This window comes from Pristiophorus japonicus, chromosome 13 (genome assembly GCF_044704955.1).
Source record: "Pristiophorus japonicus isolate sPriJap1 chromosome 13, sPriJap1.hap1, whole genome shotgun sequence".
NCBI classification, from domain to species: domain Eukaryota; kingdom Metazoa; phylum Chordata; class Chondrichthyes; family Pristiophoridae; genus Pristiophorus; species Pristiophorus japonicus.
Genome location: NC_091989.1, coordinates 71,550,823 through 71,622,911, shown reverse-complemented (window position 1 = coordinate 71,622,911; position 72,089 = coordinate 71,550,823).

The following is a 72,089-nucleotide window of genomic DNA, read 5'->3' as shown; positions in this document are numbered from 1 at the left end:
CCGACACTGACTGACCACATACACCCGGACACTGACTGACCCAATACACCCCGACACTGACTGACCCCATACACCCCGACACTGACTGACCCCATACACCTGGAGATTGACGGACCCCATACTCCCCGACACTGACTGACCCCATACACCCGAAGACTGACTGACCCCATGCACCCCAACACTGACTGATCCCATACACCCCGACACTGACTGACCCCGTATACCCCAACACTTACAGACCCCATACACCCGGAAACTGACAGAGCCCATACACCCTGACACTGACTGACCCTATCCACCCCAACACTCACTGACCACATACACCCCGACTGACTGACCCCATACACCCCCGACACTGACTGACCCCATACACACCAACTCTGACTGACCCCATACACCCTGACACTGTCTGACCCCATACACCTCGACACTGACTGACCCCAAACAACCGGACACTGACTGACCCCATACATCCCGACACTGACTGACCCCATACACCCCGACACTGACTGACCCCATACACCCCGACACTGACTGACCGCATACACCCCGACATTGACTGATCCCATACACCTGGAGACTGACTGGCCCCATACACCCCGACACTGACTGATCCCATACACTCCGACAGTGACTGACCACATACACCCCGACACTGACTGACGCCATACACCCCGACACTGACTGATCCCATACACCCGGACATCGACTGACCCCATACACCGTGACACTGACTGACCCCATACACCCCGACACTGACTGACCACATACACCCGGACACTGACTGACCCCATACACCCCGAAACTGACTGACCCCATACACTCCGACACTGACTGACCCCAAACACCCCGAAAACTGACTGACCCGATACACCCCGACACTGTGACCCCATACACCCCGACACTGACTGACCACATACACCCGGACACTGACTGACCCCATACACCCCGAAACTGACTGACCCCATACACCCCGACACTGAATGACCCATACACCCCGAAACTGACTGACCCGATACACCCCGACACTGTGACCCCATACACCCCGACACTGACTGACCCCATACACTCTGACACTGACTGACCCCATACACCCCGACACTGAGTGACCCCATACATCCCAACACTGACTGACCCCATACACCCCGACACTGACTGACACCATACACCCCAAAACTGACTGAACCCATACACCCCGACACTGTGACCACATACACCCCGACACTGACTGACACCATACACCCCGAAACTGACTGACCCCATACACCCCGACACTGTGACCACATACACCCCGACGCTTACTGATCCCATACACCCCGACACTGACTGACCCCATACTCCCCAACACTGACTGACCCCATACACCCCGACACTGACTGACCCCATACACCTGGAGACTGACTGACCCCATACTCCCCGACACTGACTGACCCCATACACCCGGACACTGACTGACCCCATACACCCGGACACTGACTCCATACACCCCGACACTGACGAACCCCATACACCCCGACACTGACTGACACCATACACCCCGACATTGACCCCATGAACCCCGACACTGACTGACCCCATACACCCCGACACTGACTGATCCCATACACCCCGACACTGACTGACCCCATACACCCCGACACCGACTGACCCCATACACCCCGACACTGACGGACCTCATACACCCCGAAACTGACTGTTCTCATACACCCGGGCAATGACTGACCCCATAAAACCCGACACTGACTGACCCCATACACCCCGACACTGACAGACCCCATACACCCCGACACTGACTGACCTCATGCACCCCGACTCTGACTGACCCCATACACCCCGGCACTGACCCCATACACCCCGACACTCACCCCATACACCCCGACACTGACTGACCCCATATATCCTGACACTGTGACCCCATACACCCCGACACTGCCTGACCTCATACACCCTGACACTGACTGACCCCATACACCCCGACACTGAGTGACCCCATACACCCCGACACTGACTGACCCCATACACCCGACACTGACCCCATACACCCCAAAACTGACTGACCCCATACACCCCGACACTGTGACCCCATACACCCCGACACTGACAGACCCCATACACCCCGAAACTGACTGACCCCATACACCCCGACACTGACTGACCCCATACACCCCGACACTGACTGACCCCATACACCTGGAGACGGACTGACCCCATACTCCCCGACACTGACTGACCCCATACACCCGGACACTGACTGACCCCATACACCCGGACACTGACTGACCCTATACACCCCGAAACTGACTGACCCCATACACCTCGACACTGACTGACACCAAACACCCGGACACTGACTGACCCCATACACCCCGACACTGAATGACCCCATACACCCCGACACTGACTGACCCCATATACTCCGACACTGACTGACCACATACACCCCGACACTGACTGACCCCATACACCCCGACACTGACTGACCCCAAACACCGGGACACTGACTGACCCCATACACCCCGACACCGACTGACCCCATACACTCGGACACTGACTCAATACACCCCGACACTGACTAACCCCATACACCCCGACACTGACTGACACCATACACCCCGACATTGACCCCATGAACCCCGACACTGACTGACCCCATACACCCCAACACTGACTGACCCTATACACCCCGAAACTGACTGACCCCATACACCTCGACACTGACTGACACCAAACACCCAGACATTGACTAACCCCATACACCCCGACACTGACTGACACCATACACCCCGACACTGACTGACCCCATACACCCCGACACTGACTGACCTCATACACCCCGACACTGACTGACCCCATACACCCCGACACTGACTGACCCCATACACACCGACACTGACTGACCACATACACCCGGAACTGACTGACCGCATACACCCCGACACTGACTGACCCTATACACCCCGACACTGACTGACCACAAACACCCCGTAACTGACTGACCCCATACACTCGGACACTGACTGAACACATACACCCCGACACTGACTGACCCCATACAATCCGACACTGACTGATCCCATACACCTGCAGACTGACTGACCCCATACACCCGACACTGACTGACCCCATACACCCCGACACTGACTGACCCCATATACTCCGAAACTGACTGACCACATACACCCCGAGACTGACTGACCACATACAACCCGACACTGACTGAGCCCATACACCCCGACACAGACTGACCCCAAACACCCGGACACTGACTGACCCCATACACACCGACACCAACTGACCCCATACACCCCGACACTGACTGACCCCATACACCCCGACACTGACTAACCCCAAACATCCCGACACTGACTGACATCATACACCCCGACATTGACCCCATGAACCCCGACACTGACTGACCCCATACACCCCGACACTGACTGACCCCATATACCCCGACACTGACTGACCCCATACACCCCGACACCGACTGACCCCAAACACCCGGACACTGACTGACCCCATAAACCCCGACACCGACTGACCCCATACACCCGGACACTGACTCCATACACCCCGACACTGACTAACCCCATACACCCCAACACAGAGTGACACCATACACCCCGACATTGACCCCATGAACCCCGACACTGACTGACCCCAAACACCCCGACACTGACTGACCCCATATACGCCGACACTGACTGACCCCATACACCCCGACACTGACTGACCCCAAACACCCGGACACTGACTGACCCCATGCACCCCGACACCGACTGACCCCATACACTCGGACACTGACTCCATACACCCCGACACTGACTAACCCCATACACCCCGACACTGACTGACACCATACACCCCGACATTGACCCCATGAACCCCGACACTGACTGACCCCATACACCCCGACACTGACTGACCCTATACACCCCGAAACTGACTGACCCCATACACCTCGACACTGACTGACACCAAACACCCAGACACTGACTGACCCCATACACCCCGACACTGACTGCCACCATACACCCCGACACTGACTGACCCCATACACCCCGACACTGACTGACCTCATACACCCCGACACTGACTGACCCCATACACCCCGACACTGACTGACCCCATACACCCCGACACTGACTGACCACATACACCCGGAACTGACTGACCCCATACACCCCGACACTGATTGACCCGATACACCCCGACACTGACTGACCACAAACACCCGTAACTGACTGACCCCATACACTCGGACACTGACTGAACACATACACCCTGACACTGACTGACCCCATACAATCCGACACTGACTGATCCCATACACCTGGAGACTGACTGACCCCATACACCCCGACACTGACTGACCCCATACACCCCGACACTGACTGACCCCATATACTCTGACACTGACTGACCACATACACCCCGAGACTGACTGACCACATACACCCCGACACTGACCGACCACATGTACCCCGACACTGACTGACCCCATAAACCCTGACACTGACTGACCTCATACACCCCGACACTGACTGACCCCATACACCCCGACACTGACTGAGCCCATACACCCCGACGCTGACTGACCCCATACACCCCAAAACTGACTGACCCCATACAACCCGACACTGTGACCCCATACACCCCGACACTGACTGACCCCATACACCCCGAAACTGACTGACCCAATACACCCCGACAATGTGACCCCATACACCCCGACACTTACTGACCCTATACACCCCGACACTGACTGACCCCATACACCCCGACACTGACTGACCCCATACACCCCGACACTGACTGACCCCATACACCTGGAGACTGACGGACTCCATACTCCCCGACACTGACTGACCCCATACACCCGGAGACTGACTGACCCCATGCACCCCAACACTGACTGATCCCATACATCCCGACACTGACTGACCCCATTCACCCCGAAACTGACTGACCCCATACACCCCGACACTGACTGACCCCATACACTCGGACACTGACTGAACACATACACCCCGACACTGACTGACCCCATACAATCCGACACTGACTGATCCCATACACCTGGAGTCTGACTGACCCCATACACCCCCACACTGACTGACCCCATATACTCCGACACTGACTGACCACATATACCCCGAGACTGACTGACCCCATACACCCCGACACTGACTGACCCCATACACCCCGACACTGACTGACCCCATATACTCCGACACTGACTGACCACATACACCCCGAGACTGACTGACCACATACACCCCGACACTGACTGACCACATGCACCCCGACACTGACTGACCCCACAAACCCCGACACTGACTGACCCCATACACCACGACACTGACTGAGCCCATACACCCCGACACTGACTGACCCCATACACCCCAAAACTGACTGACCCCATATACCCCGACACTGTGACCCCATACACCCCGACACTGACTGACCCCATACACCCCGACACTGACTGACCCCATATACCCCGACACTGACTGACCCCATACACCCCGACACCAACTGACCCCATACACCCCGACACTGACTAACCCCATACACCCCGAAACTGACTGACACCATACACCCCGACATTGACCCCATGAACCCCGACACTGACTGACACCATACACCCCGACACTGACTGACCCCATATACCCCGACACTGACTGACACCATACACCCCGACACCGACTGACCCCATACACCCGGACACTGACTCCATACACCCCGACACTGACTGACCACATGCACCCCGACACTGACTGACCCCACAAACCCCGACACTGACTGACCCCATACACCCCGACACTGACTGAGCCCATACACCCCGACACTGACTGACCCCATACACCCCAAAACTGACTGACCCCATATACCCCGACACTGTGACCCCATACACCCCGACACTGACTGACCCCATACACCCCAAAACTGACTGACCCCATATACCCCGGCACTGACTGACCCCATACACCCCGACACTAACTGACCCCATACACCCCGACACTGACTAACCCCATACACCCCGAAACTGACTGACACCATACACCCCGACATTGACCCCATGAACCCCGACACTGACTGACACCATACACCCCGACACTGACTGACCCCATATACCCCGACACTAACTGACCCCATACACCCCGACACTGACTAACCCCATACACCCCGAAACTGACTGACACCATACACCCCGACATTGACCCCATGAACCCCGACACTGACTGACACCATACACCCCGACACTGACTGACCCCATATACCCCGACACTGACTGACACCATACACCCCGACACCGACTGACCCCATACACCCGGACACTGACTCCATACACCCCGACACTGACTAACCCCATACACCCCGACACAGAGTGACACCATACACCCCGACAGTGACCCCATGAACCCCGACACTGACTGACCCCATACACCCCGACACTGACTGACCCCATATACGCCGACACTGACTGACCCCATACACCCCGACACTGACTGACCCCAAACACCCGGACACTGACTGACCCCATACACCCCGACACCGACTTACCCCATACACTCGGACACTGACTCCATACACCCCGACTCTGACTAACCCCATACACCCCGACACTGACTGACACCATACACCCCGACATTGACCCCATGAACCCCGACACTGACTGACCCCATACACCCCGACACTGACTGACCCTATACACCCTGAAACTGACTGACCCCATACACCTCGACACTGACTGACACCAAAAACCCAGACACTCACTGACCCCATACACCCCGACACTGACTGACCACATGCAACCCGACACTGACTGACCCCATAAACCCCGACACTGACTGACCTCATACACCCCGACACTGACTGACCCCATACACACCGACACTGACTGAGCCCATACACCCCGACGCTGACTGACCCCATACACCCCAAAACTGACTGACCCCATACAACCCGACACTGTGACCCCATACACCCCGACACTGACTGACCCCATACACCCCGAAACTGACTGACCCCATACAACCCGACACTGTGACCCCATACACCCCGACACTGACTGACCCCATACACCCCGAAACTGACTGACCCAATACACCCCGACAATGTGACCCCATACACCCCGACACTTACTGACCCTATACACCCCGACACTGAATGACCCCATACACCCCGACACTGACTGACCCCATACACCCCGACACAGACTGACCTCATGCACCCCGACACTGACTGACCTCATGCACCCCGACTCTGACTGACCCCATACACCCCGGCACTGACCCCATACACCCCGACACTCACCCCATACACCCCGACACTGACTGACCCCATATATCCTGACACTGTGACCCCATACACCCCGACACTGCCTGACCTCATACACCCTGACACTGACTGACCCCATACACCCCGACACTGAGTGACCCCATACACCCCGACACTGACTGACCCCATACACCCGACACTGACCCCATACACCCCAAAACTGACTGACCCCATACACCCCGACACTGTGACCCCATACACCCCGACACTGACAGACCCCATACACCCCGAAACTGACTGACCCCATACACCCCGACACTGACTGACCCCATACACCCCGACACTGACTGACCCCATACACCTGGAGACGGACTGACCCCATACTCCCCGACACTGACTGACCCCATACACCCGGACACTGACTGACCCCATACACCCGGACACTGACTGACCCTATACACCCCGAAACTGACTGACCCCATACACCTCGACACTGACTGACACCAAACACCCGGACACTGACTGACCCCATACACCCCGACACTGAATGACCCCATACACCCCGACACTGACTGACCCCATATACTCCGACACTGACTGACCACATACACCCCGACACTGACTGACCCCATACACCCCGACACTGACTGACCCCAAACACCGGGACACTGACTGACCCCATACACCCCGACACCGACTGACCCCATACACTCGGACACTGACTCAATACACCCCGACACTGACTAACCCCATACACCCCGACACTGACTGACACCATACACCCCGACATTGACCCCATGAACCCCGACACTGACTGACCCCATACACCCCAACACTGACTGACCCTATACACCCCGAAACTGACTGACCCCATACACCTCGACACTGACTGACACCAAACACCCAGACATTGACTAACCCCATACACCCCGACACTGACTGACACCATACACCCCGACACTGACTGACCCCATACACCCCGACACTGACTGACCTCATACACCCCGACACTGACTGACCCCATACACCCCGACACTGACTGACCACATACACCCGGAACTGACTGACCGCATACACCCCGACACTGACTGACCCTATACACCCCGACACTGACTGACCACAAACACCCCGTAACTGACTGACCCCATACACTCGGACACTGACTGAACACATACACCCCGACACTGACTGACCCCATACAATCCGACACTGACTGATCCCATACACCTGCAGACTGACTGACCCCATACACCCGACACTGACTGACCCTATACACCCCGACACTGACTGACCACAAACACCCCGTAACTGACTGACCCCATACACTCGGACACTGACTGAACACATACACCCCGACACTGACTGACCCCATACAATCCGACACTGACTGATCCCATACACCTGCAGACTGACTGACCCCATACACCCGACACTGACTGACCCCATACACCCCGACACTGACTGACCCCATATACTCCGAAACTGACTGACCACATACACCCCGAGACTGACTGACCACATACAACCCGACACTGACTGAGCCCATACACCCCGACACAGACTGACCCCAAACACCCGGACACTGACTGACCCCATACACACCGACACCAACTGACCCCATACACCCCGACACTGACTGACCCCATACACCCCGACACTGACTAACCCCAAACATCCCGACACTGACTGACATCATACACCCCGACATTGACCCCATGAACCCCGACACTGACTGACCCCATACACCCCGACACTGACTGACCCCATATACCCCGACACTGACTGACCCCATACACCCCGACACCGACTGACCCCAAACACCCGGACACTGACTGACCCCATAAACCCCGACACCGACTGACCCCATACACCCGGACACTGACTCCATACACCCCGACACTGACTAACCCCATACACCCCAACACAGAGTGACACCATACACCCCGACATTGACCCCATGAACCCCGACACTGACTGACCCCAAACACCCCGACACTGACTGACCCCATATACGCCGACACTGACTGACCCCATACACCCCGACACTGACTGACCCCAAACACCCGGACACTGACTGACCCCATGCACCCCGACACCGACTGACCCCATACACTCGGACACTGACTCCATACACCCCGACACTGACTAACCCCATACACCCCGACACTGACTGACACCATACACCCCGACATTGACCCCATGAACCCCGACACTGACTGACCCCATACACCCCGACACTGACTGACCCTATACACCCCGAAACTGACTGACCCCATACACCTCGACACTGACTGACACCAAACACCCAGACACTGACTGACCCCATACACCCCGACACTGACTGCCACCATACACCCCGACACTGACTGACCCCATACACCCCGACACTGACTGACCTCATACACCCCGACACTGACTGACCCCATACACCCCGACACTGACTGACCCCATACACCCCGACACTGACTGACCACATACACCCGGAACTGACTGACCCCATACACCCCGACACTGATTGACCCGATACACCCCGACACTGACTGACCACAAACACCCGTAACTGACTGACCCCATACACTCGGACACTGACTGAACACATACACCCTGACACTGACTGACCCCATACAATCCGACACTGACTGATCCCATACACCTGGAGACTGACTGACCCCATACACCCCGACACTGACTGACCCCATACACCCCGACACTGACTGACCCCATATACTCTGACACTGACTGACCACATACACCCCGAGACTGACTGACCACATACACCCCGACACTGACCGACCACATGTACCCCGACACTGACTGACCCCATAAACCCTGACACTGACTGACCTCATACACCCCGACACTGACTGACCCCATACACCCCGACACTGACTGAGCCCATACACCCCGACGCTGACTGACCCCATACACCCCAAAACTGACTGACCCCATACAACCCGACACTGTGACCCCATACACCCCGACACTGACTGACCCCATACACCCCGAAACTGACTGACCCAATACACCCCGACAATGTGACCCCATACACCCCGACACTTACTGACCCTATACACCCCGACACTGACTGACCCCATACACCCCGACACTGACTGACCCCATACACCCCGACACTGACTGACCCCATACACCTGGAGACTGACGGACTCCATACTCCCCGACACTGACTGACCCCATACACCCGGAGACTGACTGACCCCATGCACCCCAACACTGACTGATCCCATACATCCCGACACTGACTGACCCCATTCACCCCGAAACTGACTGACCCCATACACCCCGACACTGACTGACCCCATACACTCGGACACTGACTGAACACATACACCCCGACACTGACTGACCCCATACAATCCGACACTGACTGATCCCATACACCTGGAGTCTGACTGACCCCATACACCCCCACACTGACTGACCCCATATACTCCGACACTGACTGACCACATATACCCCGAGACTGACTGACCCCATACACCCCGACACTGACTGACCCCATACACCCCGACACTGACTGACCCCATATACTCCGACACTGACTGACCACATACACCCCGAGACTGACTGACCACATACACCCCGACACTGACTGACCACATGCACCCCGACACTGACTGACCCCACAAACCCCGACACTGACTGACCCCATACACCACGACACTGACTGAGCCCATACACCCCGACACTGACTGACCCCATACACCCCAAAACTGACTGACCCCATATACCCCGACACTGTGACCCCATACACCCCGACACTGACTGACCCCATACACCCCGACACTGACTGACCCCATATACCCCGACACTGACTGACCCCATACACCCCGACACCAACTGACCCCATACACCCCGACACTGACTGACACCATACACCCCGACATTGACCCCATACACCCCGACACAGACTGACCCCATATACTCCGAAACTGACTGACCACATACACCCCGAGACTGACTGACCACATACACCCCGACACTGACTGACCCCATATACTCCGAAACTGACTGACCACATACACCCCGAGACTGACTGACCACATACAACCCGACACTGACTGAGCCCATACACCCCGACACAGACTGACCCCAAACACCCGGACACTGACTGACCCCATACACACCGACACCAACTGACCCCATACACCCCGACACTGACTGACCCCATACACCCCGACACTGACTGACCCCATATACTCCGAAACTGACTGACCACATACACCCCTAGACTGACTGACCACATACAACCCGACACTGACTGAGCCCATACAACCCGACACAGACTGACCCCAAACACCCGGACACTGACTGACCCCATACACACCGACACCAACTGACCCCATACACCCCGACACTGACTGACCCCATACACCCCGACACTGACTAACCCCAAACACCCCGACACTGACTGACACCATACACCCCGACATTGACCCCATGAACCCCGACACTGACTGACCCCATACACCCCGACACTGACTGACCCCATATACCCCGACACTGACTGACCCCATACACCCCGACACTGACTGACCCCATACACCCCGAAACTGACTGACCCCATACACCCCGACAATGTGACCCCATACACCCCAACACTTACTGACCCTATACACCCCGACACTGACTGACCCCATACACCCCGACACTGACTGACCCCATACACCCCGACACTGACTGACCCCATACACCTGGAGACTGACGGACTCCATACTCCCCGACACTGACTGACCCCATACACCCGGAGACTGACTGACCCCATGCACCCCAACACTGACTGATCCCATACACCCCGACACTGACTGACCCCATTCACCCCGAAACTGACTGACCCCATACACCCCGACACTGACTGACCCCATACACTCGGACACTGACTGAACACATACACCCCGACACTGACTGACCCCATACAATCCGACACTGACTGATCCCATACACCTGGAGACTGACTGACCCCATACACCCCCACACTGACTGACCCCATATACTCCGACACTGACTGACCACATACACCTCGAGACTGACTGACCCCATACACCCCGACACTGACTGACCCCATACACCCCGACACTGACTGACCCCATATACTCCGACACTGACTGACCACATACACCCCGAGACTGACTGACCACATACACCCCGACACTGACTGACCACATGCACCCCGGCACTGACTGACCCCATAAACCCCGACACTGACTGACCCCATACACCCCGACTCTGACTGAGCCCATACATCCCGACACTGACTGACCCCATACACCCCAAAACTGACTGACCCCATACACCCCGACACTGTGACCCCATACACCCCGACACTGACTGACCCCATACACCCCGACACTGACTGACCCCATATACCCCGACACTGACTGACCCCATACACCCCGACACTAACTGACCCCATACACCCCGACACTGACTAACCCCATACACCCCGAAACTGACTGACACCATACACCCCGACATTGACCCCATGAACCCCGACACTGACTGACACCATACACCCCGACACTGACTGACCCCATATACCCCGACACTAACTGACCCCATACAACCCGACACTGACTAACCCCATACACCCCGAAACTGACTGACACCATACACCCCGACATTGACCCCATGAACCCCGACACTGACTGACACCATACACCCCGACACTGACTGACCCCATATACCCCGACACTGACTGACACCATACACCCCGACACCGACTGACCCCATACATCCGGACACTGACTCCATACACCCCGACACTGACTGACCCCATACACGCCGACACTGACTGACCCCATATACGCCGACACTGACTGACCCCATACACCCCGACACTGACTGACCCCAAACACCCGGACACTGACTGACCCCATACACCCCGACACCGACTTACCCCATACACTCGGACACTGACTCCATACACCCCGACTCTGACTAACCCCATACACACCGACACTGACTGACACCATACACCCCGACATTGACCCCATGAACCCCGACACTGACTGACCCCATACACCCCGACACTGACTGACCCCATATACGCCGACACTGACTGACACCATACACCCCGACACTGACTGACCCCATACACCCCGACACTGACTGACCTCATACACCCCGACACTGACTGACCCCATACACCCCGAAACTGACTGACCACATACACCTCGACACTGACTGACACCAAACACCCAGACACTGACTGACCCCATACACCCCGACACTAACTGACACCATACACCCCGACACTGACTGACCCCATACACCCCGACACTGACTGACCTCATACACCCCGACACTGACTGACCCCATACACCCCGACACTGACTGACCCCATACACCCCGACACTGACTGACCACAAACACCCGGAACTGACTGACCCCATACACCCCGACACTGACTGACCCTATACACCCCGACACTGACTGACCACAAACACCCCGTAACTGACTGACCCCATACACTCAGACACTAACTGAACACATACACCCCGACACTGACTGACCCCATACAATCCGACACTGACTGATCCCATACACCTGGAGACTGACTGACCCCATACACCCCGACACTGACTGACCCCATACACCCCGACACTGACTGACCCCATATACTCCGACACTGACTGACCACATACACCCCGAGACTGACTGACCACATACACCCCGACACTGACTGACCACATGCACCCCGACACTGACTGACCCCATAAACCGCGACACTGACTGACCTCATACACCCAGACACTGACTGACCCCATACACCCCGACACTGACTGAGCCCATACACCCCGACACAGACTGACCCCAAACACCCGGACACTGACTGACCCCATACACCCCGACACCGACTGACCCCATACACCCCGACACTGACTGACCCCATACACCCCGACACTGACTAACCCCAAACACCCCGACACTGACTGACACCATACACCCCGACATTGACCCCATGAAGCCCGACACTGACTGACCCCATACACCCCGACACTGACTGACCCCATATACCCCGACACTGACTGACCCCATACACCCCGACACCGACTGACCCCAAACACCCGGACACTGAATGACCCCATACACCCCGACACCGACTGACCCCATACACCCGGACACTGACTCCATACACCCCGACACTGACTAACCCCATACACCCCGACACAGAGTGACACCATACACCCCGACATTGACCCCATGAACCCCGACACTGACTGACCCCATACACACCGACACTGACTGGCCCCATATACGCCGACACTGACTGACCCCATACACCCCGACACCGACTGACCCCAAACACCCCGACATTGACCCCATGAACCCCGACACTGACTGACCCCAAACATCCAGACACGGACTGACCCCATACACCCCAACACCGACTGACCCCATACACTCGGACACTGACTCCATACACCCCGACACTGACTAACCCCATACACCCCGACACTGACTGACACCATACACACCGACATTGACCCCATGAACCCCGACACTGACTGACCCCATACACCCCGACACTGACTGACTCTAGACACCCCGAAACTGACTGACCCCATACACCTCGACACTGACTGACACCAAACACCCAGACACTGACTGACCCCATACACCCCGACACTGACTGACACCATACACGCCGACACTGACTGACCCCAGACACCCCGACACTGACTGACCTCATACACCCCGACACTGACTGACCCCATACACCCCGACACTGACTGACCCCATACACCCCGACACTGACTGACCACATACACCCGGAACTGACTGACCCCATACACCCCGACACTGACTGACACCATACACCCCGACACTGACTGACCCCATACACCCCGACACTGACTGACCCCATACACCCCGACACTGACTGACCGCATACACCCCGACACTGACTGATCCCATACACCTGGAGACTGACTGGCCCCATACACCCCGACACTGACTGATCCCATACACTCCGACAGTGACTGACCACATACACCCCGACACTGACTGACGCCATACACCCCGACACTGACTGGTCCCATACACCCGGACACTGACTGACCCCATACACCGTGACACTGACTGACCCCATACACCCCGACACTGACTGACCACATACACCCGGACACTGACTGACCCCATACACCCCGACACTGACTGACCCCATACACTCCGACACTGACTGAACCCAAACACCCCGAAACTGACTGACCCCATACACTCGGACACTGACTGACCCCATACACCCCGACACTGACTGAACCCAAACACCCCGAAACTGACTGAACACTTACACCCCGACACTGACTGACCCCATATACTCCGAAACTGACTGACCACATACACCCCGAGACTGACTGACCACATACAACCCGACACTGACTGAGCCCATACACCCCGACACAGACTGACCCCAAACACCCGGACACTGACTGACCCCATACACACCGACACCAACTGACCCCATACACCCCGACACTGACTGACCCCATACACCCCGACACTGACTAACCCCAAACACCCCGACACTGACTGACACCATACACCCCGACATTGACCCCATGAACCCCGACACTGACTGACCCCATACACCCCGACACTGACTGACCCCATATACCCCGACACTGACTGACCCCATACACCCCAACACTGACTGACCCCATACACCCCGAAACTGACTGACCCCATACACCCCGACAATGTGACCCCATACACCCCGACACTTACTGACCCTATACACCCCGACACTGACTGACCCCATACACCCCGACACTGACTGACCCCATACACCCCGACACTGACTGACCCCATACACCTGGAGACTGACGGACTCCATACTCCCCGACACTGACTGACCCCATACACCCGGAGACTGACTGACCCCATGCACCCCAACACTGACTGATCCCATACACCCCGACACTGACTGACCCCATTCACCCCGAAACTGACTGACCCCATACACCCCGACACTGACTGACCCCATACACTCGGACACTGACTGAACACATACACCCCGACACTGACTGACCCCATACAATCCGACACTGACTGATCCCATACACCTGGAGACTGACTGACCCCATACACCCCCACACTGACTGACCCCATATACTCCGACACTGACTGACCACATACACCTCGAGACTGACTGACCCCATACACCCCGACACTGACTGACCCCATACACCCCGACACTGACTGACCCCATATACTCCGACACTGACTGACCACATACACCCCGAGACTGACTGACCACATACACCCCGACACTGACTGACCACATGCACCCCGGCACTGACTGACCCCATAAACCCCGACACTGACTGACCCCATACACCCCGACTCTGACTGAGCCCATACACCCCGACACTGACTGACCCCATACACCCCAAAACTGACTGACCCCATACACCCCGACACTGTGACCCCATACACCCCGACACTGACTGACCCCATACACCCCGACACTGACTGACCCCATATACCCCGACACTGACTGACCCCATACACCCCGACACTAACTGACCCCATACACCCCGACACTGACTAACCCCATACACCCCGAAACTGACTGACACCATACACCCCGACATTGACCCCATGAACCCCGACACTGACTGACACCATACACCCCGACACTGACTGACCCCATATACCCCGACACTAACTGACCCCATACACCCCGACACTGACTAACCCCATACACCCCGAAACTGACTGACACCATACACCCCGACATTGACCCCATGAACCCCGACACTGACTGACACCATACACCCCGACACTGACTGACCCCATATACCCCGACACTGACTGACACCATACACCCCGACACCGACTGACCCCATACACCCGGACACTGACTCCATACACCCCGACACTGACTGACCCCATACACGCCGACACTGACTGACCCCATATACGCCGACACTGACTGACCCCATACACCCCGACACTGACTGACCCCAAACACCCGGACACTGACTGACCCCATACACCCCGACACCGACTTACCCCATACACTCGGACACTGACTCCATACACCCCGACTCTGACTAACCCCATACACACCGACACTGACTGACACCATACACCCCGACATTGACCCCATGAACCCCGACACTGACTGACCCCATACACCCCGACACTGACTGACCCTATACACCCCGAAACTGACTGACCCCATACACCTCGACACTGACTGACACCAAACACCCAGACACTGACTGACCCCATACACCCCGACACTGACTGACACCATACACCCCGACACTGACTGACCCCATACACCCCGACACTGACTGACCTCATACACCCCGACACTGACTGACCCCATACACCCCGACACTGACTGACCCCATACACCCCGACACTGACTGACCACAAACACCCGGAACTGACTGACCCCATACACCCCGACACTGACTGACCCTATACACCCCGACACTGACTGACCACAAACACCCCGTAACTGACTGACCCCATACACTCGGACACTAACTGAACACATACACCCCGACACTGACTGACCCCATACAATCCGACACTGACTGATCCCATACACCTGGAGACTGACTGACCCCATACACCCCGACACTGACTGACCCCATACACCCCGACACTGACTGACCCCATATACTCCGACACTGACTGACCACATACACCCCGAGACTGACTGACCACATACACCCCGACACTGACTGACCACATGCGCCCCGACACTGACTGACCCCATAAACCCCGACACTGACTGACCTCATACACCCCGACACTGACTGACCCCATGCACCCCGACATTGACCCCATGAACCCCGACACTGACTGACCCCATACACCCCGACACTGACTGACCCCATATACCCCGACACTGACTGACCCCATACACCCCGACACTGACTGACCCCATACACCCCGACACTGACTGACACCATACACCCCGACACTGACTGACCCCATACACCCCGACACTGACTGACCTCATACACCCCGACACTGACTGACCCCATACACCCCGACACTGATTGACCCCATTCATCCCGACACTGACTGACCATATACAGCCGGAACTGACTGACCCCATACACCCCGACACTGACTGACCCTATACACCCCGACACTGACTGACCACAAACACCCCGTAACTGACTGACCCCATACACTCGGACACTGACTGAACACATACACCCCGACACTGACTGACCCCATACAATCCGACACTGACTGATCCCATACACCTGGAGACTGACTGACCCCATACACCCCGACACTGACTGACCCCATACACCCCGACACTGACTGACCCCAGATACTCCGACACTGACTGACCACATACACCCCGAGACTGACTGACCACATACACCCCGACACTGACTGACCACATACACCCCGACACTGACTGACCCCATAAACCCCGAAACTGACTGACCCCATACACCCCAAAACTGACTGACCCCATACAACCCGACACTGTGACCCCATACACCCCGACACTGACTGACCCCATACACCCCGAAACTGACTGACCCCATACACCCCGACAATGTGACCCCATACACACCGAGACTTACTGACCCTATATACCCCGACACTGACTGACCCCATACACCCCGACACTGACTGACCACATACACCCGGACACTGACTGACCCAATACACCCCGACACTGACTGACCCCATACACCCCGACACTGACTGACCCCATACACCTGGAGATTGACGGACCCCATACTCCCCGACACTGACTGACCCCATACACCCGAAGACTGACTGACCCCATGCACCCCAACACTGACTGATCCCATACACCCCGACACTGACTGACCCCGTATACCCCAACACTTACAGACCCCATACACCCGGAAACTGACAGAGCCCATACACCCTGACACTGACTGACCCTATCCACCCCAACACTCACTGACCACATACACCCCGACTGACTGACCCCATACACCCCGACACTGACTGACCCCATACACACCAACTCTGACTGACCCCATACACCCTGACACTGTCTGACCCCATACACCTCGACACTGACTGACCCCAAACAACCGGACACTGACTGACCCCATACATCCCGACACTGACTGACCCCATACACCCCGACACTGACTGACCCCATACACCCCGACACTGACTGACCGCATACACCCCGACATTGACTGATCCCATACACCTGGAGACTGACTGGCCCCATACACCCCGACACTGACTGATCCCATACACTCCGACAGTGACTGACCACATACACCCCGACACTGACTGACGCCATACACCCCGACACTGACTGATCCCATACACCCGGACATCGACTGACCCCATACACCGTGACACTGACTGACCCCATACACCCCGACACTGACTGACCACATACACCCGGACACTGACTGACCCCATACACCCCGAAACTGACTGACCCCATACACTCCGACACTGACTGACCCCAAACACCCCGAAACTGACTGACCCGATACACCCCGACACTGTGACCCCATACACCCCGACACTGACTGACCACATACACCCGGACACTGACTGACCCCATACACCCCGAAACTGACTGACCCCATACACCCCGACACTGAATGACCCCATACACCCCGAAACTGACTGACCCGATACACCCCGACACTGTGACCCCATACACCCCGACACTGACTGACCCCATACACTCTGACACTGACTGACCCCATACACCCCGACACTGAGTGACCCCATACATCCCAACACTGACTGACCCCATACACCCCGACACTGACTGACACCATAGACCCCAAAACTGACTGAACCCATACACCCCGACACTGTGACCACATACACCCCGACACTGACTGACACCATACACCCCGAAACTGACTGACCCCATACACCCCGACACTGTGACCACATACACCCCGACGCTTACTGATCCCATACACCCCGACACTGACTGACCCCATACTCCCCAACACTGACTGACCCCATACACCCCGACACTGACTGACCCCATACACCTGGAGACTGACTGACCCCATACTCCCCGACACTGACTGACCCCATACACCCGGACACTGACTGACCCCATACACCCGGACACTGAATCCATACACCCCGACACTGACGAACCCCATACACCCCGACACTGACTGACACCATACACCCCGACATTGACCCCATGAACCCCGACACTGACTGACCCCATACACCCCGACACTGACTGATCCCATACACCCCGACACTGACTGACCCCATACACCCCGACACCGACTGACCCCATACACCCCGACACTGACGGACCTCATACACCCCGAAACTGACTGTTCTCATACACCTGGGCAATGACTGACCCCATAAAACCCGACACTGACTGACCCCATACACCCCGACACTGACAGACCCCATACACCCCGACACTGACTGACCTCATGCACCCCGACTCTGACTGACCCCATACACCCCGGCACTGACCCCATACACCCCGACACTCACCCCATACACCCCGACACTGACTGACCCCATATATCCTGACACTGTGACCCCATACACCCCGACACTGCCTGACCTCATACACCCTGACACTGACTGACCCCATACACCCCGACACTGAGTGACCCCATACACCCCGACACTGACTGACCCCATACACCCGACACTGACCCCATACACCCCAAAACTGACTGACCCCATACACCCCGACACTGTGACCCCATACACCCCGACACTGACAGACCCCATACACCCCGAAACTGACTGACCCCATACACCCCGACACTGACTGACCCCATACACCCCGACACTGACTGACCCCATACACCTGGAGACGGACTGACCCCATACTCCCCGACACTGACTGACCCCATACACCCGGACACTGACTGACCCCATACACCCGGACACTGACTGACCCTATACACCCCGAAACTGACTGACCCCATACACCTCGACACTGACTGACACCAAACACCCGGACACTGACTGACCCCATACACCCCGACACTGAATGACCCCATACACCCCGACACTGACTGACCCCATATACTCCGACACTGACTGACCACATACACCCCGACACTGACTGACCCCATACACCCCGACACTGACTGACCCCAAACACCGGGACACTGACTGACCCCATACACCCCGACACCGACTGACCCCATACACTCGGACACTGACTCAATACACCCCGACACTGACTAACCCCATACACCCCGACACTGACTGACACCATACACCCCGACATTGACCCCATGAACCCCGACACTGACTGACCCCATACACCCCAACACTGACTGACCCTATACACCCCGAAACTGACTGACCCCATACACCTCGACACTGACTGACACCAAACACCCAGACATTGACTAACCCCATACACCCCGACACTGACTGACACCATACACCCCGACACTGACTGACCCCATACACCCCGACACTGACTGACCTCATACACCCCGACACTGACTGACCCCATACACCCCGACACTGACTGACCCCATACACACCGACACTGACTGACCACATACACCCGGAACTGACTGACCGCATACACCCCGACACTGACTGACCCTATACACCCCGACACTGACTGACCACAAACACCCCGTAACTGACTGACCCCATACACTCGGACACTGACTGAACACATACACCCCGACACTGACTGACCCCATACAATCCGACACTGACTGATCCCATACACCTGCAGACTGACTGACCCCATACACCCGACACTGACTGACCCCATACACCCCGACACTGACTGACCCCATATACTCCGAAACTGACTGACCACATACACCCCGAGACTGACTGACCACATACAACCCGACACTGACTGAGCCCATACACCCCGACACAGACTGACCCCAAACACCCGGACACTGACTGACCCCATACACACCGACACCAACTGACCCCATACACCCCGACACTGACTGACCCCATACACCCCGACACTGACTAACCCCAAACATCCCGACACTGACTGACATCATACACCCCGACATTGACCCCATGAACCCCGACACTGACTGACCCCATACACCCCGACACTGACTGACCCCATATACCCCGACACTGACTGACCCCATACACCCCGACACCGACTGACCCCAAACACCCGGACACTGACTGACCCCATAAACCCCGACACCGACTGACCCCATACACCCGGACACTGACTCCATACACCCCGACACTGACTAACCCCATACACCCCAACACAGAGTGACACCATACACCCCGACATTGACCCCATGAACCCCGACACTGACTGACCCCAAACACCCCGACACTGACTGACCCCATATACGCCGACACTGACTGACCCCATACACCCCGACACTGACTGACCCCAAACACCCGGACACTGACTGACCCCATGCACCCCGACACCGACTGACCCCATACACTCGGACACTGACTCCATACACCCCGACACTGACTAACCCCATACACCCCGACACTGACTGACACCATACACCCCGACATTGACCCCATGAACCCCGACACTGACTGACCCCATACACCCCGACACTGACTGACCCTATACACCCCGAAACTGACTGACCCCATACACCTCGACACTGACTGACACCAAACACCCAGACACTGACTGACCCCATACACCCCGACACTGACTGCCACCATACACCCCGACACTGACTGACCCCATACACCCCGACACTGACTGACCTCATACACCCCGACACTGACTGACCCCATACACCCCGACACTGACTGACCCCATACACCCCGACACTGACTGACCACATACACCCGGAACTGACTGACCCCATACACCCCGACACTGATTGACCCGATACACCCCGACACTGACTGACCACAAACACCCGTAACTGACTGACCCCATACACTCGGACACTGACTGAACACATACACCCTGACACTGACTGACCCCATACAATCCGACACTGACTGATCCCATACACCTGGAGACTGACTGACCCCATACACCCCGACACTGACTGACCCCATACACCCCGACACTGACTGACCCCATATACTCTGACACTGACTGACCACATACACCCCGAGACTGACTGACCACATACACCCCGACACTGACCGACCACATGTACCCCGACACTGACTGACCCCATAAACCCTGACACTGACTGACCTCATACACCCCGACACTGACTGACCCCATACACCCCGACACTGACTGAGCCCATACACCCCGACGCTGACTGACCCCATACACCCCAAAACTGACTGACCCCATACAACCCGACACTGTGACCCCATACACCCCGACACTGACTGACCCCATACACCCCGAAACTGACTGACCCAATACACCCCGACAATGTGACCCCATACACCCCGACACTTACTGACCCTATACACCCCGACACTGACTGACCCCATACACCCCGACACTGACTGACCCCATACACCCCGACACTGACTGACCCCATACACCTGGAGACTGACGGACTCCATACTCCCCGACACTGACTGACCCCATACACCCGGAGACTGACTGACCCCATGCACCCCAACACTGACTGATCCCATACATCCCGACACTGACTGACCCCATTCACCCCGAAACTGACTGACCCCATACACCCCGACACTGACTGACCCCATACACTCGGACACTGACTGAACACATACACCCCGACACTGACTGACCCCATACAATCCGACACTGACTGATCCCATACACCTGGAGTCTGACTGACCCCATACACCCCCACACTGACTGACCCCATATACTCCGACACTGACTGACCACATATACCCCGAGACTGACTGACCCCATACACCCCGACACTGACTGACCCCATACACCCCGACACTGACTGACCCCATATACTCCGACACTGACTGACCACATACACCCCGAGACTGACTGACCACATACACCCCGACACTGACTGACCACATGCACCCCGACACTGACTGACCCCATAAACCCCGACACTGACTGACCCCATACACCACGACACTGACTGAGCCCATACACCCCGACACTGACTGACCCCATACACCCCAAAACTGACTGACCCCATATACCCCGACACTGTGACCCCATACACCCCGACACTGACTGACCCCATACACCCCGACACTGACTGACCCCATATACCCCGACACTGACTGACCCCATACACCCCGACACCAACTGACCCCATACACCCCGACACTGACTAACCCCATACACCCCGAAACTGACTGACACCATACACCCCGACATTGACCCCATGAACCCCGACACTGACTGACACCATACACCCCGACACTGACTGACCCCATATACCCCGACACTGACTGACACCATACACCCCGACACCGACTGACCCCATACACCCGGACACTGACTCCATACACCCCGACACTGACTGACCACATGCACCCCGACACTGACTGACCCCACAAACCCCGACACTGACTGACCCCATACACCCCGACACTGACTGAGCCCATACACCCCGACACTGACTGACCCCATACACCCCAAAACTGACTGACCCCATATACCCCGACACTGTGACCCCATACACCCCGACACTGACTGACCCCATACACCCCAAAACTGACTGACCCCATATACCCCGGCACTGACTGACCCCATACACCCCGACACTAACTGACCCCATACACCCCGACACTGACTAACCCCATACACCCCGAAACTGACTGACACCATACACCCCGACATTGACCCCATGAACCCCGACACTGACTGACACCATACACCCCGACACTGACTGACCCCATATACCCCGACACTAACTGACCCCATACACCCCGACACTGACTAACCCCATACACCCCGAAACTGACTGACACCATACACCCCGACATTGACCCCATGAACCCCGACACTGACTGACACCATACACCCCGACACTGACTGACCCCATATACCCCGACACTGACTGACACCATACACCCCGACACCGACTGACCCCATACACCCGGACACTGACTCCATACACCCCGACACTGACTAACCCCATACACCCCGACACAGAGTGACACCATACACCCCGACAGTGACCCCATGAACCCCGACACTGACTGACCCCATACACCCCGACACTGACTGACCCCATATACGCCGACACTGACTGACCCCATACACCCCGACACTGACTGACCCCAAACACCCGGACACTGACTGACCCCATACACCCCGACACCGACTTACCCCATACACTCGGACACTGACTCCATACACCCCGACTCTGACTAACCCCATACACCCCGACACTGACTGACACCATACACCCCGACATTGACCCCATGAACCCCGACACTGACTGACCCCATACACCCCGACACTGACTGACCCTATACACCCTGAAACTGACTGACCCCATACACCTCGACACTGACTGACACCAAAAACCCAGACACTCACTGACCCCATACACCCCGACACTGACTGACCACATGCATCCCGACACTGACTGACCCCATAAACCCCGAAACTGACTGACCTCATACACCCCGACACTGACTGACCCCATACACACCGACACTGACTGAGCCCATACACCCCGACGCTGACTGACCCCATACACCCCAAAACTGACTGACCCCATACAACCCGACACTGTGACCCCATACACCCCGACACTGACTGACCCCATACACCCCGAAACTGACTGACCCCATACAACCCGACACTGTGACCCCATACACCCCGACACTGACTGACCCCATACACCCCGAAACTGACTGACCCAATACACCCCGACAATGTGACCCCATACACCCCGACACTTACTGACCCTATACACCCCGACACTGAATGACCCCATACACCCCGACACTGACTGACCCCATACACCCCGACACAGACTGACCTCATGCACCCCGACACTGACTGACCTCATGCACCCCGACTCTGACTGACCCCATACACCCCGGCACTGACCCCATACACCCCGACACTCACCCCATACACCCCGACACTGACTGACCCCATATATCCTGACACTGTGACCCCATACACCCCGACACTGCCTGACCTCATACACCCTGACACTGACTGACCCCATACACCCCGACACTGAGTGACCCCATACACCCCGACACTGACTGACCCCATACACCCGACACTGACCCCATACACCCCAAAACTGACTGACCCCATACACCCCGACACTGTGACCCCATACACCCCGACACTGACAGACCCCATACACCCCGAAACTGACTGACCCCATACACCCCGACACTGACTGACCCCATACACCCCGACACTGACTGACCCCATACACCTGGAGACGGACTGACCCCATACTCCCCGACACTGACTGACCCCATACACCCGGACACTGACTGACCCCATACACCCGGACACTGACTGACCCTATACACCCCGAAACTGACTGACCCCATACACCTCGACACTGACTGACACCAAACACCCGGACACTGACTGACCCCATACACCCCGACACTGAATGACCCCATACACCCCGACACTGACTGACCCCATATACTCCGACACTGACTGACCACATACACCCCGACACTGACTGACCCCATACACCCCGACACTGACTGACCCCAAACACCGGGACACTGACTGACCCCATACACCCCGACACCGACTGACCCCATACACTCGGACACTGACTCAATACACCCCGACACTGACTAACCCCATACACCCCGACACTGACTGACACCATACACCCCGACATTGACCCCATGAACCCCGACACTGACTGACCCCATACACCCCAACACTGACTGACCCTATACACCCCGAAACTGACTGACCCCATACACCTCGACACTGACTGACACCAAACACCCAGACATTGACTAACCCCATACACCCCGACACTGACTGACACCATACACCCCGACACTGACTGACCCCATACACCCCGACACTGACTGACCTCATACACCCCGACACTGACTGACCCCATACACCCCGACACTGACTGACCACATACACCCGGAACTGACTGACCGCATACACCCCGACACTGACTGACCCTATACACCCCGACACTGACTGACCACAAACACCCCGTAACTGACTGACCCCATACACTCGGACACTGACTGAACACATACACCCCGACACTGACTGACCCCATACAATCCGACACTGACTGATCCCATACACCTGCAGACTGACTGACCCCATACACCCGACACTGACTGACCCCATACACCCCGACACTGACTGACCCCATATACTCCGAAACTGACTGACCACATACACCCCGAGACTGACTGACCACATACAACCCGACACTGACTGAGCCCATACACCCCGACACAGACTGACCCCAAACACCCGGACACTGACTGACCCCATACACACCGACACCAACTGACCCCATACACCCCGACACTGACTGACCCCATACACCCCGACACTGACTAACCCCAAACATCCCGACACTGACTGACATCATACACCCCGACATTGACCCCATGAACCCCGACACTGACTGACCCCATACACCCCGACACTGACTGACCCCATATACCCCGACACTGACTGACCCCATACACCCCGACACCGACTGACCCCAAACACCCGGACACTGACTGACCCCATAAACCCCGACACCGACTGACCCCATACACCCGGACACTGACTCCATACACCCCGACACTGACTAACCCCATACACCCCAACACAGAGTGACACCATACACCCCGACATTGACCCCATGAACCCCGACACTGACTGACCCCAAACACCCCGACAATGACTGACCCCATATACGCCGACACTGACTGACCCCATACACCCCGACACTGACTGACCCCAAACACCCGGACACTGACTGACCCCATGCACCCCGACACCGACTGACCCCATACACTCGGACACTGACTCCATACACCCCGACACTGACTAACCCCATACACCCCGACACTGACTGACACCATACACCCCGACATTGACCCCATGAACCCCGACACTGACTGACCCCATACACCCCGACACTGACTGACCCTATACACCCCGAAACTGACTGACCCCATACACCTCGACACTGACTGACACCAAACACCCAGACACTGACTGACCCCATACACCCCGACACTGACTGCCACCATACACCCCGACACTGACTGACCCCATACACCCCGACACTGACTGACCTCATACACCCCGACACTGACTGACCCCATACACCCCGACACTGACTGACCCCATACACCCCGACACTGACTGACCACATACACCCGGAACTGACTGACCCCATACACCCCGACACTGATTGACCCGATACACCCCGACACTGACTGACCACAAACACCCGTAACTGACTGACCCCATACACTCGGACACTGACTGAACACATACACCCTGACACTGACTGACCCCATACAATCCGACACTGACTGATCCCATACACCTGGAGACTGACTGACCCCATACACCCCGACACTGACTGACCCCATACACCCCGACACTGACTGACCCCATATACTCTGACACTGACTGACCACATACACCCCGAGACTGACTGACCACATACACCCCGACACTGACCGACCACATGTACCCCGACACTGACTGACCCCATAAACCCTGACACTGACTGACCTCATACACCCCGACACTGACTGACCCCATACACCCCGACACTGACTGAGCCCATACACCCCGACGCTGACTGACCCCATACACCCCAAAACTGACTGACCCCATACAACCCGACACTGTGACCCCATACACCCCGACACTGACTGACCCCATACACCCCGAAACTGACTGACCCAATACACCCCGACAATGTGACCCCATACACCCCGACACTTACTGACCCTATACACCCCGACACTGACTGACCCCATACACCCCGACACTGACTGACCCCATACACCCCGACACTGACTGACCCCATACACCTGGAGACTGACGGACTCCATACTCCCCGACACTGACTGACCCCATACACCCGGAGACTGACTGACCCCATGCACCCCAACACTGACTGATCCCATACATCCCGACACTGACTGACCCCATTCACCCCGAAACTGACTGACCCCATACACCCCGACACTGACTGACCCCATACACTCGGACACTGACTGAACACATACACCCCGACACTGACTGACCCCATACAATCCGACACTGACTGATCCCATACACCTGGAGTCTGACTGACCCCATACACCCCCACACTGACTGACCCCATATACTCCGACACTGACTGACCACATATACCCCGAGACTGACTGACCCCATACACCCCGACACTGACTGACCCCATACACCCCGACACTGACTGACCCCATATACTCCGACACTGACTGACCACATACACCCCGAGACTGACTGACCACATACACCCCGACACTGACTGACCACATGCACCCCGACACTGACTGACCCCACAAACCCCGACACTGACTGACCCCATACACCACGACACTGACTGAGCCCATACACCCCGACACTGACTGACCCCATACACCCCAAAACTGACTGACCCCATATACCCCGACACTGTGACCCCATACACCCCGACACTGACTGACCCCATACACCCCGACACTGACTGACCCCATATACCCCGACACTGACTGACCCCATACACCCCGACACCAACTGACCCCATACACCCCGACACTGACTAACCCCATACACCCCGAAACTGACTGACACCATACACCCCGACATTGACCCCATGAACCCCGACACTGACTGACACCATACACCCCGACACTGACTGACCCCATATACCCCGACACTGACTGACACCATACACCCCGACACCGACTGACCCCATACACCCGGACACTGACTCCATACACCCCGACACTGACTGACCACATGCACCCCGACACTGACTGACCCCACAAACCCCGACACTGACTGACCCCATACACCCCGACACTGACTGAGCCCATACACCCCGACACTGACTGACCCCATACACCCCAAAACTGACTGACCCCATATACCCCGACACTGTGACCCCATACACCCCGACACTGACTGACCCCATACACCCCAAAACTGACTGACCCCATATACCCCGGCACTGACTGACCCCATACACCCCGACACTAACTGACCCCATACACCCCGACACTGACTAACCCCATACACCCCGAAACTGACTGACACCATACACCCCGACATTGACCCCATGAACCCCGACACTGACTGACACCATACACCCCGACACTGACTGACCCCATATACCCCGACACTAACTGACCCCATACACCCCGACACTGACTAACCCCATACACCCCGAAACTGACTGACACCATACACCCCGACATTGACCCCATGAACCCCGACACTGACTGACACCATACACCCCGACACTGACTGACCCCATATACCCCGACACTGACTGACACCATACACCCCGACACCGACTGACCCCATACACCCGGACACTGACTCCATACACCCCGACACTGACTAACCCCATACACCCCGACACAGAGTGACACCATACACCCCGACAGTGACCCCATGAACCCCGACACTGACTGACCCCATACACCCCGACACTGACTGACCCCATATACGCCGACACTGACTGACCCCATACACCCCGACACTGACTGACCCCAAACACCCGGACACTGACTGACCCCATACACCCCGACACCGACTTACCCCATACACTCGGACACTGACTCCATACACCCCGACTCTGACTAACCCCATACACCCCGACACTGACTGACACCATACACCCCGACATTGACCCCATGAACCCCGACACTGACTGACCCCATACACCCCGACACTGACTGACCCTATACACCCTGAAACTGACTGACCCCATACACCTCGACACTGACTGACACCAAAAACCCAGACACTCACTGACCCCATACACCCCGACACTGACTGACCACATGCAACCCGACACTGACTGACCCCATAAACCCCGACACTGACTGACCTCATACACCCCGACACTGACTGACCCCATACACACCGACACTGACTGAGCCCATACACCCCGACGCTGACTGACCCCATACACCCCAAAACTGACTGACCCCATACAACCCGACACTGTGACCCCATACACCCCGACACTGACTGACCCCATACACCCCGAAACTGACTGACCCAATACACCCCGACAATGTGACCCCATACACCCCGACACTTACTGACCCAATACACCCCGACACTGAATGACCCCATACACCCCGACACTGACTGACCCCATACACCCCGACACTGACTGACCCCATACACCTGGAGACTGACGGACTCCATACTCCCCGACACTGACTGACCCCATACACCCGGAGACTGACTGACCCCATGCACCCCAACACTGACTGATCCCATACATCCCGACACTGACTGACCCCATTCACCCCGAAACTGACTGACCCCATACACTCCGACACTGACTAACCACATACACCCCGAGACTGACTGACCCCATACACCCCGACACTGACTGACCCCATACACCCCGACACTGACTGACCCCATATACTCCGACACTGACTGACCACATACACTCCGAGACTGACTGACCACATACACCCCGACACTGACTGACCACATGCACCCCGACACTGATTGACCCCATAAACCCCGACACTGACTGACCCCATACACCCCGACACTGACTGAGCCCATACACCCCGACACTGACTGACCACATACACCCCAAAACTGACTGACCCCATACACCCCGACACTGTGACCCCATACACCCCGACACTGACTGACCCCATACACCCCGACACTGACTGACCCCATATACCCCGACACTGACTGACCCCATACACCCCGACACTAACTGACCCCATACACCCCGACACTGACTAACCCCATACACCCCGAAACTGACTGACACCATACACCCCGACATTGACCCCATGAACCCCGACACTGACTGACACCATACACCCCGACACTGACTGACCCCATATACCCCGACACTGACTGACACCATACACCCCGACACCGACTGACCCCATACACCCGGACACTGACTCCATACACCCCGACACTGACTAACCCCATACACCCCGACACAGAGTGACACCATACACCCCGACATTGACCCCATGAACCCCGACACTGACTGACCCCATACACCCCGACACTGACTGACCCCATATACGCCGACACTGACTGACCCCATACACCCCGACACTGACTGACCCCAAACACCCGGACACTGACTGACACCATACACCCCGACACCGACTTACCCCATACACTCGGACACTGACTCCAGACACCCCGACTCTGACTAACCCCATACACCCCGACACTGACTGACACCATACACCCCGACATTGACCCCATGAACCCCGACACTGACTGACCCCATACACCCCGACACTGACTGACCCTATACACCCCGAAACTGACTGACCCCATACACCTCGACACTGACTGACACCAAACACCCAGACACTCACTGACCCCATACACCCCGACACTGACTGACACCATACACCCCGACACTGACTGACCCCATACACCCCGTAACTGACTGACCCCATACACTCGGACACTAACTGAACACATACACCCCGACACTGACTGACCCCATACAATCCGACACTGACTGATCCCATCCACCTGGAGACTGACTGACCCCATACACCCCGACACTGACTGACCCCATACACCCCGACACTGACTGAGCCCATATACTCCGACACTGACTGACCACATACACCCCGAGACTGACTGACCACATACACCCCGACACTGACTGACCACATGTACCCCGACACTGACTGACCCCATAAACCCCGACACTGACTGAGCCCATACACCCCGACACAGACTGACCCCAAACACCCGGACACTGACTGACCCCATACACCCCGACACCGACTGACCCCATACACCCCGACACTGACTGACCCCATACACCCCGACACTGACTAACCCCAAACACCCCGACACTGACTGACACCATACACCCCGACATTGACCCCATGAACCCCGACACCGACTGACCCCATACACCCCGACACTGACTGACCCCATATACCCCGACACTGACTGACCCCATATACCCCGACACCGACTGACCCCAAACACCCGGACACTGAATGACCCCATACACCCCGACACCGACTGACCCCATACACCCGGACACTGACTCCATACACCCCGACACTGACTAACCCCATACACCCCGACACAGAGTGACACCATACACCCCGACATTGACCCCATGAACCCCGACACTGACTGACCCCATACACCCCGACACTGACTGACCCCATATACGCCGATACTGACTGACCCCATACACCCCGACACTGACTGACCCCAAACATCCAGACACTGACTGACCCCATACACCCCAACACCGACTGACCCCATACACTCGGACACTGACTCCATACACCCCGATACTGACTAACCCCATACACCCCGACACTGACTGACACCATACACCCCGACATTGACCCCATGAACCCCGACACTGACTGACCCCATACACCCCGACACTGACTGACTCTAGACACCCCGAAACTGACTGACCCCATACACCTCGACACTGACTGACACCAAACACCCAGACACTGACTGACCCCATACACCCCGACACTGACTGACACCTTACACCCCGACACTGACTGACCCCATACACCCCGACACTGACTGACCTCATACACCGCGACACTGACTGACCCCATACACCCCGACACTGACTGACCCCATACACCCCGACACTGACTGACCACATACACCTGGAACTGACTGACCCCATGCACCCCGACACTGACTGACACCATACACCCCGACACTGACTGACCCCATACACCCCGACACTGACTGACCCCATACACCCCGACACTGACTGACCGCATACACCCCGACACTGACTGATCCCATACACCTGGAGACTGACTGGCCCCATACACCCCGACACTGACTGATCCCATACACTCCGACAGTGACTGACCACATACACCCCGACACTGACTGACGCCATACACCCCGACACTGACTGGTCCCATACACCCGGACACTGACTGACCCCATACACCGTGACACTGACTGACCCCAAACACCCGGACACTGACTGACCCCATACACCCTGACACCGACTTACCCCATACACTCGGACACTGACTCCATACACCCCGACTCTGACTAACCCCATACACCCCGACACTGACTGACACCATACACCCCGACATTGACCCCATGAACCCCGACACTGACTGACCCCATACACCCCGACACTGACTGACCCTATACACCCCGAAACTGACTGACCCCATACACCTCGACACTGACTGACACCAAACACCCAGACACTCACTGACCCCATACACCCCGACACTGACTGACACCATACACCCCGACACTGACTGACCCCATACACCCCGTAACTGACTGACCCCATACACTCGTACACTAACTGAACACATACACCCCAACACTGACTGACCCCATACAATCCGACACTGACTGATCCCATACACCTGGAGACTGACTGACCCCATACACCCCGACACTGACTGACCCCATACACCCCGACACTGACTGAGCCCATACACCCGGACACTGACTGACCCCATACACCGTGACACTGACTGACCCCAAACACCCGGACACTGACTGACCCCATACACCCTGACACCGACTTACCCCATACACTCGGACACTGACTCCATACACCCCGACTCTGACTGACCCCATACACCCCGACACTAACTGACCCCATACACCCCGACACTGACTAACCCCATACACCCCGAAACTGACTGACACCATACACCCCGACATTGACCCCATGAACCCCGACACTGACTGACACCATACACCCCGACACTGACTGACCCCATATACCCCGACACTGACTGACACCATACACCCCGACACCGACTGACCCCATACACCCGGACACTGACTCCATACACCCCGACACTGACTAACCCCATACACCCCGACACAGAGTGACACCATACACCCCGACATTGACCCCATGAACCCCGACACTGACTGACCCCATACACCCCGACACTGACTGACCCCATATACGCCGACACTGACTGACCCCATACACCCCGACACTGACTGACCCCAAACACCCGGACACTGACTGACACCATACACCCCGACACCGACTTACCCCATACACTCGGACACTGACTCCAGACACCCCGACTCTGACTAACCCCATACACCCCGACACTGACTGACACCATACACCCCGACATTGACCCCATGAACCCCGACACTGACTGACCCCATACACCCCGACACTGACTGACCCTATACACCCCGAAACTGACTGACCCCATACACCTCGACACTGACTGACACCAAACACCCAGACACTCACTGACCCCATACACCCCGACACTGACTGACACCATACACCCCGACACTGACTGACCCCATACACCCCGTAACTGACTGACCCCATACACTCGGACACTAACTGAACACATACACCCCGACACTGACTGACCCCATACAATCCGACACTGACTGATCCCATCCACCTGGAGACTGACTGACCCCATACACCCCGACACTGACTGACCCCATACACCCCGACATTGACTGAGCCCATATACTCCGACACTGACTGACCACATACACCCCGAGACTGACTGACCACATACACCCCGACACTGACTGACCACATGTACCCCGACACTGACTGACCCCATAAACCCCGACACTGACTGAGCCCATACACCCCGACACAGACTGACCCCAAACACCCGGACACTGACTGACCCCATACACCCCGACACCGACTGACCCCATACACCCCGACACTGACTGACCCCATACACCCCGACACTGACTAACCCCAAACACCCCGACACTGACTGACACCATACACCCCGACATTGACCCCATGAACCCCGACACCGACTGACCCCATACACCCCGACACTGACTGACCCCATATACCCCGACACTGACTGACCCCATATACCCCGACACCGACTGACCCCAAACACCCGGACACTGAATGACCCCATACACCCCGACACCGACTGACCCCATACACCCGGACACTGACTCCATACACCCCGACACTGACTAACCCCATACACCCCGACACAGAGTGACACCATACACCCCGACATTGACCCCATGAACCCCGACACTGACTGACCCCATACACCCCGACACTGACTGACCCCATATACGCCGATACTGACTGACCCCATACACCCCGACACTGACTGACCCCAAACATCCAGACACTGACTGACCCCATACACCCCAACACCGACTGACCCCATACACTCGGACACTGACTCCATACACCCCGATACTGACTAACCCCATACACCCCGACACTGACTGACACCATACACCCCGACATTGACCCCATGAACCCCGACACTGACTGACCCCATACACCCCGACACTGACTGACTCTAGACACCCCGAAACTGACTGACCCCATACACCTCGACACTGACTGACACCAAACACCCAGACACTGACTGACCCCATACACCCCGACACTGACTGACACCTTACACCCCGACACTGACTGACCCCATACACCCCGACACTGACTGACCTCATACACCGCGACACTGACTGACCCCATACACCCCGACACTGACTGACCCCATACACCCCGACACTGACTGACCACATACACCTGGAACTGACTGACCCCATGCACCCCGACACTGACTGACACCATACACCCCGACACTGACTGACCCCATACACCCCGACACTGACTGACCCCATACACCCCGACACTGACTGACCGCATACACCCCGACACTGACTGATCCCATACACCTGGAGACTGACTGGCCCCATACACCCCGACACTGACTGATCCCATACACTCCGACAGTGACTGACCACATACACCCCGACACTGACTGACGCCATACACCCCGACACTGACTGGTCCCATACACCCGGACACTGACTGACCCCATACACCGTGACACTGACTGACCCCAAACACCCGGACACTGACTGACCCCATACACCCTGACACCGACTTACCCCATACACTCGGACACTGACTCCATACACCCCGACTCTGACTAACCCCATACACCCCGACACTGACTGACACCATACACCCCGACATTGACCCCATGAACCCCGACACTGACTGACCCCATACACCCCGACACTGACTGACCCTATACACCCCGAAACTGACTGACCCCATACACCTCGACACTGACTGACACCAAACACCCAGACACTCACTGACCCCATACACCCCGACACTGACTGACACCATACACCCCGACACTGACTGACCCCATACACCCCGTAACTGACTGACCCCATACACTCGTACACTAACTGAACACATACACCCCGACACTGACTGACCCCATACAATCCGACACTGACTGATCCCATACACCTGGAGACTGACTGACCCCATACACCCCGACACTGACTGACCCCATACACCCCGACACTGACTGAGCCCATATACTCCGACACTGACTGACCACATACACCCCGAGACTGACTGACCACATACACCCCGACACTGACTGACCACATGTACCCCGACACTGACTGACCCCATAAACCCCGACACTGACTGAGCCCATACACCCCGACACAGACTGACCCCAAACACCCGGACACTGACTGACCCCATACACCCCGACACCGACTGACCCCATATACCCCGACACTGACTGACCACATACACCCCGAGACTGACTGACCACATACACCCCGACACTGACTGACCACATGCACCCCGACACTGACTGACCCCACAAACCCCGAGACTGACTGACCCCATACACCCCGACACTGACTGAGCCCATACACCCCGACACTGACTGACCCCATACACCCCAAAACTGACTGACCCCATATACACCGACACGGTGACCCCATACACCCCGACACTGACTGACCCCATACACCCCGACACTGACTGACCCCATATACCCCGACACTGACTGACCCCATACACCCCGACACTAACTGACCCCATACACCCCGACACTGACTAACCCCATACACCCCGAAACTGACTGACACCATACACCCCGACATTGACCCCATGAACCCCGACACTGACTGACACCATGCACCCCGACACTGACTGACCCCATATACCCCGACACTAACTGACCCCATACACCCCAACACTGACTAACCCCATACACCCCGAAACTGACTGACACCATACACCCCGACATTGACCCCATGAACCCCGACACTGACTGACACCATACACCCCGACACTGACTGACCCCATATACCCCGACACTGACTGACACCATACACCCCGACACCGACTGACCCCATACACCCGGACACTGACTCCATACACCCCGACACTGACTGACCACATGCACCCCGACACTGACTGACCCCACAAACCCCGACACTGACTGACCCCATACACCCCGACACTGACTGAGCCCATACACCCCGACACTGACTGACCCCATACACCCCAAAAATGACTGACCCCATATACCCCGACACTGTGACCCCATACACCCCGACACTGACTGACCCCATACACCCCGACACTGACTGACCCCATATACCCCGACACTGACTGACCCCATACACCCCGACACTAACTGACCCCATACACCCCGACACTGACTAACCCCATAAACCCCGAAACTGACTGACACCATACACCCCGACATTGACCCCATGAACCCCGACACTGACTGACACCATACACCCCGACACTGACTGACCCCATATACCCCGACACTAACTGACCCCATACACCCCGACACTGACTAACCCCATACACCCCGAAACTGACTGACACCATACACCCCGACATTGACCCCATGAACCCCGACACTGACTGACACCATACACCCCGACACTGACTGACCCCATATACCCCGACACTGACTGACACCATACACCCCGACACCGACTGACCCCATACACCCGGACACTGACTCCATACACCCCGACACTGACTAACCCCATACACCCCGACACAGAGTGACACCATACACCCCGACAGTGACCCCATGAACCCCGACACTGACTGACCCCATACACCCCGACACTGACTGACCCCATATACGCCGACACTGACTGACCCCATACACCCCGACACTGACTGACCCCAAACACCCGGACACTGACTGACCCCATACACCCCGACACCGACTTACCCCATACACTCGGACACTGCCTCCATACACCCCGACTCTGACTAACCCCATACACCCCGACACTGACTGACACCATACACCCCGACATTGACCCCATGAACCCCGACACTGACTGACCCCATACACCCCGACACTGACTGACCCTATACACCCCGAAACTGACTGACCCCATACACCTCGACACTGACTGACACCAAACACCCAGACACTCACTGACCCCATACACCCCGACACTGACTGACCACATGCACCCCGACACTGACTGACCCCATAAACCCCGACTCTGACTGACCTCATACACCCCTACACTGACTGACCCCATACACACCGACACTGACTGAGCCCATACACCCCGACGCTGACTGACCCCATACACCCCAAAACTGACTGACCCCATACAACCCGACACTGTGACCCCATACACCCCGACACTGACTGACCCCATACACCCCGAAACTGACTGACCCAATACACCCCGACAATATGACCCCATACACCCCGACACTTACTGACCCTACACACCCCGACACTGAATGACCCCATACACCCCGACACTGACTGACCCCATACACCCCGACACTGACTGACCCCATACACCTGGAGACTGACGGACTCCATACTCCCCGACACTGACTGACCCCATACACCCGGAGACTGACTGACCCCATGCACCCCAACACTGACTGATCCCATACATCCCGACACTGACTGACCCCATTCACCCCGAAACTGACTGACCCCATACACCCCGACACTGACTGACCCCATACACTCCGACACTGACTGACCACATACACCCCGAGACTGACTGACCACATACACCCCGACACTGACTGACCCCATACACCCCGACACTGACTGACCCCATATACTCCGACACTGACTGACCACATACACCCCGAGACTGACTGACCACATACACCCCGACACTGACTGACCACATGCACCCCGACACTGACTGACCCCATAAACCCCGACACTGACTGACCCCATACACCCCGACACTGACTGAGCCCATACACCCCGACACTGACTGACCCCATACACCCCAAAACTGACTGACCCCATACACCCCGACACTGTGACCCCATACACCCCGACACTGACTGACCCCATACACCCCGACACTGACTGACCCCATATACCCCGACACTGACTGACCCCATACACCCCGACACTAACTGACCCCATACACCCCGACACTGACTAACCCCATACACCCCGAAACTGACTGACACCATACACCCCGACATTGACCCCATGAACCCCGACACTGACTGACATCATACACCCCGACACTGACTGACCCCATATACCCCGACACTAACTGACCCCATACACCCCGACAGTGACTAACCCCATACACCCCGAAACTGACTGACACCATACACCCAGACACTCACTGACCCCATGAACCCCGACACTGACTGACACCATACACCCCGACACTGACTGACCCCATACACCCCGTAACTGACTGACCCCATACACTCGGACACTAACTGAACACATACACCCCGACACTGACTGACCCCATACAATCCGACACTGACTGATCCCATACACCTGGAGACTGACTGACCCCATACACCCCGACACTGACTGACCCCATACACCCCGACACTGACTGAGCCCATATACTCCGACACTGACTGACCACATACACCCCGAGACTGACTGACCACATACACCCCGACACTGACTGACCACATGTACCCCGACACTGACTGACCCCATAAACCCCGACACTGACTGACCACATACACCCCGACACAGACTGACCCCAAACACCCGGACACTGACTGACCCCATACACCCCGACACCGACTGACCCCATACACCCCGACACTGACTGACCCCATACACCCCGACACTGACTAACCCCAAACACCCCGACACTGACTGACACCATACACCCCGACATTGACCCCATGAACCCCGACACTGACTGACCCCATACACCCCGACACTGACTGACCCCATATACCCCGACACTGACTGACCCCATACACCCCGACAGCGACTGACCCCAAACACCCGGACACTGAATGACCCCATACACCCCGACACCGACTGACCCCATACACCCGGACACTGACTCCATACACCCCGACACTGACTAACCCCATACACCCCGACACAGAGTGACACCATACACCCCGACATTGACCCCATGAACCCCGACACTGACTGACCCCATACACCCCGACACTGACTGACCCCATATACGCCGATACTGACTGACCCCATACACCCCGACACTGACTGACCCCAAACATCCAGACACTGACTGACCCCATACACCCCAACACCGACTGACCCCATACACTCGGACACTGACTCCATACACCCCGATACTGACTAACCCCATACACCCCGACACTGACTGACACCATACACCCCGACATTGACCCCATGAACCCCGACACTGACTGACCCCATACACCCCGACACTGACTGACTCTAGACACCCCGAAACTGACTGACCCCATACACCTCGACACTGACTGACACCAAACACCCAGACACTGACTGACCCCATACACCCCGACACTGACTGACACCATACACCCCGACACTGACTGACCCCATACACCCCGACACTGACTGACCTCATACACCCCGACACTAACTGACCCCATACACCCCGACACTGACTGACCCCATACACCCCGACACTGACTGACCACATACACCCGGAACTGACTGACCCCATACACCCCGACACTGACTGACACCATACACCCCGACACTGACTGACCCCATACACCCCGACACTGACTGACCCCATACACCCCGACACTGACTGACCGCATACACACCGACACTGACTGATCCCATACACCTGGAGACTGACTGGCCCCATACACCCCGACACTGACTGATCCCATACACTCCGACAGTGACTGACCACATACACCCCGACACTGACTGACGCCATACACCCCGACACTGACTGGTCCCATACACCCGGACACTGACTGACCCCATACACCGTGACACTGACTGACCCCATACACCCCGACACTGACTGACCACATACACCCGGACACTGACTGACCCCATACACCCCGACACTGACTGACCCCATACACTCCGACACTGACTGACCCCAAACACCCCGAAACTGACTGACCCAATACACTCGGACACTGACTGACCCCATACACCCCGACACTGACTGAACCCAAACACCCCGAAACTGACTGAACACTTACACCCCGAAACTGACTGACCTCATACACCCCGACACTGACTGATCCCATACACCTGGAGACTGACTGACCGCATACACCCCGACACTGACTGACCTTATACACCCCGACACTGACTGACCCCATACACCCCGACACTGACTGACCACATACACCCCGAGACTGACTGACCACATACACCCCGACACTGACTGACCGCATAAACCCCGACACTGACTGACCCCATAAACCCCGACACTGACTGACCCCGTACACCCCGACACTTACTGACCCCATACACCTGGAGACTGACTGACCCCATACACCCCGACACTGACTGGCCCCATAAACCCCGACACTGACTGACCCCATACACCCCGACACTGACTGACCCCATACACTCCGACACTGACTGACCCCATACACCCCGACTCTGACTGACCCGATACACCCCGACACTGTGACCCCATATACCCCGACAGTGACTGACCCCATACACCCCGACACCGACTGACACCATACACCCGGACACTGACTCCATACACCCCGACACTGAGTAACCCCATACACCCCGACACTGACTGACACCATACACCCCGACATTGACCCCATACACCCGGACACTGACTGACCCCATACACCCCGACACTGACTGACACCATACACCCCGACACTGACTGACCCCATACACCCCGACACTGACTGACCTCATACACCCCGACACTGACTGACCCCATACACCCCGACACTGATTGACCCCATTCACCCCGACACTGACTGACCACATACAGCCGGAACTGACTGACCCCATACACCCCGACACTGACTGACCCTATACACTCCGACACTGACTGACCACAAACACCCCGTAACTGACTGACCCCATACACTCGGACACTGACTGAACACATACACCCCGACACTGACTGACCCCATACAATCCGACACTGACTGATCCCATACACCTGGAGACTGACTGACCCCATACACCCCGACACTGACTGACCCCATACACCCCGACACTGACTGACCCCAGATACTCCGACACTGACTGACCACATACACCCCGAGACTGACTGACCACATACACCCCGACACTGACTGAGCCCATACACCCCGACACAGACTGACCCCAAACACCCGGACACTGACTGACCCCATACACCCCGACACCAACTGACCCCATACACCCCGACACTGACTGACCCCATACACCCCGACACTGACTAACCCCAAACACCCCGACACTGACTGACACCATACACCCCGACATTGACCCCATACACCCCGACACTGACTGACCCCATATACCCCGACACTGACTGACCCCATACACCCCGACACCGACTGACCCCAAACACCCGGACACTGACTGACCCCATACACCCCGACACCGACTGACCCCATACACCCGGACACTGACTCCATACACCCCGACACTGACTAACCCCATACACCCCAACACAGAGTGACACCATACACCCCGACATTGACCCCATGAACCCCGACACTGACTGACCCCAAACACCCCGACACTGACTGACCCCATATACGCCGACACTGACTGACCCCATACACCCCGACACTGACTGACCCCAAACACCCGGACACTGACTGACCCCATGCACCCCGACACCGACTGACCCCATACACTCGGACACTGACTCCATACACCCCGACACTGACTAACCCCATACACCCCGACACTGACTGACACCATACACCCCGACATTGACCCCATGAACCCCGACACTGACTGACCCCATACACCCCGACACTGACTGACCCTATACACCCCGAAACTGACTGACCCCATACACCTCGACACTGACTGACACCAAACACCCAGACACTGACTGACCCCATACACCCCGACACTGACTGCCACCATACACCCCGACACTGACTGACCCCATACACCCCGACACTGACTGACCTCATACACCCCGACACTGACTGACCCCATACACCCCGACACTGACTGACCCCATACACCCCGACACTGACTGACCACATACACCCGGAACTGACTGACCCCATACACCCCGACGCTGACTGACCCTATACACCCCGACACTGACTGACCACAAACACCCCGTAACTGACTGACCCCATACACTCGGACACTGACTGAACACATACACCCCGACACTGACTGACCCCATACAATCCGACACTGACTGATCCCATACACCTGGAGACTGACTGACCCCATACACCCCGACACTGACTGACCCCATACACCCCGACACTGACTGACCCCAGATACTCCGACACTGACTGACCACATACACCCCGAGACCGAATGACCACATACACCCCGACACTGACTGAGCCCATACACCCCGACACAGACTGACCCCAAACACCCGGACACTGACTGACCCCATACACCCCGACACCAACTGACCCCATACACCCCGACACTGACTGACCCCATACACCCCGACACTGACTAACCCCAAACACCCCGACACTGACTGACCCCATACACCCCGACACCAACTGACCCCATACACCCCGACACTGACTGACCCCATACACCCCGACACTGACTGACCCCAAACACCCGGACACTGACTGACCCCATGCACCCCGACACCGACTGACCCCATACACTCGGACACTGACTCCATACACCCCGACACTGACTAACCCCATACACCCCGACACTGACTGACACCATACACCCCGACATTGACCCCATGAACCCCGACACTGACTGACCCCATACACCCCGACACTGACTGACCCTACACACCCCGAATCTGACTGACCCCATACACCTCGACACTGACTGACACCAAACACCCAGACACTGACTGACCCCATACACCCCGACACTGACTGCCACCATACACCCCGACACTGACTGACCCCATACACCCCGACACTGACTGACCTCATTCACCCCGACACTGACTGACCCCATACACCCCGACACTGACTGACCCCATACACCCCGACACTGACTGACCACATACACCCGGAACTGACTGACCCCATACACCCCGACGCTGACTGACCCTATACACCCCGACACTGACTGACCACAAACACCCGTAACTGACTGACCCCATACACTCGGACACTGACTGAACACATACACCCTGACACTGACTGACCCCATACAATCCGACACTGGCTGATCCCATACACCTGGAGACTGACTGACCCCATACACCCCGACACTGACTGACCCCATACACCCCGACACTGACTGACCCCATATACTCCGACACTGACTGACCACATACACCCCGAGACTGACTGACCACATACACCCCGACACTGACTGACCACATGCACCCCAACACTGACTGACCCCATAAACCCCGACACTGACTGACCTCATACACCCCGACACTGACTGACCCCATACACCCCGACACTGACTGAGCCCATACACCCCGACGCTGAGTGACCCCATACACCCCAAAACTGACTGACCCCATACACCCCGACACTGTGACCCCATACACCCCGACACTGACTGACCCCATACACCCCGAAACTGACTGACCCCATACACCCCGACAATGTGACCCCATACACCCCGACACTTACTGACCCTATACACCCAGACACTGACTGACCCCATACACCCCGACACTGACTGACCCCATACACCCCGACACTGACTGACCCCATACACCTGGAGACTGACGGACTCCATACTCCCCGACACTGACTGACCCCATACACCCGGAGACTGACTGACCCCATACATCCCGACACTGACTGACCCCACACACTCGGACACTGACTGAACACATATACTCCGACACTGACTGACCCCATTCACCCCGAAACTGACTGACCCCATACACCCCGACACTGACTGACCCCATACACTCGGACACTGATTGAACACATACACCCCGACACTGACTGACCCCATACAATCCGACACTGACTGATCCCATACACCTGGAGACTGACTGACCCCATACACCCCCACACTGACTGACCCCATATACTCCGACACTGACTGACCACATACACCCCGAGACTGACTGACCCCTTACACCCCGACACTGACTGACCCCATACACCCCGACACTGACTGACCCCATATACTCCGACACTGACTGACCACATACACCCCGAGACTGACTGACCACATACACCCCGACACTGACTGACCACATGCACCCCGACACTGACTGACCCCATAAACCCCGACACTGACTGACCCCATACACCCCGACACTGACTGAGCCCATACACCCCGACACTGACTGACCCCATACACCCCAAAACTGACTGACCCCATACACCCCGACACTGTGACCCCATACACCCCGACACTGACTGACCCCATACACCCCGACACTGACTGACCCCATATACCCCGACACTGACTGACCCCATACACCCCGACACTAACTGACCCCATACACCCCGACACTGACTAACCCCATACACCCCGAAACTGACTGACACCATACACCCCGACATTGACCCCATGAACCCCGACACTGACTGACACCATACACCCCGACACTGACTGACCCCATATACCCCGACACTAACTGACCCCATACACCCCGACACTGACTAACCCCATACACCCCGAAAGTGACTGACACCATACACCCCGACATTGACCCCGTGAACCCCGACACTGACTGACACCATACACCCCGACACTGACTGACCCCATATACCCCGACACTGACTGACACCATGCACCCCGACACCGACTGACCCCATACACCCGGACACTGACTCCATACACCCCGACACTGACTAACCCCATACACCCCGACACAGAGTGACACCATACACCCCGACATTGACCCCATGAACACCGACACTGACTGACCCCATACACCCCGACACTGACTGACCCCATATACGCCGACACTGACTGACCCCATACACCCCGACACTGACTGACCCCAAACACCCGGACACTGACTGACCCCATACACCCCGACACCGACTTACCCCATACACTCGGACACTGACTCCATACACCCCGACTCTGACTAACCCCATACACCCCGACACTGACTGACACCATACACCCCGACATTGACCCCATGAACCCCGACACTGACTGACCCCATACACCCCGACACTGACTGACCCTATACACCCCGAAACTGACTGACCCCATACACCTCGACACTGACTGACACCAAACACCCAGACACTCACTGACCCCATACACCCCAACACTGACTGACACCATACACCCCGACACTGACTGACCCCATACACCCCGACACTGACTGACCTCATGCACCCCGACACTGACTGACCCCATACACCCCGACACTGACTGACCACATACACCCCGAGACTGACTGACCACATACACCCCGACACTGACTGACCGCATAAACCCCGACACTGACTGACCCCATAAACCCCGACACTGACTGACCCCGTACACCCCGACACTTACTGACCCCATTCACCTGGAGACTGACTGACCCCATACACCCCGACACTGACTGACCCCATAAACCCCGACACTGACTGACCCCATACACCCCGACACTGACTGACCCCATACACCCCGACACTGACTGACCCCATACACCCCGACTCTGACTGACCCGATACACCCCGACACTGTGACCCCATATACCCCGACAGTGACTGACCCCATACACCCCGACACCGACTGACCCCATACACCCGGACACTGACTCCATACACCCCGACACTGAATAACCCCATACACCCCGACACTGACTGACACCATACACCCCGACATTGATCCCATACACCCCGACACTGACTGACCCCATACACCCCGACACTGACTGACCCTATACACCCCGAAACTGACTGACCCCATACACCTCGACACTGACTGACACCAAACACCCGGACACTGACTGACCCCATACACCCCGACACTGACTGACACCATACACCCCGACACTGACTGACCCCATACACCCTGACACTGACTGACCTCATACACCCCGACACTGACTGACCCCATACACCCCGACACTGATTGACCCCATTCACCCCGACACTGACTGACCACATACAGCCGGAACTGACTGACCCCATACACCCCGACACTGACTGACCCTATACACCCCGACACTGACTGACCACAAACACCCCGTAACTGACTGACCCCATACACTCGGACACTGACTGAACACATACACCCCGACACTGACTGACCCCATACAATCCGACACTGACTGATCCCATACACCTGGAGACTGACTGACCCCATACACCCCGACACTGACTGACCCCAAACACCCCGACACTGACTGACCCCAGATACTCCGACACTGACTGACCACATACACCCCGAGACTGACTGACCACATACACCCCGACACTGACTGAGCCCATACACCCCGACACAGACTGACCCCAAACACCCGGACACTGACTGACCCCATACACCCCGACACCAACTGACCCCATACACCCCGACACTGACTGACCCCATACACCCCGACACTGACTAACCCCAAACAGCCCGACACTGACTGACACCATACACCCCGACATTGACCCCATGAACCCCGACACTGACTGACCCCATACACCCCGACACTGACTGACCCCATATACCCCGACACTGACTGACCCCATACACCCCGACACCGACTGACCCCAAACACCCGGACACTGACTGACCCCATACACCCCGACACCGACTGACCCCATACACCCGGACACTGACTCCATACACCCCGACACTGACTAACCCCATACACCCCAACACAGAGTGACACCATACACCCCGACATTGACCCCATGAACCCCGACACTGACTGACCCCATACACCCCGACACTGACTGACCCCATATACACCGACAGTGACTGACACCATACACCCCGACACCGACTGACCCCATACACCCGGACACTGACTCCATACACCCCGACACTGACTGACCCCATATACGCCGACACTGACTGACCCCATACACCCCGACACTGACTGACCCCAAACACCCGGACACTGACTGACCCCATACACCCCGACACTGACTGCCACCATACACCCCGACACTGACTGACCCCATACACCCCGACACTGACTGACATCATACACCCCGACACTGACTGACCCCATACACCCCGACACTGACTGACCCCATATACGCCGACACTGACTGACCCCATACACCCCGACACTGACTGACCCCAAACATCCAGACACTGACTGACCCCATACACCCCAACACCGACTGACCCCATACACTCGGACACTGACTCCATACACCCCGACACTGACTAACCCCATACACCCCGACACTGACTGACACCATACACCCCGACATTGACCCAATGAACCCCGACACTGACTGACCCCATACACCCCGACACTGACTGACTCTAGACACCCCGAAACTGACTGACCCCATACACCTCGACACTGACTGACACCAAACACCCAGACACTGACTGACCCCATACACCCCGACACTGACTGACACCATACACCCCGACACTGACTGACCCCATACACCCCGACACTGACTGACCTCATACACCCCGACACTGACTGACCCCATACACCCCGACACTGACTGACCCCATACACCCCGACACTGACTGACCACATACACCCGGAACTGACTGACACCATACACCCCGACACTGACTGACACCATACACCCCGACACTGACTGACCCCATACACCCCGACACTGACTGACCCCATACACCCCGACACTGACTGACCGCATACACCCCGACACTGACTGATCCCATACACCTGGAGACTGACTGACCCCATACACCGTGACAGTGACTGACCCCATACACCCCGACACTGACTGACCACATACACCCGGACACTGACTGACCCCATACACCCCGACACTGACTGACCCCATACACTCCGACACTGACTGACCCAAACACCCCGAAACTGAATGACCCCATACACTCGGACACTGACTGACCCCATACACCCCGACACTGACTGAACCCAAACACCCCGAAACTGACTGAACACTTACACCCCGAAACTGACTGACCTCATACACCCCGACACTGACTGATCCCATACACCTGGAGACTGACTGACCGCATACACCCCGACACTGACTGACTCCATACACCCCGACACTGACTGACCCCATACACCCCGACACTGACTGACCACATACACCCCGAGACTGACTGACCACATACACCCCGACACTGACTGACCACATAAACCCCGACACTGACTGTCCCCATAAACCCCGACACTGACTGACCCCGTACACCCCGACACTGACTGACCCCGTACACCTGGAGACTGACTGACCCCATACACCCCGACACTGACTGATCCCATAAACCCCGACACTGACTGACCCCATACACCCCGACACTGACTGACCCCATACACCCCGACACTGACTGACCCCATACACCCCGACTCTGACTGACCCGATACACCCCGACACTGTGACCCCATATACCCCGACAGTGACTGACCCCATACACCCCGACACCGACTGACCCCATACACCCGGACACTGACTCCATACACCCCGACACTGAATAACCCCATACACCCCGACACTGACTGACATCATACACCCCGACATTGACCCCATGAACCCCGACACTGACTGACCCCATACACCCCGACACTGACTGACCCTATACACCCCGAAACTGACTGACCCCATACACCTCGACACTGACTGACACCAAACACCCGGACACTGACTGACCCCATACACCCCGACACTGACTGACACCATACACCCCGACACTGACTGACCCCATACACCCCGACACTGACTGACCTCATACACCCCGACACTGACTGACCCCATACACCCCGACACTGATTGACCCCATTCACCCCGACACTGACTGACCACATACAGCCGGAACTGACTGACCCCATACACCCCGACACTGACTGACCCTATACACCCCGACACTGACTGACCACAAACACCCCGTAACTGACTGACCCCATACACTCGGACACTGACTGACCTCATACACCCCGACACTGACTGACCCCATACACCCCGACACTGACTGAGCCCATACACCCCGACACTGACTGACCCCATACACCCCAAAACTGACTGACCCCATACACCCCGACACTGTGACCCCATACACCCCGACACTGACTGACCCCATACACCCCGAAACTGACTGACCCCATACACCCAGACAATGTGACCCCATACACCCCGACACTTACTGACCCTATATACCCCGACACTGACTGGCCCCATACACCCCGACACTGACTGACCACATACACCCGGACACTGACTGACCCAATACACCCCGACACTGACTGACCCCATACACCCCGACACTGACTGACCCCATACACCTGGAGACTGACGGACCCCATACTCCCCGACACTGACTGACCCCATACACCCGGAGACTGACTGACCTCATGCACCCCAACACTGACTGATCCCATACACCCCGACACTGACTGACCCCGTATACCCCAACACTTACAGACCCCATACACCCGGAAACTGACAGAGCCCATACACCCTGACACTGACTGACCCTATCCACCCCAACACTCACTGACCACATACACCCCGACTGACTGACCCCATACACCCCGACACTGACTGACCCCATACACACCAACACTGACTGACCCCATACACCCCGACACTGACTGACCACATATACCCGGACACTGACTGACCCCATACACCCCGAAACTGACTGACCCCATACACTCCGACACTGAATGACCCCATACACCCCGAAACTGACTGACCCGATACACCCCGACACTGTGACCCCATACACCCCGACACTGACTGACCCCATACACCCTGACACTGACTGACCCCATACACCCCGACACTGAGTGACCCCATACATCCCAACACTGACTGACCCCATACACCCCGACACTGACTGACACCATACACCCCAAAACTGACTGAACCCATACACCACGACACTGTGACCACATACACCCCGACACTGACTGACCCCATACACCCCGAAACTGACTGACCCCATACACCCCGACACTGTGACCACATACACCTCGACACTTACTGATCCCATACACCCCGACACTGACTGACCCCATACACCCCAACACTGACTGACCCCATACACCCCGACACTGACTGACCCCATACACCTGGAGACTGACTGACCCCATACTCCCCGACACTGACTGACCCCATACACCCGGACACTGACTGACCCCATACACCCGGACACTGACTCCATACACCCCGACACTGACGAACCCCATACACCCCGACACTGACTGACCCCATGAACCCCGACACTGACTGACCCCATACACCCTGACACTGACTGACCACATACACCCCGACACTGACTGACCCCATACACCCCGACACCGACTGACCCCATACACCCCGACACTGACGGACCTCATACACCCCGAAACTGACTGTTCTCATACACCCGGACAATGACTGACCCCATACACCCCGACACTGACTGAACCCATACACCCCGACACTGACAGACCCATACACCCCGACACTGACTGACCCCATGCACCCCGACTCTGACTGACCCCATACACCCCGGCACTGACCACATACACCCCGACACTCACCCCATACACCCCGACACTGACTGACCCCATATATCCTGACACTGTGACCCCATACACCCCGACACTGACTGACCTCATACACCCTGACATTGACTGACCCCATACACCCCGACACTGAGTATCCCCATACACCCCGACACTGACTGACCCCATACACCCCGACACTGACCCCATACACCCCAAAACTGACTGACCCCATACACCCCGACACTGTGACCCCATACACCCCGACACTGACAGACCCCATACACCCCGAAACTGACTGACCCCATACACCCCGACACTGACTGACCCCATACACCCCGACACTGGCTGACCCCATACACATGGAGACGGACTAACCCCATACTCCCCGACACTGACTGACCCCATACACCCGGACACTGACTGACCCCATACACCCGGACAATGACTGACCCTATACACCCCGAAACTGACTGACCCCATACACCTCGACACTGACTGACACCAAACACACGGACACTGACTGACCCCATACACCCCGACACTGAATGACCCCATACACCCCGACACTGACTGACCCCATACACTACGACACTGACTGACCCCAAACACCCAGAAACTGACTGACCCCATACACTCGGACACTGACTGACCCCATACACCCCGACACTGACTGAACCCAAACACCCCGAAACTGACTGAACACTTACACCCTGAAACTGACTGACCTCATACACACCGACACTGACTGATCCCATACACCTGGAGACTGACTGACCGCATACACCCCGACACTGACTGACCCCATACACACCGACACTGACTGACCCCATACACCCCGACACTGACTGACCACATACACCCCGAGACTGACTGACCACATACACCCCGACACTGACTGACCACATACACCCCGACACTGACTGACCCCATACACCTGGAGACTGACTGACCCCATACACCCCGACACTGACTGACCCCATAAACCCCGACACTGACTGACCCCATACACCCCGACACTGACTGACCCCATACACCCTGACACTGACTGACCCCATACACCCCGACTCTGACTGACCCGATACACCCTGACACTGTGACCACATACACCCCGACACTGACTGACCCCATACACCCCGACACCGACTGACCCCATACACCCGGACACTGACTCCATACACCCCGACACTGAATAACCCCATACACCCCGACACTGACTGACACCATACACCCCGACATTGACCCCATGAACCCCGACACTGACTGACCCCATACACCCCGACACTGACTGACCTATACACCCCGAAACTGACTGACCCCATACACCTCGACACTGACTGACACCAAACACCCGGACACTGACTGACCCCATACACCCCGACACTGACTGACACCATACACCCCGACACTGACTGACCCCATACACCCCGACACTGACTGACCTCATACACCCCGACACTGACTGACACCATTCACCCCGACACTGACTGACCACATACAGCCGGAACTGACTGACCCCATACACCCCGACACTGACTGACCCTATACACCCCGACACTGACTGACCACAAACACCCCGTAACTGACTGACCCCATACATTCGGATACTGACTGACCCCATACACCCCGACACTGACTGACCCCATACACCCCGACACTGACTGAGCCCATACACCCCGACACTGACTGACCCCATACACCCCAAAACTGACTGACCCCATACACCCCGACACTGTGACCCCATACACCCCGACACTGACTGACCCCATACACCCCGAAACTGACTGACCCCATACACCCCGACAATGTGACCCCATACACCCCGACACTTACTGACCCCATACACCCCGACACTGACTGACCCCATATACCCCGACACTGACTGACCCCATACACCCCGACACTAACTGACCCCATACACCCCGACACTGACTAACCCCATACACCCCGAAACTGACTGACACCATACACCCCGACATTGACCCCATGAACCCCGACACTGACTGACACCATACACCCCGACACTGACTGACCCCATATACCCCGACACTAACTGACCCCATACACCCCGACACTGACTAACCCCATACACCCCGAAACTGACTGACCCCATACACCCCGACAATGTGACCCCATACACCCCGACACTTACTGACCCCATACACCCCGACACTGACTGACCCCATATACCCCGACACTGATTGACCCCATACACCCCGACATTAACTGACCCCATACACCCCGATACTGACTAACCCCATACACCCCGAAACTGACTGACACCATACACCCCGACATTGACCCCATGAACCCCGACACTGACTGACCCCATACACCCCGACACTGACTGACCACATACACCCCGAAACTGACTGACCCCATACACCTCGACACTGACTGACACCAAACACCCGGACACTGACTGACCCCATACACCCCGACACTGACTGACACCATACACCCCGACACTGACTGACCCCATACACCCCGACACTGACTGACCTCATACACCCCGACACTGACTGACCCCATACACCCCGACACTGATTGACCCCATTCACCCCGACACTGACTGACCACATACAGCCGGAACTGACTGACCCCATACACCCCGACACTGACTGACCCTATACACCCCGACACTGACTGACCACAAACACCCCGTAACTGACTGACCCCATACACTCGGACACTGACTGAACACATACACCACGACACTGACTGACCCCATACAATCCGACACTGACTGATCCCATACACCTGGAGACTGACTGACCCCATACACCCCGACACTGACTGACCCCATACACCCCGACACTGACTGACCCCAGATACTCCGACACTGACTGACCACATACACCCCGAGACTGACTGACCACATACACCCCGACACTGACTGACCACATGCACCCCGACACTGACTGACCCCATAAACCCCGAAACTGACTGACCTCATACACCCCGACACTGACTGACCCCATACACCCCGACACTGACTGAGCCCATACACCCCGACACTGACTGACCCCATACACCCCAAAACTGACTGACCCCATACACCCCGGCACTGTGACCCCAGACACCCGACACTGACTGACCCCATACACCCCGAAACTGACTGACCCCATACACCCCGACAATGTGACCCCATACACCCCGACACTTACTGACCCTATATACCCCGACACTGACTGACCCCATACACCCCGACACTGACTGACCACATACACCCCGACACTGACTGACCCCATACACCTGGAGACTGACGGACCCCATACTCCCCGACACTGACTGACCCCATACACCCGGAGACTGACTGACCCCATGCACCCCAACACTGACTGATCCCATACACCCCGACACTGACTGACCCCGTATACCCCAACACTTACAGACCCCATACACCCGGAAACTGACAGAGCCCATACACCCTGACACTGACTGACCCTATCCACCCCAACACTCACTGACCACATACACCCCGACTGACTGACCCCATACACCCCGACACTGACTGACCCCATACACACCAACTCTGACTGACCCCATACAACCTGACACTGACTGACCCCATACACCTCGACACTGACTGACCCCAAACAACCGGACACTGACTGACCCCATACATCCCGACACTGACTGACCCCATACACCCCGACACTGACTGACCCCATACACCCCGACACTGACTGACCGCATACACCCCGACACTGACTGATCCCATACACCTGGAGACTGACTGGCCCCATACACCCCGACACTGACTGATCCCATACACTCCGACAGTGACTGACCACATACACCCCGACACTGACTGACGCCATACACCCCGACACTGACTGATCCCATACACCCGGACACCGACTGACCCCATACAACGTGACACTGACTGACCCCATACACCCCGACACTGACTGACCACATACACCCGGACACTGACTGACCCCATACACCCCGAAACTGACTGACCCCATACACTCCGACACTGACTGACCCCAAACACCCCGAAACTGACTGACCCGATACACCCCGACACTGTGACCCCATACACCCCGACACTGACTGACCACATACACCTGGACACTGACTGACCCCATACACCCCGAAACTGACTGACCCCATACACCCCGACACTGAATGACCCCATACACCCCGAAACTGACTGACCCGATACACCCCGACACTGTGACCCCATACACCCCGACACTGACTGACCCCATACACCCTGACACTGACTGACCCCATACACCCCGACACTGAGTGACCCCATACATCCCAACACTGACTGACCCCATACACCCCGACACTGACTGACACCATACACCCCAAAACTGACTGAACCCATACACCCCGACACTGTGACCACATACACCCCGACACTGACTGACCCCATACACCCCGAAACTGACTGACCCCATACGCCCCGACACTGTGACCACATACACCCCGACACTTACTGATCCCATACACCCCAACACTGACTGACCCCATACACCCCGACACTGACTGACCCCATACACCTGGAGACTGACTGACCCCATACTCCACGACACTGACTGACCCCATACACCCGGACACTGACTGACCACATACACCCGGACACTGACTCCATACACCCCGACACTGATGAACCCCATACACCCCGACACTGACTGACACCATACACCCCGACATTGACCTCATGAACCCCGACACTGACTGACCCCATACATCCCGACACTGACTGACCCCATACACCCCGACACTGACTGACCCCATACACCCTGACACCGACTGACCCCATACACCCCGACACTGACGGAGCTCATACACCCCGAAACTGACTGTTCTCATACACCCGGACAATGACTGACCCCATACACCCCGACACTGAATGACCCCATACACCCCGACACTGACAGACCCCATACACCCCGACACTGACTGACCCCATGCACCCCGACTCTGACTGACCCCATACACCCCGGCACTGACCCCATACACCCCGACACTCACCCCATACACCCCGACACCGACTGACCCCATATATCCTGACACTGTGACCCCATACACCCCGACACTGACTGACCTCATACACCCTGACACTGACTGACCCCATACACCCCGACACTGAGTGACCCCATACACCCCGACACTGACTGACCCCATACACCCCGACACTGACCCCTTACACCCCAAAACTGACTGACCCCATACACCCCGACACTGTGACCCCATACACCCCGACACTGACAGACCCCATACACCCCGAAACTGACTGACCCCATACACCCCGACACTGACTGACCCCATACACCACAACACTGACTGACCCCATACACCTGGAGACGGACTGACCCCATACTCCCCGACACTGACTGACCCCATACACCCCGACACTGACTGACCCCATACACCCGGACACTGACTGACCCTATACACCCCGAAACTGACTGACCCCATACACCTCGACACTGACTGACACCAAACACCCGGACACTGACTGACCCCATACACCCCGACACTGAATGACCCCATACACCCCGACACTGACTGACCCCATATACTCCGACACTGACTGACCACATACACCCCGACACTGACTGACCGCATACACCCCGACACTGACTGATCCCATACACCTGGAGACTGACTGGCCCCATACACCCCGACACTGATTGATCCCATACACTCCGACAGTGACTGACCACATACACCCCGACACTGACTGACGCCATACACCCCGACACTGACTGGTCCCATACACCCGGACACTGACTGACCCCATACACCGTGACACTGACTGACCACATACACCCCGAGACTGACTGACCACATACACCCCGACACTGACTGACCACATGCACCCCGACACTGACTGACCCCATAAACCCCGAAACTGACTGACCTCATACACCCCGACACTGACTGACCCCATACACCCCGACACTGACTGAGCCCATACACCCCGACACTGACTGACCCCATACACCCCAAAACTGACTGACCCCATACACCCCGGCACTGTGACCCCAGACACCCGACACTGACTGACCCCATACACCCCGAAACTGACTGACCCCATACACCCCGACAATGTGACCCCATACACCCCGACACTTACTGACCGTATATACCCCGACACTGACTGACCCCATACACCCCGACACTGACTGACCACATACACCCCGACACTGACTGACCCCATACACCTGGAGACTGACGGACCCCATGCTCCCCGACACTGACTGACCCCATACACCCGGAGACTGACTGACCCCATGCACCCCAACACTGACTGATCCCATACACCCCGACACTGACTGACCCCGTATACCCCAACACTTACAGACCCCATACACCCGGAAACTGACAGAGCCCATACACCCTGACACTGACTGACCCTATCCACCCCAACACTCACTGACCACATACACCCCGACTGACTGACCCCATACACCCCGACACTGACTGACCCCATACACACCAACTCTGACTGACCCCATACAACCTGACACTGACTGACCCCATACACCTCGACACTGACTGACCCCAAACAACCGGACACTGACTGACCCCATACATCCCGACACTGACTGACCCCATACACCCCGACACTGACTGACCCCATACACCCCGACACTGACTGACCGCATACACCCCGACACTGACTGATCCCATACACCTGGAGACTGACTGGCCCCATACACCCCGACACTGACTGATCCCATACACTCCGACAGTGACTGACCACATACACCCCGACACTGACTGACGCCATACACCCCGACACTGACTGATCCCATACACCCGGACACCGACTGACCCCATACAACGTGACACTGACTGACCCCATACACCCCGACACTGACTGACCACATACACCCGGACACTGACTGACCCCATACACCCCGAAACTGACTGACCCCATACACTCCGACACTGACTGACCCCAAACACCCCGAAACTGACTGACCCGATACACCCCGACACTGTGACCCCATACACCCCGACACTGACTGACCACATACACCTGGACACTGACTGACCCCATACACCCCGAAACTGACTGACCCCATACACCCCGACACTGAATGACCCCATACACCCCGAAACTGACTGACCCGATACACCCCGACACTGTGACCCCATACACCCCGACACTGACTGACCCCATACACCCTGACACTGACTGACCCCATACACCCCGACACTGAGTGACCCCATACATCCCAACACTGACTGACCCCATACACCCCGACACTGACTGACACCATACACCCCAAAACTGACTGAACCCATACACCCCGACACTGTGACCACATACACCCCGACACTGACTGACCCCATACACCCCGAAACTGACTGACCCCATACGCCCCGACACTGTGACCACATACACCCCGACACTTACTGATCCCATACACCCCAACACTGACTGACCCCATACACCCCGACACTGACTGACCCCATACACCTGGAGACTGACTGACCCCATACTCCACGACACTGACTGACCCCATACACCCGGACACTGACTGACCACATACACCCGGACACTGACTCCATACACCCCGACACTGATGAACCCCATACACCCCGACACTGACTGACACCATACACCCCGACATTGACCTCATGAACCCCGACACTGACTGACCCCATACATCCCGACACTGACTGACCCCATACACCCTGACACCGACTGACCCCATACACCCCGACACTGACGGAGCTCATACACCCCGAAACTGACTGTTCTCATACACCCGGACAATGACTGACCCCATACACCCCGACACTGAATGACCCCATGCACCCCGACACTGACAGACCCCATACACCCCGACACTGACTGACCCCATGCACCCCGACTCTGACTGACCCCATACACCCCGGCACTGACCCCATACACCCCGACACTCACCCCATACACCCCGACACCGACTGACCCCATATATCCTGACACTGTGACCCCATACACCCCGACACTGACTGACCTCATACACCCTGACACTGACTGACCCCATACACCCCGACACTGAGTGACCCCATACACCCCGACACTGACTGACCCCATACACCCCGACACTGACCCCTTACACCCCAAAACTGACTGACCCCATACACCCCGACACTGTGACCCCATACACCCCGACACTGACAGACCCCATACACCCCGAAACTGACTGACCCCATACACCCCGACACTGACTGACCCCATACACCACAACACTGACTGACCCCATACACCTGGAGACGGACTGACCCCATACTCCCCGACACTGACTGACCCCATACACCCGGACACTGACTGACCCCATACACCCGGACACTGACTGACCCTATACACCCCGAAACTGACTGACCCCATACACCTCGACACTGACTGACACCAAACACCCGGACACTGACTGACCCCATACACCCCGACACTGAATGACCCCATACACCCCGACACTGACTGACCCCATATACTCCGACACTGACTGACCACATACACCCCGACACTGACTGACCGCATACACCCCGACACTGACTGATCCCATACACCTGGAGACTGACTGGCCCCATACACCCCGACACTGATTGATCCCATACACTCCGACAGTGACTGACCACATACACCCCGACACTGACTGACGCCATACACCCCGACACTGACTGGTCCCATACACCCGGACACTGACTGACCCCATACACCGTGACACTGACTGACCACATACACCCCGACACTGACTGACCACATACACCCGGACACTGACTGACCCCATACACCCCGACACTGACTGACCCCATACACTCCAACACTGACTGACCCCAAACACCCCGAAACTGACTGACCCCATACACTCGGACACTGACTGACCCCATACACCCCGACACTGACTGAACCCAAACACCCCGAAACTGACTGAACACTTACACCCTGAAACTGACTGACCCCATACACCCCGACACTGACTGACCCCATACACCTGGAGACTGACTGACCCCATACACCCCGACACTGACTGACCCCATAAACCCCGACACTGACTGACCCCATACACCCCGACACTGACTGACCCCATACACGCCGACACTGACTGACCCCATACACCCCGACTCTGACTGACCCGATACACCCTGACACTGACTGACCCCATACACCTGGAGACTGACTGACCCCATACACCCCGACACTGACTGACCCCATAAACCCCGACACTGACTGACCCCATACACCCCGACACTGACTGACCCCATACACTCCGACACTGACTGACCCCATACACCCCGACTCTGACTGACCCGATACACCCTGACACTGTGACCCCATACACCCCGACACTGACTGACCCCATACACCCCGACACCGACTGACCCCATACACCCGGACACTGACTCCATACACCCCGACACTGAATAACCCCATACACCCCGACACTGACTGACACCATACACCCCGACATTGACCCCATGAACCCCGACACTGACTGACCCCATACACCCCGACACTGACTGACCCTATACACCCCGAAACTGACTGACCCCATACACCTCGACACTGACTGACACCAAACACCCCGACACTGACTGACACCATACACCCCGACACTGACTGACCCCATACACCCCGACACTGACTGACCTCATACACCCCGACACTGACTGACCCCATACACCCCGACACTGACTGACCCCATTCACCCCGACACTGACTGACCACATACAGCCGGAACTGACTGACCCCATACACCCCGACACTGACTGACCCTATACACCCCGACACTGACTGACCACAAACACCCCGTAACTGAATGACCCCATACATTCGGATACTGACTGAACACATACACCCCGACAATGACTGACCCCATACAATCCGACACTGACTGATCCCATACACCTGGAGACTGACTGACCCCATACACCCCGACACTGACTGACCCCATACACCCCGACACTGACTGACCCCAGATACTCCGACACTGACTGACCAAATACACCCCGAGACTGACTGACCACATACACCCCGACACTGACTGACCCCATAAACCCCGAAACTGACTGACCTCATACACCCCGACACTGACTGACCCCATACACCCCGACACTGACTGAGCCCATACACCCCGACACTGACTGACCCCATACACCCCAAAACTGACTGACCCCATACACCCCGACACTGTGACCCCATACACCCCGACACTGACTGACCCCATACACCCCGAAACTGACTGACCCCATACACCCCGACAATGTGACCCCATACACCCCGACACTTACTGACCCTATATACCCCGACACTGACTGACCCCATACACCCCGACACTGACTGACCACATACACCCGGACACTGACTGACCCAATACACCCCGACACTGACTGACCCCATACACCCCGACACTGACTGACCCCATACACCTGGAGACTGACGGACCCCATACTCCCCGACACTGACTGACCCCATACACCCGGAGACTGACTGACCCCATGCACCCCAACACTGACTGATCCCATACACACCGAAACTGACTGACCCCGTATACCCCAACACTTACTGACACCATACACCCGGAAACTGACAGAGCCCATACACCCTGACACTGACTGACCCTATCCACCCCAACACTCACTGACCACATACACCCCGACTGACTGACCCCATACACCCCGACACTGACTGACCCCATACACACCAACTCTGACTGACCCCATACAACCTGACACTGACTGACCCCAAACAACCGGACACTGACTGACCCCATACATCCCGACACTGACTGACCCCATACACCCCGACACTGACTGACCCCATACACCCCGACACTGACTGACCGCATACACCCCGACACTGACTGATCCCATACACCTGGAGACTGACTGGCCCCATACACCCCGACACTGACTGATCCCATACACTCCGACAGTGACTGACCACATACACCCCGACACTGACTGACGCCATACACCCCGACACTGACTGATCCCATACACCCGGACACCGACTGACCCCATACAACGTGACACTGACTGACCCCATACACCCCGACACTGACTGACCACATACACCCGGACACTGACTGACCCCATACACCCCGAAACTGACTGACCCCATACACTCCGACACTGACTGACCCCAAACACCCCGAAACTGACTGACCCGATACACCCCGACACTGTGACCCCATACACCCCGACACTGACTGACCACATACACCTGGACACTGACTGACCCCATACACCCCGAAACTGACTGACCCCATACACCCCGACACTGAATGACCCCATACACCCCGAAACTGACTGACCCGATACACCCCGACACTGTGACCCCATACACCCCGACACTGACTGACCCCATACACCCTGACACTGACTGACCCCATACACCCCGACACTGAGTGACCCCATACATCCCAACACTGACTGACCCCATACACCCCGACACTGACTGACACCATACACCCCAAAACTGACTGAACCCATACACCCCGACACTGTGACCACATACACCCCGACACTGACTGACCCCATACACCCCGAAACTGACTGACCCCATACGCCCCGACACTGTGACCACATACACCCCGACACTTACTGATCCCATACACCCCAACACTGACTGACCCCATACACCTGGAGACTGACTGACCCCATACTCCACGACACTGACTGACCCCATACACCCGGACACTGACTGACCCCATACACCCGGACACTGACTCCATACACCCCGACACTGATGAACCCCATACACCCCGACACTGACTGACACCATACACCCCGACATTGACCTCATGAACCCCGACACTGACTGACCCCATACACCCCGACACTGACTGACCCCATACACCCTGACACCGACTGACCCCATACACCCCGACACTGACGGAGCTCATACACCCCGAAACTGACTGTTCTCATACACCCGGACAATGACTGACCCCATACACCCAGACACTGAATGACCCCATACACCCCGACACTGACAGACCCCATACACCCCGACACTGACTGACCCCATGCACCCCGACTCTGACTGACCCCATACACCCCGGCACTGACCCCATACACCCCGACACTCACCCCATACACCCCGACACTGACTGACCCCATATATCCTGACACTGTGACCCCATACACCCCGACACTGACTGACCTCATACACCCTGACACTGACTGACCCCATACACCCCGACACTGAGTGACCCCATACACCCCGACACTGACTGACCCCATACACCCCGACACTGACCCCTTACACCCCAAAACTGACTGACCCCATACACCCCGACACTGTGACCCCATACACCCCGACACTGACAGACCCCATACACACCGAAACTGACTGACCCCATACACCCCGACACTGACTGACCCCATACACCCGGACACTGACTGACCCCATACACCCGGACACTGACTGACCCTATACACCCCGAAACTGACTGACCCCATACACCTCGACACTGACTGACACCAAACACCCGGACACTGACTGACCCCATACACCCCGACACTGAATGACCCCATACAGCCCGACACTGACTGACCCCATATACTCCGACACTGACTGACCACATACACCCCGACACTGACTGACCGCATACACCCCGACACTGACTGATCCCATACACCTGGAGACTGACTGGCCCCATACACCCCGACACTGATTGATCCCATACACTCCGACAGTGACTGACCACATACACCGTAACACTGACTGACCACATACACCCCGACACTGACTGACCACATACACCCGGACACTGACTGACCCCATACACCCCGACACTGACTGACCCCATACACTCCGACACTGACTGACCCCAAACACCCCGAAACTGACTGACCCCATACACTCGGACACTGACTGACCCCATACACCCCGACACTGACTGAACCCAAACACCCCGAAACTGACTGAACACTTACACCCTGAAACTGACTGACCCCATACACCCCGACACTGACTGACCCCATACACCTGGAGACTGACTGACCCCATACACCCCGACACTGACTGACCCCATAAACCCCGACACTGACTGACCCCATACACCCCGACACTGACTGACCCCATACACCCCGACACTGACTGACCCCATACACCCCGACTCTGACTGACCCGATACACCCTGACACTGACTGACCCCATACACCTGGAGACTGACTGACCCCATACACCCCGACACTGACTGACCCCATAAACCCCGACACTGACTGACCCCATACACCCCGACACTGACTGACCCCATACACCCCGACACTGACTGACCCCATACACCCCGACACTGACTGACCCGATACACCCTGACACTGTGACCCCATACACCCCGACACTGACTGACCCCATACACCCCGACACCGACTGACCCCATACACCCGGACACTGACTCCATACACCCCGACACTGAATAACCCCATACACCCCGACACTGACTGACACCATACACCCCGACATTGACCCCATGAACCCCGACACTGACTGACCCCATACACCCCGACACTGACTGACCCTATACACCCCGAAACTGACTGACCCCATACACCTCGACAGTGACTGACACCAAACACCCCGACACTGACTGACACCATACACCCCGACACTGACTGACCCCATACACCCCGACACTGACTGACCTCATACAAACCGACACTGACTGACCCCATACACCCCGACACTGACTGACCCCATTCACCCCGACACTGACTGACCACATACAGCCGGAACTGACTGACCCCATACACCCCGACACTGACTGACCCTATACACCCCGACACTGACTGACCACAAACACCCCGTAACTGACTGACCCCATACATTCGGATACTGACTGAACACATACACCCCGACAATGACTGACCCCATACAATCCGACACTGACTGATCCCATACACCTGGAGACTGACTGACCCCATACACCCCGACACTGACTGACCCCATACACCCCGACACTGACTGACCCCAGATACTCCGACACTGACTGACCAAATACACCCCGAGACTGACTGACCACATACACCCCGACACTGACTGACCCCATAAACCCCGAAACTGACTGACCTCATACACCCCGACACTGACTGACCCCATACACCCCGACACTGACTGAGCCCATACACCCCGACACTGACTGACCCCATACACCCCAAAACTGACTGACCCCATACACCCCGACACTGTGACCCCATACACCCCGACACTGACTGACCCCATACACCCCGAAACTGACTGACCCCATACACCCCGACAATGTGACCCCATACACCCCGACACTTACTGACCCTATATACCCCGACACTGACTGACCCCATACACCCCGACACTGACTGACCACATACATCCGGACACTGACTGACCCAATACACCCCGACACTGACTGACCCCATACACCCCGACACTGACTGACCCCATACACCTGGAGACTGACGGACCCCATACTCCCCGACACTGACTGACCCCATACACCCGGAGACTGACTGACCCCATGCACCCCAACACTGACTGATCCCATACACACCGAAACTGACTGACCCCGTATACCCCAACACTTACTGACACCATACACCCGGAAACTGACAGAGCCCATACACCCTGACACTGACTGACCCCATCCACCCCAACACTCACTGACCACATACACCCCGACTGACTGACCCCATACACCCCGACACTGACTGACCCCATACACACCAACTCTGACTGACCCCATACACCCTGACACTGACTGACCCCATACACCTCGACACTGACTGACCCCAAACAACCGGACACTGACTGACCCCATACATCCCGACACTGACTGACCCCATACACCCCGACACTGACTGACCCCATACACCCCGACACTGACTGACCGCATACACCCCGACACTGACTGATCCCATACACCTGGAGACTGACTGGCCCCATACACCCCGACACTGACTGATCCCATACACTCCGACAGTGACTGACCACATACACCCCGACACTGACTGACGCCATACACCCCGACACTGACTGATCCCATACACCCGGACACTGACTGACCCCATACACCGTGACACTGACTGACCCCATACACCCCGACACTGACTGACCACATACACCCGGACACTGACTGACCCCATACACCCCGAAACTGACTGACCCATTACACTACGACACTGACTGACCCCAAACACCCCGAAACTGACTGACCCCATACACTCGGACACTGACTGACACCATACACCCCGACACTGACTGAACCCAAACACTCCGAAACTGACTGAACACATACACCCCGAAACTGACTGACCTCATACACCCCGACACTGACTGATCCCATCCACCTGCAGACTGACTGACCGCATACACCCCGACACTGACTGACACCATACACCCCGACACTGACTGACCCCATACACCCCGACACTGACTGACCACATACACCACGAGATTGACTGACCACATACACCCCGACACTGACTGACCACATACACCCCGACACTGACTGACCCCATAAACCCCGACACTGACTGACCCAATACACCCCGACACTGACTGACCCCATACACCTGGAGACTGACTGACCCCATACACCCCGACACTGACTGACCCCATACACCCCGACACTGACAGACCCCATACACCCCGACACTGACTGACCCCATGCACCCCGACTCTGACTGACCCCATACACCCCGGCACTGACCCCATACACCCCGACACTCACCCCATACACCCCGACACTGACTGACCCCATATATCCTGACACTGTGACCCCATACACCCCGACACTGACTGACCTCATACACCCTGACACTGACTGACCCCATACACCCCGACACTGAGTGACCCCATACACCCCGACACTGACTGACCCCATACACCCCGACACTGACCCCATACACCCCAAAACTGACTGACCCCATACACCCCGACACTGTGACCCCATAGACCCCGACACTGACAGACCCCATACACCCCGACACTGACTGACCCCATACACCTGGAGACGGACTGACCCCATACTCCCCGACACTGACTGACCCCAAACCCCTGACACTGACTGACCCCATACAACCGGACACTGACTCCATACACCCCGACACTGACTGACCCCATACACACCGACACTGACTAACCCCATACACCCAGACACTGACTGACACCATACACCCCGACATTGACCCCATGAACCCCGACACTGACTGACCCCATACACCCCGACACTGACTGACCCCATACACCCCGACACTGACAGACCCCATACACCCTGACACTGACTGACCCCATGCACCCCGACTCTGACTGACCCCATACACCCCGACACTCACCCCATACACCCCGACACTGACTGACCCCATATATCCTGACACTGTGACCCCATACAACCCGACACTGACTGACCTCATACACCCTGACATTGACTGACCCCATACACCCCGACACTGACCCCATACACCCCAAAACTGACTGACCCCATACACCCCGACACTGTGACCCCATAGACCCCGACACTGACAGACCCCATACACCCCGAAACTGACTGACCCCATACACCCCGACACTGACTGACCCCATACACCCCGACACTGACTGACCCCATACACCTGGAGACGGACTGACCCCATACTCCCCGACACTGACTGACCCCATACACCCGGACACTGACTGACCCCATACAACCGGACACTGACTCCATACACCCCGACACTGACTGACCCCATACACCCCGACACTGACTAACCCCATACACCCAGACACTGACTGACACCATACACCCCGACATTGACCCCATGAACCCCGACACTGACTGACCCCATACACCCCGACACTGACTGACCCCATATACCCCGACACTGACTGACCCCATACACCCCGACACCGACTGACCCCAAACACCCGGACACTGACTGACCCCATACACCCCGAAACTGACTGACCCCATACACCTCGACACTGACTGACACCAAACACCCGGACACTGACTGACCCCATACACCCCGACACTGAATGACCCCATACACCCCGACACTGACTGACCCCATAAAATCCGACACTGACTGACCACATACACCCCGAGACTGACTGACCACATACACCCCGAATCTGACTGACCACATGCACCGCAACACTGACTGATACCCATAAACCCCGAAACTGACTGGCCCCATACACCCCGACACTGACTGACCCCATGCACCCCGACACTGACTGAGCCCATACACCCCGACACTGACTGACCCCATACACCCCAAAACTAACTGACCCCATACACCCCGACACTGTGACCCCATACACCCCGACACTGACTGACCCCATACACCCCGAAACTGACTGACCCCATACACCCCGACAATGTGACCCCATACACCCCGACACTTACTGACCCTATACACCCCGACATTGACCGACCCCATACACCCCGACACTGACTGACCCCATACACCCCGACACTGACTGACCCCATACAACTGGAGACTGACGGACCCCATACTCCCCGACACTGACTGACCCCATACACCCGGAGACTGACTGACCCCATGCACCCCAACACTGACTGATCCCATACACCCCGACACTGACTGACCCCATTCACCCCGAAACTGACTGACCCCATACACCCCGACACTGACTGACCCCATACACCTCGACACTGACTGACCCCATACACCCGACACTGACTGACCCCGTATACCCCAACACTTACTGACCCCATACACCCGGAAACTGACAGAGCCCATACACTCTGACACTGACTGACCCTATACACCCCGACACTCACTGACCACATACACCCCGACTGACTGACCCCATACACCCCGACACTAACTGACCACATACACCCCGACTGACTGCCCCACACATCCCGACACTGACTGACCCCATGCACCCCGACACTGACTGACCCCATACACCCCGAAACTGACTGACCACATACACCCGGAACTGACTGACCCCATACACCCCGACACTGACTGACCCTATACACCCCGACACTGACTGACCACAAACACCCCGACACTGACTGACCCCATAAAATCCGACACTGACTGATCCCATACACCTGGAGACTGACTGACCCCTTACACCCCGACACTGACTGACCCCATACACCCCGACACTGACTGACCCCATATACTCCGACACTGACTGACCACATACACCCCGAGACTGACTGACCACATACACCCCGACACTGACTGACCACATGCACCCCGACACTGACTGACCCCATAAACCCCGACACTGACTGACCCCATACACCCCGACACTGACTGACCCCATGCACCCCGACACTGACTGAGCCCATACACCCCGACACTGACTGACCCCATACACCCCAAAACTAACTGACCCCATACAACCCGACACTGTGACCCCATACACCCCGACACTGACTGACCCCATACACCCCGAAACTGACTGACACCATACACCCCGACAATGTGACCCCATACACCCCGACACTTACTGACCCTATACACCCCGACACTGACTGACCCCATACACCCCGACGCTGACTGACCCCATACAACTGGAGACTGACGGACCCCATACTCCCCGACAGTGACTGACCCCATACACCCGGAGTCTTACTGACCCCATGCACCACAACACTGACTGATCCCATACACCCCGACACTGATTGACCCCATTCACCGTGACACTGACTGACCCCAGACACCCGACACTGACTGACCCCGTATACCCCAACACTTACTGACCCCATACACCCGGAAACTGACAGAGCCCATACACCCTGACACTGACTGACCCGATACACCCCGACACTCACTGACCACATACACCCCGACTGACTGACCCCATACACCCCGACACTGACTGACCCCATACACCTCGACACTGACTGACCCCAAAAAACCGGACACTGACTGACCCCATTCATCCCGACACTGACTGACCCCATACACCCCGACACTGACTGACCCCATACACTCCGACACTGATTGACCGCATACACCCCGACACTGACTGATCCCATACACCTGGAGACTGACTGGCCCCATACACCCCGACACTGACTGATCCCAT